This window comes from Opisthocomus hoazin, chromosome 6, assembly GCF_030867145.1.
Source record: "Opisthocomus hoazin isolate bOpiHoa1 chromosome 6, bOpiHoa1.hap1, whole genome shotgun sequence".
NCBI lineage: Eukaryota > Metazoa > Chordata > Aves > Opisthocomiformes > Opisthocomidae > Opisthocomus > Opisthocomus hoazin.
In genome coordinates this window covers 45,954,425-46,026,513 of record NC_134419.1, presented here as the reverse complement: position 1 = coordinate 46,026,513, position 72,089 = coordinate 45,954,425, and positions in this window count along the sequence as shown.

The window sequence follows — 72,089 nt, the reverse complement described above, 5'->3', positions numbered from 1 at the left end:
GTAATTAATACAGCTCACTGGAAAAAGTTCCTATTTGGTTGGAAAATATCATGGCATATTCTATCTAAGGTGTATCTTCTGTCCTGGTCTCTTCCTTCTGTATTAATCATGACACATAAAATGTGCTCACCTTACTAGTGATCGGAATTTTAAACCCATCTTTGAGACTGAAATTTGTGGAAATTTAACATTGAATTCAACACATGCAGAATGCAATAATTAAAAAGAAACAACAAACCCACACAGGAAATATCTAAAATCTGTGTTGATATTCATAAGATAGAGCCTAAACACCCTTTCCTTGTATATTAGATATTTTGCTACTGCTCTTACTGTCAAGAGGTATGATGTTTGGAGGTGAAATTTTCCTTTCCTCAAAAGATATACAGAAGACCTCTCTTTCATCTTCCACCCTGAAAATGAGATTTGCGTAGAACCTAGATGTTATATAAGTAGCATTCTCTCTACTTCTGTGAGAGAGAATTTCACTGGAGGAAAGATCTCTTGAATAAGGATGTCATTTGTTTACCCACTTACCCAAAAAAACTAAATTTGAAGAAACCAACTGTCCCCTGATATTTTGAGTATTTCATGTTTCACATAATTCCTGGTACAATACCACCTACCTCATTTGGCATCTATAAATGTGAGAAAATGTACAAAAGGAATCATACTAATTTTGAACACAGGAAATAAACATGAAGGAATAAAACCCAGAGTCCTTTATCTACTGTAACACATACCTATAAAACTACAATCTTTTAAAAGATTTTCATTAATGTTTAAGAGATCAAGGTCCTTCATGCTCTTCATCCTGTATAGCTCTAGGGCTATATAGGTTTTTGAACAGTATCTTTAATCCTTAAAGGGTCCTTTTGAACAACAATGCTATGATCTAGGAGAATTTTGGATCTGGCTCCCAGTACCTTATTTGGAAGAAATCTGTTTATTTTAGCATAAGGTAATTTGTAACACATTTCAGTGCTCACTCTTTGCTCATATTTCCATCCCTCCACTTCCCATTTAAAGAACTGAAAAAAAAATGTTTTCATACACAACAACTATTCCTTTCCATTATGAATTTTTTTTTGTATCTGAATGAATTTGAATCTGTAATCTGAAATGTAGGAGCAAAACTGTAGTGAGCTGTTCAAGTACTGACAAAAAAACCCCTTCACAATTCTAAGATTTGCACCTTGTCATGTTACCATTGTGTGTCTCAAATATCACTGTATCCATTTTCATAGTATTATAATTGTGCAAATATGTACTGAAAAGACACAAAGAAGCTTGACATAAAAACTATGATCCAAGAAAATAAGCTTTCCCCCTATACACACTATAGGTTTTTTTTCAGCTGCAGGAGTAAACCTTCTAACAGCCTACAGTAAATATGAAACCACATTTAAGTAGCAATGTCAGTCTCACATCTGTTCTAAGTGAGCAGAAGGCTTGATTTATTCTTAGGCCAGTACAGTATTATGTATAATATTCTGTAGGTTTTTTTATTTTAAATACTTGTATGCATATACACACACACGTAGAGAGACACTATGTATTTCATATTGTAGGACTAAGACATAATGAACTTCTCATTCAAGCATTTGAGAGAAGTGAAATTTACACTGATTCTAATAAAGAAACTAAAGTCTAAAGGTCATATAGTTTAAGACTGCTTTTCCAGTAGAATGATAATATTATTTTTACACATTTTTTAGATAATGAAAGCAGTCATCTTTCCCCTAGAAAATAATGGGAGAGTTTTCTTTGCTTCAAAGGACAAGATACCAGAATCAGAGTTATGCTTTTGAATAGCTTGTTTTAAACTTTTAAAAACTATTTTACACAGACATAATGATCTAATACATTCGGTATGACCACTACTAACGCCTGTAGAAATATTTTCTGGTAGGATGATCTTGCAGGATTTTCCCCCATGAAGTTCTTTATGATTGTTCCTAAAGGAAATATGGGCAACTACGATCATGATTTCCATTTAAATTGGTATTTTAAAGTATCACCTAGTTATCTACCAAATAAAAACTACAGTTTTGGGTTTTTTTTTGTAGTGAATCTACCCAATACATCTAAGTCCCAGTGTTTACCCACCTATTTCAAACTTCCGGAGCTGAACTTTTAATTGGTATAAATTGCTGTCCATGGAGTCCCAAGAATTTATGTCACTTGAGGATCTGACCCTCTTCATTAACTCAGAGTAAACAATGTAAATATTTATGGCAAAAAGCTAAATTCAGGCCATGTTGTAACAACTATGGTCTTTGCGCAGTTAGAACATTTTCTCACAGTCTTCTCTACAGCTTTCCTTTCACTTCTTCTTATGTTGCATGAAGGATTCTTTTCCCCCTCCCTCAGTGACCTTATGGCAACGGTACTGAAAGTAAAAACTATTAAGGCAGTCCCAAACAATCACTCTGAAGGAAAGATAATTCTTTCGGCATAAGAAACCATTTTTGATTTTAAAATTGGAATCACTCTCCTGGCAAGCCTTTTTCCCCTCATGTACACTGTGTGTATTGAACGATTGCTGCATTACTGTCTTGCTGGAGATACTGTCTTCCTCAACTGCATAAAATGTGATGCTCCTTCATCAGGATTTCTTTTTTGATCACTACATTTATTTTTTTTTCTCCTTATACTTACTCTATCAATATAAGATACAGGTGATTTGATGACCACACCATTTATTCACCTCCTAGTCACTTGACTTCTAAGTGTATTTCTAACTACACGGCTTAGCCTTGAGTCAGAATGAAGAAATAGCAAGTAGCATCTCAGGTAATCTTGTTTGTGGGGGGTTTCTTTTTTTGTGTATGGTTTGGTTTTTTGATGTTTTTAGGTTCTGTGTATTTTGAGTTTGGTTTTTTTGTTGTTTTTTTGGGTTTTCTTTTAAGTAAAACAAATCAAACAGTGATAATTTATGAGCATAAATTAGAAGGCACATTTCCATCAGGAAGCATTCTGTAGACAGATTGTTCAGCCTGCACTCAGAAGGAACAACAACTTTATGGTTCTCAAGGTTTTTTTGATGCAAATGGAGGACTATTAATGAACTGTCCACAATTTGAGACTGACACAGATAATGAAGAAAAATTACCAGGTACAGGGTCGAGAACTCTTAGTTAATAGCATAGTAGGCAGCTATTGCAGTATTCCAAGCAAATTTGTGATAAATGAGATACGGGAAATCCTGACCAGATTCCAGTACAGAAAAAAGAGCAGCTTATATTAAAATAAATTTTAAAAATGCAGACAAATAATTAAAATCTCTAGCTTTTAAATTACAATCTCTCAACAAATAGTAAAAACTATAAATAGAGATCATAATATTAGGTAACAATTTCATGAAGACTTACTAGAGAAATCCACAAGCCTCAAAAAAAAACAAACCAAACCAAGACCCCAAAGAATAAACAATGTAAAGATAACAAAAACTGACAATGGTTTACAGGAGAGCACACCTTTACATTTGTTTGCAATCCTTTGCAATAAGTACTTTAGGGGGGGAAGAAAAAACCCCCAACCACTAAACTCCAAAGGGCAATTAGAGATCTTTTTGTACAATACCTTCAGTTCATTTTACAGTAAACAAACAATTGAAACACCTGATCTTTTAACTTTCCCTCTCTTTTTCATTGTGTTCTGTCATCACCTTGTCTTTCAGTCCCTTACTATTTCCATTTTCCAGTCGTTGTTTCCTCTGCTGGTGTGTATGGCCCCTGTCAAGATGGTGCTCCCGATCCTCTCAAGAACTGAGTGCACATTTCGTATCAGAGGAAACAGAGTTCTGTGCAATTAGATCAGCTTGTAAGCCCAGGGTTTTCATGGGAGTGAGCAGTACTAAATCACCCAAGGCATCTGTGGTGTTGCCTTAAAAACTATAGTAACTCCAAAATTTGGTGTCACAAATGGAAAAATCATAGGATTCAGAGAGATTCAAAGAACCAAAGATCAAAGCCAGAAAAATAATGGATTTTACACAAAACTTGCATGGGAGAATGATGAAGTCCTTAACGAACAAACTAAAAAGTTTAATTAATTCAAAAGTTGTTATAATGGGTGCTGAGATGAGATAGTATTTTAAATTTTAGGAGCCCTTAAGTATAACGGAGTTTTACTGTAATGCACAGAAGTCCTTCATCCACTGAAAATTAAATACTCTAATGAAGGACAAGCTTCTCATGAGGCCAACCCAAGCACGGGGAATGAACTGCTTAGGAAATTTAGAATCATCTGCCTCAGGTGGAATGCAATTTCATTGATCATAAGTTCTCTAGCAAATATATCAAAGTAAAGATCTTCTAAACAATAATCAATCACAAGAACACATGTCATTTCAAATCAAAAATGCTCCACTTGACTTGCTGCTGCCTCTTAGAGGAAAAGATCAAAGTGTTATTACAGTCATTAAATAACATTATATAACACACCCTGAAAGGCGCTCAGGTAGCCTGCTGGGAGGTGATGTGCATCCATATGCTATTCCATACACCCATTATAAAACACTGAGCAACTCATAACTAATCAATATAGCATGAATGTTGAGATGCATACCACATTTTAACAATTACGGTTAACTAGGAAAAACATTACCTTTGCTACTGCGTCCTCACGGATGGTACATGTCCAGCTCAGCAAACATCATGCAGCTTATGAGTCATCTCACAGTCCATTACACCCTTCTTGCAAAAGGACTGCAATTTCACAAGTGATTCACAAGTGTTTACTTTAAAACTCGAGCATTCAGCTGAGAATTAAGTGGTCTGCAAAGCGTCTAGAGAGCCTATTCGCTACATACCGACATAAAATTTGACAGAAGAATAAGAACAGTAAGCAATAAGTATGTATTTTCTTCTCCCGCGTTTCTGTATGTGAGTAGCAGGTTGTGTGAAAAAGGGAAGCGCAAGCGGCTACAGGCAAGGCTGACACTCTCCTGCCTGGCACCAACGCGTGCAGGTGGAGTTGCTACAGGCAGGAGAGTTGCTATTTGCCACCACTCCGCAGAGCTGTCAGAAAAGGACTTTGCTGAAGAACTGTGAAACTCTGAACATTGAGATATAATTACTAGCTACCCTTTTGCATAGAGCTTGCCGGAAATCCACCACCTCTAATAACCATAATTTTATCCAGTTGCATGGACTATTCTGATGGAAATTGCCCAACTGTTTAAAGTTGATTATGTTCCTTTTTAAAATTAGTAGTTCAAAACTGACATTTTCCAACATCTCTTCATGCTATTGCAATGTAACTTCTCCTGTTGCAGTGTATCCCAGAAGACTGGGTGGCCCTATCTGAATGTATTATGTTGCAAAGTACTACTGAGTGTGAGGGATGGGACGGACACGCTCTGCAGAGATGCCAAAACATTCAACGTCTGAGGTCAAATGCTGACTTGTGAACTTTAACTGAGGAGTAGAAATGCTAGTAAGAAGTCCCTTATTTTCAGTAGTAGCACAACAGCTGAAAACATCCATGTTTACCTCTTTTCTCAATCAATCGAGTGAATTACAATGTGGAATTGCAAAGCCCATCATCATTAAGCTTCCATTTGCGTGGCACTCCACCCAATGATTGTACTCCTTTTTACTGTACCTCCATATTGGACTGAAAAAAAAAATCCTACGGAATTGCCCAAATTTTTTTCAGTTATTTGCAGTATGATGCCAGACTTGTTAAGTGGCACGTCATTTCATTCATTGGTATTTACTGTTCTCCAGCTGTCAGCATCGATGCTCATTTTCTACCTGCTAGCTGGCAAGCTGCATTTCTAGAGTTGTTATGCATCTACTTTTCACCCGGAGTGTTTCTTTTTTCACCATTATTTGTAGCACCATCTCTAAACACGAAATTTAACCTTCAAATGTCATGCAATTATCCACAAAAGGCTACCTAAATAGCTAAATGCAGGGTTCTTCGCTCATTTCTTCAGAGAGAGATTTGATTTAGTTTGACATGCCATGAAAATTATGTCCAAGTACACACTGAAATTAACATGCAAAAGAAAATATTTACTCTGTTCCCTCAATCAGGCTACAGCAGTGAATGTTATTGTCAACAATATTATGTTGTTTAATACCTCTTTTCCTCTTTCCTTAAAGAGAGCTGAACTCGCAGTATTTCCAAAACAAACAATCACTCAACAGTCTACAGCCATAATATTTACTTGTTAACACCTTAAAACATCAGCATGCCATGCTTAGAATACTAAAAGCAATTTAGAACATCAAACAACAACAAAAATCACCACAGCCTTCAAGCAAAAGGAAAATCAATTAACAAGAATGTAATTTCAGTGTATTGTGTTGCAAATTGCATTGAGACACAGAGGTGAGAAATCCCAATGTAGTTATAATTTTGACTGCTACCTGTTTCACAGCAAATTGACATGTAGCGTGGACTGATAAAACATTCAAACAGCCAAAGCTTCCCAAGCCTTGAGTCTAACTCAAAAATATACATATCCCCTGTCCAATATGCTGTTGTACTGGTACATTGTGTAGTTGTAGCTGCTGGGATTGATGGACAGAATGGAATAGATTTGCAGGTAATGTTTAGTAGAACAGCTGGCAGGCTGGTAAAAAGCAAACATGATTTTGGACAAACAATGCCTTTCTCGGATTTGAAATAAACTCAAATGAATTTTCACAATTGAAGGAAAGGGTTTTTTGTTCCTTAATACTTCTCTACTTCCATTAAGATATTATTTCCATCAGCAATCCTGGAACTACCTGTGTCTGACACATTAATAAATCTGCAAAGGTCAGAGCAACACTGGGCCCAGAGCTGGCTGCTTAGCAAGGACGACTTCTTGTACACAGGAGCACGAAAAATGCAGGCAGACTTTACTTATTTTTTTATTGGAATGCATGAGAATGGGGAAACGATAGCGTAGTTTCTGCACAAGTGTTGGGAACAGGATGCCTCATCAACATTGGCAGACACAACCATTCATTAACTTTAATTCTGATTTAAAGAGATTGGGTCTGTTTGAACCCAGGGTCTGTCAAGTGTATTACTTCAGGGGTCTGCCACTGGGGCAGCTTGCAAATATCTATGAGTATTGCTGCAATACCAAAAAAAGACTGAAAACTGCAAGACGAAAATGCAGTTCAAAGAAGGAGCAAGGCATCACTGCATCTGTATTCAACTCAGTGCAAGTTTTTTATCTTCTTGTATTAGGAGTATGATCTAACCTTAAGTATTACAGATTCTGAAACCCTGGGGAAAGAAAATGCATATGCTATTTAGAGTCAAACCTGAAATTAAATGGCTTCTACTTGATTTTTTTCCCCCATCTTGAGACCCTCATGATTATCTCTGTAGTAAACACTTCTTCCAAACTGTCACAGAAGACTGTTAGTTTGGTCGAGGTATCCCGTATGGCATGCAGCTTTTTCTGACACAACCTCTCTCCTGTTGCAGTAGGTCCGGCCTATCTCTGTCTACTTTAGTTCAAGGGTGAACATGTTAGACTGATGTACATGGCACATTTCCTCTTGAAAAAGCGGTGGTATCTGCATGACAAAAAGGTTGTGATTAACAGCCCAATGTAGCCAATAACCACACCACAAGTGAAGATAAAGTTGGGTCCAATATGGGGAAAATACAAAATACATCAAAGATGTGAGCTACAACTATCATATGTTGCTAGCTCTCCAGGAACACTATGGATAATTAAGTGATTATACATCTGGGAAACTGGAACAGTGCTTCTGTGAAGGAATACAGCATAGTCTTAGGTTTCTAAGAAAGTTCATGTTTCAAAGCCTTTAACGACCAGTTTATGAGACAAGCTACAGAAACCTAGGGAGAAGTTCGCTATATTCCTCATAGCAGATCCACTTATTTGCACTGTGAAGGCATATATCTATTGGGGTTTTTTACTATTTTTGTAACTTTGGTAATTTTTCCCACCCTATGAGCACTTGTTATATTTTAGATGTCTAATTTGAGAACCTATGTTGATTAATAGATGTTTTTTAGCTTTTGTAAAGAAAACAACAGCAAGTTTGCTTGATAGCAATCAAAGAGTGAAGGCAAGCAATGCGTTTATGCAGAATGCACGTGGCTTCAATCCTGCAACACTTCTGTCAGTGCAGTGGGATCATTCATGCTAAATTTGGAAACTTCATATGAGCAAAGGTTCAATATTATGTTATATTAGAGTGTGAAAATTTAGCGTCTTTGAGGGGAGAGGGTTCTCTGGTCTCCTCGCTTCTTATTTAGAAGGCATTCAGTGAAGTGTTGGCTTCCACTTCGTTGCAATTAGCATACAAAGCACACCCATGGGGTACATACCATGAAATTGGTGGCAGACTTCTTACTGTTTTATCATCTTTTTTCTTTTGTGTCTTAAAGGCCAGTGACTGGCAGGCTTGTAGAACAACTGTAAACCTCATTGAACCGTTAACTTTAATACGCACTTCTTACGGTTCAAGCAAACCAATATTCCTGTTCTGACATTTCAAATCGTTTACTGTGGTTATAGGTTAATTAATGAAGAGAATTTATGAAAATTCAAAGATATTTTCAACATTTAATGGTAGTCTTCAATTCTTACCTTAACCCAAACAATTTGAGAGCAATGTGGTGCACAGAACGCTGAAGGCACTGGCTCTTCCCCAGACTGCATGACATGAAGTTTTCTTCACTGCAGCCTTTCACAGGCTGTAAAACATGGATGGATTTTGTTTACCCAACACTTAAGTTTTCAGTCACAAATATCAGAGTATTTCTATAAAACTCACAAAACACAATTGCAAAGAGGAAAAAAAAGAAAGTAAGAAAAGTTGACATTAATCTGTGTTACATGAAGATTCTCAGAGAACAGATATCATTTAACAGCTGTCACTGTGCTAGATCTGGAAACAGAGGTCATTGTACTGTTATAAAGCATGAGCTGAAATATATGCACCCAGATTTTACTCCTGTTTCCTGCAAACTTCCAGAAAAGAACAGTTTTTCCCATATGGAAGTATTAAGTTCTACAATTTTGTTGTTTATTTTTTTGACTTTTTCTTAAGATTCTATTGTCTTTTTTCTTAATCAGAATAATTCTGAACTAAAACATAATACGACTTAATTTTTATTAAGAAACAGATTCATCACTTGCTCTCAGACAGCATTCTTGCAAGGCTTTAGCCCCACGATCTCATACAGATGCCTGTTTGCTGTAGATTACTCCGCAAATGCTGGGAAACGTCTATGAAATATTGTGAACACAGAGCAACTGCAGCTGTATTTAAGTAGTATGTGAAATGAAGAAGCACTTGGTAATCACTTCTCATAACTTAAGAGGTTTGTTCAGTGACCAGAAAGAGAGGACAGATAAATCAAAAGCCACACACTAATCTCCCCTTTCCCTGCTCTTTGCTTCTCAGACTTCTTGCCTCTCCACATTTCTATGGAAAAGTCCCAGTGCTGAAGAAATGTCTTGATATTTTTCTTTGTTTGTTGGGGTTTTTTTTTAAATTGTACTGACTATGTTACCCAGAATGGGAAGGCAGGAAAGAAAAAGTAGTAACACAAGAATGCATAAAGTGATTAGTATTACAGACTATGATGAAAACAGTGGGACTGCCTGGAGCTGGCATTATATTTCGGCTTACCTTGAAGAGGTACAGCTTCTGCCATGCTTGGTACCGTGTGACAAGGGTCATCACTGAGCAGCTGAGCTAATATTGCCCCTCACATTCACCTAGGTATGCCCCTTAAAAAAAAAGCAGAGACACTTTGGTGCTACTTCATACTATAGCAGTGTTGTCCTACAGAAAAGAGAAAGAACGAATCCTGAACATGCCAAGATGCTGATTTATGTTTTACTGAAGCCAGAAGACTATGGGGCAAATAAAGATTTCCTTGAATAAATTACAGTAATGTACTCAGAATACTTTCAATACCAAAAAAAACCTCAAGGGCTTTTACATAGTCTATACAGGATGTATCCTCAGAAATCAGTCACAAAATAACAGGAAGCTTCCAATTCTAATGCAACAATTGATTTGTCATCTTGAAATCATGTATGTTGTTTTCTCATGATTAGGACAAATTCAGGTATTTCTTCATTCATTTCATGAAAGTTTAAAAACCTCACTTAAAACTGAAAGAATTGCAAGCTTTTCCATCGTGAGTTGTTGGACGACAGCATAATAATATGAAAGAGCCCTCAACCTTGCAGCACAGTATGACTCATACCTGTTAAGAGTTAAATCACAGGCACTACAGGAAAAAGATCAAGGACAAGAGCTATATTTCAGTTTTAGTGGACTTGATATGAGGAAAAGCCATAGCAACATCAATGTTGCAGAAGTCTGTGATCTATGATTGTTATCTCCAAATTTACAGTCCTAGATAGACCTAACTTTCACAAACTTAATCATTTTTAACTCATTTAATAGTTTGGCAATCCTCCAATACTGAATTTTACTGCTTTTATTAATTAGTTACATACATGAGAAAGTGCATCCTTCTTGTTTTGATTCAACTACTGAGTAATTTCTGACTAATAGATTACAGAAAATATATGTATTGGATTAAGAGACAAAATTAACTCTCGGTCTCCCTTAAGCTTTCTTTACAGTCTTGCCTGTGAAAATTCAATAAATTCTAGTAGTAATGCGTTTGGGGTTTTTTTTCTTGTCAGGTAGAAAATCAGAAATTTTGTAATTTGATTGGTCCCTAAACTGTTGTACTAAACAACACAGTTGCAGTCTATAATAAGATGTGCAGGAGAGGATGTCGTACCAAACTCTGGGCATACATTGCATGGACTTGAGTAATTACACCCGTTATTTTCATAAATCCTTCTCACAACTTTTAGGCTTGCTATCAAAACATTCAAAGTTTTGGTGTTTGACTGTGTCCTGGTTTTGGTTAAAACAGAACTGATTCTGTTTTAGTGAATCTTCCTTACAGCTAAGTTCTTCTGGGTAACTGCGTTTTTCTGAAGTTGGCTGCATATTTTACAGTGTCTGCTCCAAAGCTGGTAACACCCAATGTTTATAGTTTTGCTGAACTAACAATAGGAATAGATGGCAGAAAGAGGCCCATATTAATAATTTTTGCTATAGCAACCAAGGTCACAGATAGACCTCTCAGGTCCTGCAAGTGAGGACGTAAGGGGTCATAATTGCAGGGAGGGGCAGACAGAACAGCTGACCCTATATTGACTGTTGAGGTATTCCATGCCATACACATCATACTCACTTTAAAGCTGGGGGATCACAAGGGTCTCGCTCTCTTCACCCATAGCTGGTTTCTGAAGAGGGCCCTGAAATCAGGAGATCCATATTCTTATCTATATGTTCCTGAGTCCAGTTCCTCTCTGCTGCCGAGGCTAGTCTGGGACTTCCTGGCACCTGCCCAGCAGCCACTGGTGGGATGCCAGCACCTGCAGCAGCCAACTCTGGGAAACTCAGTATTGGTTTTGTATATTTTGTTTGATTTTTCTGCTTAATATTATTAGTATTACCAGTAAAGCTGCTTTAATATTCAACTTGTAAGTCTCTCCCTTTTCCTCCTTTTTCCCTTCCTCTCGTGGGAGGGCAGGGGGTTAACAGAGAGCATCTGCCACTCTCTAACGCCACCCTGCTCTAAACAGTGACAGAATGCAATCTGTCCTAAAATTTAGGAATAAGTATCTTGAGGGGGATGAACTTCACTCAATTATATGTCCAAGATGCAGGAAGCAACAGTTTGAAGAGAATATTGATTTTCTCCAAATTACTGCAGTGGTAAGACTGATATGAAGAATTTGAGGTCAGCCTTCTATATTTCATTCTCTGCAGTTATTCTGCCCTAGAAGTTCTCCTGTTTAAGAAAAGGTAGAGTATGTAAGTGGAAAGAGTAATCCTTTTAGTAGAGCACACCTTACTTTCCAGTAAACCCAGGTTCACTTCCACTGCTGTAATAAGTCATGTTACATTTCACACCTTTTTCTGTGCAAATTAAAACCTTGTACAATTGTTTCCTCTATTTCCGTGTGTCAGAGGGCTGGATCTGTAACGCACATTGAACAGACTTGTGTCATGTCCACTTTCAGGGCAGTGGCATTCTGTCTGCTGGTTATTACAGGGGTCCCTGAAAAGGAATGCAAAATGGAAATCTCCAGGGAACATCTCAATGAATCGCATTAAATTAAAAGGCTCATTAAAAAATGTAATATTGTAAAAAATTCAGCATTAATTTAAGAGACAAACCAGGTGAATTTCCAGGTCTTGCACTCCAGGGGATGGATTCCAGAGCTGTAAAGAGACTGAAGGAAGACTCTAATGTTCTAAACTCAGTGAGCTCTGAGGGTATCAGACAGATAACTACCAAGCTAATCAGAACTAGAGAGACCACAACAGATTCAGTCCAGACCTTGTCTGTAATAAGTCTACATATGATCCCATTTCCTATTAGGTGAAGTGATAATGATGTTATTTTTATGTGCAAACTAAAGAGTAATCTATTTGTATTTTTCCCTGAAAGATCTGTATGCACTTCTGTATAATAAAACCTGCCTTCAGCATCGAAACCGTTCTGTCTCCAATGTTCTGTCTCTGATGTCAACTGTGGAAAATGCAGAACTCCAAGTTCACCCTGTGCATATGCAAGTGTATATATCCACATATGCAAAACTCTGTACATTTTTGCAAGAGAATTTCTCATGTAGAGCTTAGCCCATACATTTTCTTCCACACAAATCATATCCATAATGCCAGAAAGCTTTTTTCATTTCCTGTTCACACAACAGATGACATAAAAAATTAGTTCCACAGCAGATAAGAACCTGGCAGCACTTTTGATTTGTCACAAAAAGTAAGATTTCTGTAAAGCCTAATATATTAAGTTGATGTCAGTTGCTGACAAAAAGAGTTAAAGAGCTCCCTCCAGAACACTAGATAGGATTTGCATGTTTGGATGATATTTTACCAGTACAGAGCTTTTTCAAATTTCTAAATGGGGGTAGGAATCAGTTGATATTTTATGGAAGAAAATTGTTTAAGCCATTACATTGTTTTTTTAAAAACCTCCTTTAACAAGGAACGAGGAACATGTATTAGAGCATTATGTTGACATCAATGTGCTTGGAACTACTTTAGGATGAGTGTGAAAAACATGCTTGTTCAGCCACACAAAGCTCAACTTCTCCCACTTAGCTTGACCTATCACTTTTTCCACTGCAGCATGCAGGCTATTCTTTTGCTTTTGTGCATTCTGAGATTACAGAGGTTCTTGTATATCCGACAACATTTTTTCTGAGGTGAAAGATAGTTTGTGAATAAGTTGAGCATCCCTGACAAAGACTGCACTTGCAGGAGTTCATAGGCCACTATAGAAACTAAATCATTTCAGCCGTGGAAAGGACTCTGAGAGGTGAAAAGGATCACCTGCTAAGTATTGGTCTGAAAATGTTAATATTTTTTTTCCCCCCCTAGAGTTCTTTGAATCCATCATTAAACTACTTCTGAGAAATCCATCTAACTGATAATTCTTCCAAGGAAGGTTTTATAACTAAGTATTTGCATTTCTAGTGTTAGACTTTGAATTCTTACGTGGAAATGAATCAAATTTAAAAGAGAAAAAATGAAGACGTTAATGAATTTTAGAAGAGTCAAAGTATTAAGCAGTAGATAATCTGGAAGATCAAAGTTTACTCCTGAAGCTCACTGAAAGACTTGAAAAGTTCAGAGACCTTTGCATCAGTCTGGATTTGTAGGAGAACTTCTAATATAAATATGATTAGTAGCTGATAACCAAGAAAAGGGCATTTCAGGCCTATTGCTATTCCCTTGGTTTCTATTTGTAAGAATAGAAAGAAGTACTGCTGCCTAATGTAGTCGCCTGTAACAGCATCTTATTTGTGTCACACGCCACAAACCATAAGCAAGTAAAATCAGGAAAATTCTACCAAGCAGCTATTCTAATGAAACAGTGAAGTAACCAGAGGTATAAAATGTTGCAATGTTTTTAGAATAAGAAATTTAAAATTTGAGGAACACATTTTTTTTTCTTTTTTAATGGCTAAGAACCTTCATAAGCAACTAGAAACACGATTCCCTATGACATTGACTGAAGGGGAATTTACCATTATTCCAGTAGCAATAGGAAGTTTTTGAAAATGAAACAACTCAGTGAAAATATTTTTATTTAAATGAAATGTCTTCTTGAAAAAAACAAACTGTTTTGATGAAGTGCAGGCCTTTTGTCTGATAAATTTGACTTTGAAGTCTTCACAAATATTTTTTCTTTTCCAATTTGACACACATTTTTGCTTTTCATTCACCATCACCCCAGATGTTATGCAAAACACAGCTCTGAATTTGTGTGCTGCTCCGTCTCTTCATAGATTTAACGCACTGACTTTTACAACAATTTCAGATCCACAATTTCAGAATACATTCTAGGTATATAAGGACCACCACTGTGAATGCAGTAAAAAAAGTTAAGAAAGCTGAGTAATATAGTCAAAGAAAACACTGAAAGCATATCTTAGTGAACAACCATATTAAGAGGTACAAAGAAAGTGCAAACTGGTTGATGAGTTACTTTTTTTGCCACAAAGAAAAAACTGAATGCAAACACCTAAGGAAATGCACAGGAATTCTCTCCCATGCAACTGTCCATGGAAAATGCTGAATAGCAAAACTTGAATTGCCACTTTGCCTTCCAACTTGAAAGTAGACACAGTATGGATAACAGATCTTAAAAATGTTAACCGGTAAAAGGGCAGAATTGGCGATCTTTGCAAGATCAACAAAGGTAAGGTTTGTTTAAATTTTCTAGTTACCACGTTAAAAGAATTCTCAGGCAACTGGAACAAGATAGCTGGCATAAACTGATGGTGCTTTGCTGAGTCCCGAGCCAGCTGTGTCAATTTGCACACACTGAGCTTCTGACCCATTGTTTCATCAGTCAATAAAATATTAGAGTTTATTTCTGCTGCCCTGATGAGGCAGGCTTCCAGTCAAGTTACACTCCATTAAATGAATGCCACCCATACACAGTTAAACCAAGCCATTATTGGGCCTTCACCATAAAATGACAATAAACTTAACAGAACAAATACTTACTCCATACTGAGAACTAATTAGGTTTGCATAAGATACAATCTGACTCAAAAAGAACATCTCTATAGTAACCGCAGGCTTGTTTGTTTGCTAGTTTTGCACTAAATAGACATCATTGCTTTGTTAGTTGATGCGAACCAGGCCCTCAATGCAAAGAGAGACTCATACAAGTGCCACTTACTCTTTGCAGTGGAAGCTTCTTAAATGGCTGCGTTCAGTTTAGATTTATCTGTACTTCTGAAAACTGTGTCACTGCAAAAAACCCTAAGCATAGAAACATCCAGAAAGACTCGTCTTGGACAAGAGCTTGTTGAAGTTCAGCTGTAGCTACCTCATTAGAGTAAGCTTCAGAGAACAAATGTGCCAGTAGGCATACACAGCCAGGAACATCTGCACATGCCCAAGCAGATGGAGGCATAAACATATGTGTATACATTTGCCTCAAAACCCAATGAAGGTAGAAAGGTATTATCCTCACTTTGCAAAGGAGAAGCAAGGGGAGGGAATGCTAAAGGACAGATTCCTTGTCCTTTATCTGGGTTCATTTGAGACATTCTGACTGGCTGCGTTATGTATTATAAAAATTAATACAGCTGATTGATCCTCAGCAAGTCAGTCAAGCTCCTTGGCAGTGATAGTGGGGCCTCCTGCTCAGGCTTTTCGTCAGAAAGCCAGTCTTAATCCAATTTTAGACCAAAGAGAAATTGTTGCAACTCCATAGAAAAAAAGAAGATACACTAGATTTTATAAAGAACATCTGCAGTGCAACGATCTGAACTCTTGCAGCAGGTGTCACAGGTCCATCACCATTTTAAAATTTCACAGCTAATCAATATAATTGCTCTCTCTGGGGAAATTAAAATTTATCCTGAAAACAGAGTCAATGAAAAGTGTCTTTTCTCACTTTGTGAGAAAAGGCAAGGTTTGTCTATTTCAACTTTTCTGGAAAAACACTAAACAAAACTCAGCAAAAATATTTATCACACAAACCATTGGGAAACACAAGCTTTTAAAAAAAATCTCCACAAATAATTTGCAAGTGGCAAGAGTGGTTTAAAGAAGCAGTTCTATTTAGGTCTTACGTATGCCACTTCTGTATACAAAGGAGCGCCATAACAAAGAGGACTGCAATGAAAACAGTTATATTAAGCACTTGCATTCATCTTCACACACAAAAGAGGCAGCTTTTTCAATCTTCATCAACAAACATTTCATTCAACGATTAAGAAAGCAAGCAGTTCATCGACAAAGAATAACTTCTGCAAAACAATTTTCTTTTTTCTTGGCACCTATCTGCAAATAGTTTATAGACCTGTGAATCCATGTGTTTAAAAAGTTTTAAAATACCAGTTGTTCCTATCAGGAAAACACATTAATTCAATTGCATCAACATAACATTAAGAGGCTAAAATTGGAAAAGAAAACATTTTCAATACTGTAAAAGAGGTAGGTTATATGCACGGTAAAAATACATGACAACAATCATAGAAACATAGAATGCTTTGGGTTGGAAGGGACTTTTAGAGTTCATCTAGCCCAACCCCCCTGCAGTAAGCAGGGACATCTTCAACTGGTTCAGGTTGCTCAACGCCCCATCCAACCTGGCCTTGAATGCATCCAGGGATGGGGCCTTTACACACTATGCAGACTGATCTGGATAAAGACAAACTTATTCTTGACTATTTAGTTCCTGCAGTCGTACAATTAATTCAGACACAAAGCTGTCATATTTACACAAGGAAAGGGAATTCCCTATTACACAGGGAAAATTTTGAAATTCTGACGTGACTTTAACAGAATGTCCAGAGCTCAATTCTTCAAATAACACAGTAAAAACAGATGAGAGAAGCCAAATCATCTGGGCATCTTTGTGTTAGACATCAGCTGTAACACCAAGCAAAGTTCCTGCAGCCACCAGCCAGGTACAGCAAGGTCACGGCTGCTGAGGACTTCCCTGTAAGCTTCAGCCTCTTCAACATGAAAACTCTGCCTTGACTGGTTTTCCGAGATCAGTTCTGTCTTCGACCCCAACGAAAAGGGGTATGCACATTTTTCCTGTCTCATGTAATTATTACAACAAGGGTTTGGTGGCCCGTGCAACGTGAGCAAAACCACAGGGACGCTGTACTGTATATGCTTAGTGTCCATATTGCCTTAATTCAAGTTGCGGTGCACTGAGTACAGGAATGCCTTATGTAAGTGCTCACAGTCTTTATTAGAGTAGCAAGAAACAAAGTACATGAAATCTATAGAAGAAGCAAAATTTGGAAGCTAATATCACCAAACAAACTGCAGGAATGTGTGAGGATTTTTTCCTCATCACTAGAAACTTGGCTATGCATTATAAAGCAAGAATGCAACCCGAAACTATACTCTGAAATGTATTTTTAGAGTCATAGCTTAGTGTCCTACTTTATTAATGATATTTTGGTTTTCCTGGTGTTAATAAGCACAAAATGGCTAGCAATCATTTTAGGAGGCTTTCTACCTAGCTCTCACAAATAAGATTATTTAATATATAGTCTTATCCATAGCTACCCACCCAAAACAAAAGAGGACACTGAAATCACTCCCTGCATTCAATCAATACCCCCTCAAAGACTCTTGAGAAAAAAAAAAAGTGCATTCACTCCAAATGTTACCTCAGCCAATTCAGAAACAAAATATGTTCAAAGATAAATTCTCTCATGCAAAACCAACCCAACCTGAAGAAAAGCTCCCCCCTTCACCTAGAGCTTTTTATTCTCTCCATTACATGACACAGCTGTTCCTGGGCTATTAATGAGGCACAGATGCATTTGTGTCCCACCCACTTAATGCCTTCTGCTTGAATATTAAGCCTTCACAGGGAAAAGGAGTTTGTGAACTTTGGTTTTATTTTGGAGTTACTTGATTGACTTGAGTCCTGGGAACTAGGTGCTTCCTGCAAATACTGTAGTCTGTGTGGATCTCTCGCTGAGCTCTCCTGTGCAGTGGGTTATTTCTGGGCCCTGCTGGGAAATGGGCACCAGCCTGGAAACCACCTGGAGTGGAAGCAATACAGGAGAACCCCGTGTGCTGAGCAGAGATCACACACTGCTGTCCTTCCTGCCTTATCGTTTTCTGTGTGTGGGAATAATAAAAAGCGGAAAACCATGTTTTATACTAGCATTTGTACTGTAGAAAGACACTTTGAGACTAGACAGGACTATTTCCTATATGTGTTCAGCCGCATTAGTGATATTTTATGCTGCAGTGCTTAGCAAACAGATGGAGTGGGCAGGAGACATAAAAACCCTTTGTTTGATTCATGGATGAAATAACTGTTTACAAGAAGGCATTTGAGTCATGGATGAGTTTTTTAAAAGAGGATTAAAACAAGGCAAGAATTGCATGGAGAACAATCCAAGTAATAACAGGTTTTGAAAATATAAGCATACTGTTCATTCTGCACAGAATGAGAATTTTCAGGAGAGAAAAAAATACAATCATGTGATTAAAGACAGTATTAATAAATTATTCACAAAGGCCAAATTAAAATTGCACTGACATAGTCTAATGCTTCAGTGTTTGCTCATGAAAACATAATACTATTTCTATGATGGAAAGAGAGACAGAGGATTTCAGAGAGTGATTTGTCTTTTGTTTTGAATGTGATCTAGGTACACACATATCACTATGAATTACTATGCATGGTTTACAATTCCAAGGAAAGACTATTTCTAGAGTATAATTGTTTCCTTAAATATATAAGTGACAGAAATCTTCAGCAGATATTCTAATTATTCTTATTAAAGAGTAAAAGAAGTTGTTAGTGCATAAGCGGGGCTAGACAGAAGATAGCTCATTCCAGTACTATACACAGCAAAAAGGAACACTGCCTCCCTCCAGTATACTCACAGATCCTAAAAATTACATGACAAGCTTCATTTAATTTTCATTTATGATAGTATTTACAAGTTTGTTTTCTTTTTCCATATGTCTTCTTCTGATAGAGAAAGGAAGCGGAGAAATGGAGGATAAGAGAGAAGAAATGTAGGTATTTTAGGTAACAATACTGGTTTTCTGCAAGTTTTCATTAGAAAATGAAACATTTTTGCAATAAAAATATTCCAGAAATATTTATGATCTTAAGAACATAAAAATGCTTGACCATTTCAAGCTGTAACTGGTTTTCTTAAGTAATAGCACACACAAATATATGAAGTAACTGACAGCGCTGCATTATTTATCATTCACATACTTTCATGTCTGGAGATAACAAGGAGATGAGTAGTAATAAAAATGGAGCTGTCAGGAAGAAGTTGTGTTACACCAGCCTAATTTCCTTTAATATACTTCACTGGCCTAGAGGCTTTGTGAATGGGGAGAAGCAGAAGATTCAAACGATGTAAGTTTTATCCAGTGTGTCCCAGAGGACATGCTCATAAAAAAGATAGGTAAACTTGCACTAGACTACATTGGTGGGATGCACAACAACATTCATGTTTTACAGCTAAAAGGGAAGGATGTACTGAATTGGACTTGTCAGAGCCTTGACATGGGTTCAGTTCTGTGCCATGAAAGGAAGACGTGTCTGTTAAGTGTGAGCTAAGGGGGAGTTTCAGTACATGGAAGGAACTAACAGGGACTTTCAGTACGTGGAAGATTCATCTTGACAAGCTGGAGAAATAAATTGAAAAGATGGGATGCGATTTCACAGGGACGAGTGCAGTGTGCCAGACTTAGTCAGGCATGACAAATTTCACAGATCCTGGCGGGGGGAACAATGGTCTGGTAGCAGAAAGTGGTCTGTGATCATGCTGAATCACAAGATGAATGTCAGTTAATGATGCAATGCCGTTGTACAAAACCACTCTTCATCTTGGGATGTAGACATCAGGATACAGCCTGATGTGATACTGTCATGCTCCGCCTGCTACTCAACTTGCCACAGCGGGATAGCAGTGCCCCGTGCAAGCACTGTGCTTCAGGAAGAATCCACGTGGAGAGACAGCCCAAGGTATGGCAACAGAAACGGTGAGAGGTCTAGGAAATCTGTAGGGAAAGGCTAGAAGAACAGGGATTGAGAAGATGAAGGGAGAAATGGTAAGAAGCACAAAGTATGCCAAAGGCTGTTTGAAAGGAAATACAATGTTTCCTACACCCACGTGGATGGGACAATTACAAGAAGAAAAGTTCAGGTTAGATATCCAAAATCCCCTTTCATAAGAACAGAGATCTGTTCAGAATAGACTACCTCTTGTAAGGTCTGCAGTCTCCATACACACAAAATGGTTCAATACATTTCTGTCAAGGATGCCGCATGTTCTGCTAATCCCATTCTGAGTAAAAGGGACCTCTTAAGGTCCTCTCAATGTCTTTTTCCATAATAGGCTTAATGATGCTGTGAAAACGACACACATATGCTGAGATGGCACGTGAAATGAAATGCAGTTCAGTGATGGCTTTCAGAAGCAGATTTAAACTTACATGTGAAAATACACCAGAATTAGGCAAAATTTGGACATTTGAAAAAAAATACAACAAAAAAAAGGTATAAGAATCTCAAATATCTCTATTCAAGGAAAAGCTTTAAAGTGTGATTCTGCTCTCTCTGCCTTTGAAACTCTCCCCTCCTCTTTGGGGGTGATCCTATAGAAGCAGGATTCAAAGCTAGCAGAGAACTTGTCACTAGATTTCCTCTTTACCAGGAAGATAAAGCCCAGGGCCACGGTTCCTCCTGTCTGTAGAGCGGGACGGGAGGATGGATTCCGGCCAACAGAAGAAACAGTGGGGAAATTTCTTTCACTATGTTTCTACCATTTTTACAAAAATGAAGACACTAGTACTGCATAGGAATGCTTTGTCAGTGACTGAATCTGGGACGTGCTAATAGAAGGGAGAGCTGCTGTTTGTATACAGATATCTTGGTAATCAGTAATGATGTGAAAGCAAATACAGAAAAGTTCATGACAGTTAAATGGGAGTTTGTTGAAATATGATAATTCTTTAAATTGTGGCTGAGTCCGACAGGGACTTTTTAAGCAGGATTTCAGCCAACGTCTCAAAAAGTGCATATCAAGCAGCCTTGGGTTTTTAATTTAATTTATATTAACCAGACTACTTGGAGTTTTCAAATTGATTCACCACCACTGTTTGAACATTCTGTGAGAGAAGCAATGCATAATAAAGTAGCTAAAATTCTCCTTTCAGCATGCCTAATTAACTGTATTTTTGTCACAGGCAGTAGCAAAATATTGGAGAATATATATATGCATTCTGGATACTAGACAGCAAATTTTGGAGAAAAAAATGTTCTGACAATTTGAGTAAAATTCACGATTTGCCTATGATGACATCGAGTACCTTCTTTTCTCATGACAGTATATTCAAGCATTCTTCTTTTTCAATAATATCAATAGAATTATAAAAAGTTCTCATTTCTCATGTGTGGTCATGTTTGTGCTTAAATAAAAATGTTTCCATAGTAGTCTTGCAAATACTGACAAGATTCAAAAACATTCATGTTGCAGATAACTGCTGAATGGTGAACAATCTCAGCAAATATTATGTATGAGACGATGTTGCTTGAGCATTTTAGAAAAATAAACATATTTATAATGATCTGAAAATTATCTACATAGGAGATGAGTTAAACATTTAGAATAACATGCTTGCTGTGAATAATTTATCCAGTTTCAATATTTACTCTTGCATACACTAGAATCGAATTACTTATATCTATGCAACTGTAATTGTCAGAGTATTTCAATTCTATTTTCTGGCACAGGTTTCAGTATGACCTTGAGCAAGTTATACAGATTTTTTTGTGCATCAGTCCTGCCCTCTGCAAAACAGCAATGAAGAAACTGACAGAATTGTGGGGATGAAAAGCTTCTGATGCATACAAGTAAAGATATATCAGCAGGGACACTTAAGAAACCCATACGGAGCCTTTTAGCAAGATATTGAGCAGTATAGGGACTGGGATCACATTGCTGTTGTTTACACCTTATTAAGCAGGATAGTGCTGAACGGTGATCCATTGGTTTTGAAACCATCTCCCAAACCATCTCAAGGTGGGGGTGTACAATGAATCTGGCCTCAAGGCCTGTATTACGTGGTAGGACCAACCTCTCCATCCACAGGGTAGATACTACTATAGCAAAGATAAGGGTGACATTGTATTTTATTAGCTCATGTAATACAGTAATAATTATGCAGTTACAATTTTGTTCAAGCAGTAAGTACATTTGTTTCATCAGATTAAAAAAATTTCATATCTCATTGTTACAAACTTGTATTATCTCTTTCAGTTCAGCCTTCATTTTAACCTGTTGTGACTATGCAGCTCCTTAAGCAAAAGAAAAAGATGTGCTAAGAATGAAATCCTTGAGGCCTTTGTATTAACCTGCAGAAAAGGTCACTCGGTTTGTAAGAGAAACAAAACATATCCAAAAACCATGAAGAAAGGATCAGATGTCCACAAGCTGCAAACAAATGTAGCCTTACTTAAATCTGCACTAGGAGGTAGAGTTAAACAGGCACACTTGCCACTTTGTCTGCTCCTGCACACATCGCTTGGGCTGCAAGGAAATCGGTCCTGTGACAGATCATTTATATTAATACAATGCACCTGCCAAATTATTTATACACCATAACCATCAGTCTAGAGAAAGCACTCTCTGATAACTTCATTGGTAGAGAGGAGAGGCATCGCTGGGAGGAAGGGATGTTTAAATAGCGCAGGTTTTTGATCTCAGATATACTATTGTAAATACAGAGTGATGCCATCGAAGCCTGTAGACTTAGTCTGGATTCACACCAGTGAATGTGACTGACAGAAGCAAAAGCACAAAATTGCAGCACAAAGTGATAAGTCACTGATAAGAAAAGTGAAGAGAAAAATACAAGTTACTGTTAGATTAATCTGCTATGCTGTGTGTTTCTCCTGGAACTGCCGAGCTTCTCTAGCATGCTTTTTTTGGATGTAATTAGTGATTTTTTCATCTCTAAGTTACCGAGTATTCCCAAAATTAGAAAACCTAAACAAAATTACAGTTTAAACCAAAACGTTTTCAGAAATACTGAAGAAATACAAATACTTTGGTACATTTTAATTTCTTTGATTAATATTCAGATAGTTTGGTTATTAAACAGCTTTTATGTCATATGCCCCGTTTTAGAGGGGTTACCCATAGTCAATTGTCAGTCCTTAATAGTAATGGACTTCAGAACCGCTCCACACAATGTCCTTCAAAATTTGTATCTTAATCTCAGCATTTTGAAATTTAGCGGGCTCATGTTTGGTTCCTTAAAGAGAGAGAAGTTCAGTGCTAACACAAAGAGGTATTTAGGGGAAGCACTACATTTTAATGAGCATAGAACATGTAATTTAGTGTGTGTTTGATCTGAAAGTCCTTAAAGTTTATTGTTTTTTTTTCAGCTGTTTGGCCCAACTTCAGATCAGGCCCTCTGTTATTGTATCTGGGTTATCATTACCCCATCACATCTGATTTTGTAAGGATCACATGCTAATGTATGATGCACTTTCTTCACACTTCAATCAACCTTCACATGCGTCCGCATTATTGTTTTAGCTTCCTTAGTTTGAATTGTGTTTTATGAAAGTATATGTACCTTCAAACCAGAAGGAGCCTGTAAAATTACTCACTATACCAAAACAGTTAATCAGTACTTAATTAACACATTCAGGGACCAATTTTTTTCCAACCCAGCAATGTACCATTTTTTCAAACTAATGTTGCATAACAGAAAATTATCTTGCACTTCAAGAAATACAGAGAGGCTGACAACGCAGTTAGTATACAGTTTTCCAGGATGCACATCTTGAATAACTACCTAAGTGCTAGCATTCTCTTTTTCCCTTTTAAGTAGAAATTGGTAGACATATCTAGTTTATAATATATAAATAACATAAACAAAAAATGAACTATTCTCAAAACAAGAGAAGGAAACAGGAAAAATATCTGTGTAACACACATATATTCAAAGGAAAGATTTATCAGTAATGTACCTACTCCTATCAAAGGAAAGACTGTCTGTCATGCTAATACGCTTTGCTTTACACCCACTTTGCCCTGCCTGCTTCAAAACATGACCTGTGGTCCCTGATTGTTTTTGTGTCATACCATTGAAATATTCTGATCTTCCAGTGTACAATATCTCCATTGAAATTTTCTTAACAGACAGAACTGCTAGAGATATCACTAAGTAAAGAGTTTTCTAGCGTTATTGTTTTTAACCAGCAAGAGTTGTACACTGAAAATGTATGCTAAAAAAATCCAAGTTGTGTTGTGAAAAAACCCACAAAATAGCATACACCCCAAAGGACTTCATAAACTGTAAACTCTTGCTCATTTTGTGAGCAAAATGAAATTGGGATGACAGGGGTCACCCAGAAAATACTGAATGAGGACATCATAAGGAACATCACAAGGCAGAGGCAGAGCAACAGGGTTTGCACTTGACCAAGTCAGAAGAGGAAAACCAGAACTGAATGTGAGGTAAAAGATATCAATGAGAACGTAAGTTGGGAAAAAAAAAAAAAAAACACAACAAAAAACGGTGGAAAATGAACGCTTAACAGAGGCAACTGATGAACACCGTCTGGAGTGAATGGCTGACGCCTGAAAGCTCCTCCAAGGCACTGAACCACCAGGTCTGCAGCCTTGCACAGGGAGCAGATCCACAGAGCTGGTGGGCCAGGGCTACAGAACTCCACGCTGCCCTCAACTCCACGTGGAGCCGCTACAGGGTGTGGTGAAGCTCATCCTGCTTTCATGTCCACTGCCTCCTAATTTTCTCTTAAAGAAGATGAATAAGCATCAACATACTTTTGAAAACCTACCTGAGGAACAAAAGGGATTATCTTTAGCATATGATACTCCCCCATTGTTACTAACAATTACATTTGTGTGTTGTGATAAGAATTTAGCCTTCAGTGTGCATATTATAATTTTCCTCCTGCTTCCCCTGATTCTTTTCTTGGCCTTATGCTCAACTTCTAACATGTTTTCACAATGCAAAGACACTTCAAGTAGTTTGAGCAATGCCTGCTTAAAAGTTGGATGTCCTCACACAGAAGATATCACTGCACATTTATAGACTATACAGTTATAATCCTGTACAGTTATTTTAACCTAAATAAGACACAGTTAACACTTGCTATTATAATCAGAATAGAATAACTATATCAGTTGTGGGAAAGAGTTGTGGGACATCTTTATGATTTTTCTATAATCTATGGAAAAAATTGCCAGGTTAGACAGAGCAGTAGGTTCTCAGTTTTTCTTCAGCTGTGAAATCTGCAACTATTTTAGACTTTGAGAAGGACTAGAGCAGACAGAGGGTTGTCTCTGTTTTCCAGTTGTCTAATAAAAGGTATTAACTCTATAACTTTTACTCGCCTCTCACTCCAAACCACTACTTCCTTAGTAAAGCTCATTTCATTCAGAAATAGTTCATTCATTCCCTCATGCCTTCATTCAGTTATTTCATTCAGAATTCTGAAAGACTGTTTTCAGGTAAAAAAAGTAGCTCAGTATCTTATGTCCCTGCCCCACAAAGGGACAGAGGGCGGGACAGACATCAGACAGAGGGGAAGGTGTGTGCTACTTTTCACAGCTCAAAACCCCCAGTTTCCCTGTTCATAAGTCCCTTAATTTGTGTTTGTAACAATAGCCGCGGTATGCCTTTGTGTTCCCAATGTGGATTTAACATAGTGTCTTGAGCAGACATACCAATGGACAAGGGGTTGCCTGTGTGGGTTTTTGTTGTTTGTTTTCTTTTTTTTCACAGAATGTTTGGGGTTGGAAGGGACCTCTGTGGGTCATCTAGTCCAACCCACCTGTCAAAGCAGGGTCTCCAATAGCAATAGTTATTGCTAAACTATGGGTCAGCTTTTAATTTTGAAAGTTATTCCCTTAAGAGGGAATTATTTATACATTATTTTTTTCACTGAAAAGATCATCATTTTAATGTTATTTGATATGCATTAATTTGTCTTCAGTATTCAGAGAAGAAATTCTGATATTAGGATTTTTTGAAAAATCACAGAATTCTGTTGTCATGGTGCCACATATTTTCCTGTCTAGAACTTATCCTTATGAAAGCATGAAAATTGCAGGAAAATTGTTTGCTTTATCTGTATTTGGAGAAATGTTAATAAACTCATTAGATTTATTGGGCCATTATCATTATTAAATAGGAAAAAAACCTGCAAATTATCTAATCTATGGGGGACATTAGTTTTGTGTTAGAGTTTGGGTTTGTGGTGGGGTTTTTTAATCCATATGACAGCTTCTTGAATTGATCTTATGCCTGTCCAAATAATTCACCACATAAATTGCACTAAAAGAATAACAACCAAATAGTTTTTCCTAATACAAAAACATTACTGGTGATATGGAAGGCTGAACTACACTATCTGATGAATAGTTTATCATCCTAGTCATCTTCATTTTTGTATACCTAATACAACAGTACCCTCAATGAGCTCTAATTAAATGTTACTGCAGCTTGATGAAACACTGCTTACTGAAATGAAATCCAGATCAGCATGTTGGTTAATTTCTAATCATTTACCCTATAACAGTAAAATACAGTTTGCAGTCTCTTCACTTGCTAATCATGAGGGTGTCATTACACAGTCTCTGCTGTCTACCTTCAGAAATAATCACTGTAAGAATTACTCAAAATTTAACTACAAATAGTTGCCCAAAGAAGAGTTCCAATCTGCTACTCTAAATTTAATTAAGTGCATATTTAGTTTTGGGGTTATTTTTTCCCCTGATTAAGTTCTTGTTGCAGGCTGGGAACAGTTTAAATAGGTTTCAGTATGAAATTAAAGAATGCAGCTTAGCGTAAATGTGTGGGTGTCTCTGTGTATGCCTGCTTCATGAGCAAAGAAAAGGGAATTGCAACAGCATCTCATTTCCCTATATACTAGTAAGGATAATCAGAAAATAGGCAATACAGGAGGCATTGGTAAAAATGCTCTACATATTGAGATGAGTGGAACTAGAAAACTCATTAAAACTTGTATAAACACCACACTAAAGAAATGTTTTCTGCTTACCTATGGAATCAGAGTGATGAAAAGAGTGATCAGTGTACGGAAATTCAGTGGCAAGGTCAGAGGAAACGCCCAAAGAGATGCAGCTGTTCTGACCACTAAACTTTCCATTATAAAATCCCCTTCAGTTTCTTGCAACATCAAAATACTTTGTTTCTCTTTTGGAAGATTTTCTTAGCGACATCTCTGCAAGATCTTGTGCCTCGGCTGGCAAAAGGGTCTTTCAAGCATCTAATGACTCAGCTCTTGCTTAACATGCATGAAAGCATAAGGGAGCAATAAAAATGAGAAGGTTTAAGATGTTTTTTTCTGTTACTGGCCCCTTTCTGTGCAGTAATACCTTCTGACCCAGAAGGAGAGTTGGATTCTTTCAATAAGGAAGACAAGTATAATTCTGGTTTCCACTAATAAGAGCTCCCTCTTTAGCAGTTCTGGTGGTGAGGAATGACATTGTGAGGACAGTGATCATACACATAATTATATGATTTTAACACTCTGTGTACAAAGGGAAGTGCTAAATCCAAGCTTTTTATGTAGTGTAAATAAATTGAAAATATGTCTCCTTATATTTCTAGACCCTCTGCTCAGACCAAAGCCTGCCTTGCTTGCCAAATTTTAAGTACCTGTCAGTATGAAGTATCTTCTGAGGCATTGACTGATGTTTTTTCTCCAGTGAACAGAATTTTTTGCCGTCTACTTACTTAGGTGCCAAACTGAAAATTTGTTAATAAATTTCTATTACTGCCAACTTCCTCTAACTCCTTCTGTTTCAGCAAAATTGGATCTCGGAGGAGATACATATCTGTATCTCCTTCGTGTCTCAATACTAATTAAGTAATATGGACTTAATTAAGCAGAAGGCAGGCTCTGCAAATATGTAATGTATAAGTAGGTAGCATCAACTTCCTTATTCCCGTGATTTATAGATTACTACCACATAACATTTGCTAGATCACTATCGTTGTACTTGCCACACTGTTCAGCTTACCCTACTATGTGATTTGGAATGTTTTGAAGTTGCAGCAATTACTAAAACAACAAAAAAGAATTGCTACTGAAAAAGACAGGCACCATTGTAACATTGTCTTACTAAGGCTGCTGTAATTCCCAGTACAAATAAACAAAACTTCTCAAGCAGGAGCAATGCAAGCCTGTCCTTCACCTGCCTGAACTCGGTCTCACACAGAAAGTAGCGTGTGGGCTAACAGTATGAACAAGCCAGCTCACACAGAAGGCGAAGCTAGGTGTAAACCTTGCTCTCCGTTTAGCATTTTAGATCTCTGAAGAACAGAGGCATTATTAAGATCTGCTGATGGCCTGTGCCATGTTAGCCTTGAAAATACGTCAGTGGCAATAGGGTAAAAAGAAGCCCTGATGTTGTTAGCACATTTTGTTTTGATATTTTTTCCTGAGAATATTAAGCATCTAAAATGTCATAAACAAGTCTGAGAAAACAAAATTCAGTATTCCCTGTGCTGAAGGCAAGAGGATGTGCTAAAATAATTTGGGATGTAATTGCTCTTTGTTGGAAGCTTTCAGCAAGAAATTGTGATAACACATGAATGACGTTAGGCTACACTTGCTGCATTAGCTTCAGGTTGGTCTTAGATTTACTTCAACGCTCTTTTGCCCCACAAGTTTTCTTTTACTCTTCTTTTGTGAGCTGAGAGGAAAGAACAAAGCTGGAAGAAGGATTATGCTAATGCAAAGATTTCCAATGTGGAACAAATGAAGTCATTTAAGCTGCATCTTACCTGCCGGAAACACAGTGGCAACTCCTCTTGAAATGAGTCCCTTGTTTGTTCTGGGTTTGTGGGCTGGGGCGAAGCCACAGCATGATGCAGGCAGGTTCCCGAGCTGCAGACCCACCGGGCACTTCCCCTGCTGCCTGTAGAGAGGCAAAGAGAAATCACATCGCTGTGTGAAATACTGAATTTTATCTGCTTAACTTGGCAAAGGAGCAAACGTGTTCAGTTATAATTTGTGATCAATAAGGTGATACTGCTTACAGATCAGTGAGTACGACTTCTTATGTAGACTACTTGGTTAAATAGGGCCCAAGTACTCACTGGAGCTCTTAGGTACTGTTGTATTCATTACTAAACAGATCAAAGTGCCCAAATACATTCTTTTTATATGTGCATTTCCTAGCATCTAATGGAACTGTATTGGTTAATACTTCAGAGTTAAATTCTTATTAGCTACTTTAATTACTTTCATTTCACTTAAAACAGAACCCATTAAAATCTTATTGTGTTACTAGGTGTATTGACTATGGACAGTAATGTAGTATCCTTATTCTTCACTGCTCACCCAAAATAGTCATAGGCTGTACATTTATCCTCATTAAAAATATCATATCTTTAATTTTTATTTCTGAGCAGCACATGTCATCGAACCTTTATAACTGAGTGGTTTCTAAACATGAACACACCTACAATGTAGTTCATTTATGTCAAGTCAACCTCTTGAACTTGAATTTTCTCAGCATGTATTTCTAAAAAGTGGAAAGATCTCCATAGCATCACCATCTACAATACTACTACTAATTAGTAGAATATTAATAATAATAACAACTTTACAACATTTTATCTAGCATCCTCATATCAAAATATTTTTTCAGTGGAAATTTAACCAGGAAAGAAAATGAAATGCTGGAGTATATATGCGTTGCACATTAGCAACTTTTTAAATAAATTCTGTTGTTGTTTCTTTAATCTTCAAATTTAACACATAATGTCAGATCTTCACTTGGTGTAAATATGTACAGGAGCATTCAATTAACAAAGTTGTGATGATACTCAGTTTGAGAGTATTTGATCAAAAGTATTTTCAATCAAAAGTATTTTCAAGATTTGGAAAAGGAGATTTTTTTCTTATATTTTTCTCCTCAGCATCAATATGAAAGTATTTGTAATGAGAAATCAAATCATAAAGATTCTGACATTCACAAGACAAGCATATGCACACAACAGAACACACATATGGATGAAAAATGTATCGTTAACTCAGTGCACCTCTCTATAGTTCAAGAGAGGAGATCTGTGGTGCGACAGGGTTAAACTCTGCAAGATACAGAGCTCTTGAGTTAGTTTGACACAGATTGCTTTAAACATGTCAATATCCTCATTGCATTCTCTATTTCAAACAATAAGAGAATGGGTGCAAAATTAGACAAGATTTATGGAGATGTCATAGTACTATAAAAATGCAGATAATATGAAATTTCTGATGAAGTATTTTTTCATCTCATGAATCCTACTATGATTATGAAAAAAGCTTCATTTGTATCTCAATTTCTCAAAAGTGCATGTACTCTCCTAAAGTTAAAAAGTTGAAAGACATAGATGCATGCAGTGCACGTACTAACACTAATCAGCTATGGCAACCTTGCACCTCTGGAGCTACTGAAAGCTGATCACTGATTAGCTTCACGCAGCTTTTTGAGTACCTTAATGTTGCCTTTTCCACATTTTCTGTGCTTTAGCGTAACCTGACATACCTACAGGTAAAGGCTTTAAGAGAATCAATGGGAGTTTAGAAAAGGGATTGGTGGTATTGTGCTTCATCAAACTAACCTGGCACTGCTTGGGGGTCAAGCAGTCTTGAAAGATTCCTTTTTGGTTTTTTGCTTTCTGGGAAGAAGGATACATTGCTACAACATGTGTGAAGGACTCAGTTGTGCGTGTGTTTTTCCCCTCTGCTTTAAAACAAGTAGCCTCATCTATTTTTTGCAGTTGTCATATCAACACGTCCTAACCTTTCAATAAGCGATCTGAATTTTGAAGCTAGCTGACCCTATATGTTTTTCATATAACTGCTCCTAAAGAGGTATATATTTAAACATGAATTGCTACCTCTAGACACCTATATGAATAATACATCTGTCCTCAGGCTTAAATAGTAATAAAGATATAATGGCTTAAAGGATTTCTGTTTTATTCTACTGTTTAAGAATAGCAGTGGTATGTGTTATCAAAAATATAAAAACTATAATTTAATCCAGAGAACACTAAAAGGTAATTCAATTATAAAGGTGCTTACTATCTATTAGCATTCTGGGGCCTTCTCCAGTCCCCACTGACTTGAATCAGGCTCCTATACAACAATAACTATAATAGTCCTACACTGCAGCTGACAAATGAAATGCGCTTCAGGGTAGCAGGTACCAAAAGAAATCTAATGGCTGCTTATGGCTTGATGGGAGAGGAGGTGATAGGACTTTCTTGCAAACAGATGTCAATAGCAAACCTCACTCCATCAACAGGCACTAATTGACAACCTTTCTGACAGCTGCGCTCCTTTAAAAGGCATCCCTGCAGTCGAGGATGGACACACAGAAGATTTATCTAAAAGTTGTCAGTGTGACAGTTTTCATGACAACCCACCAAAATGAAGAAAAAGCATGTACAGAGTTCTCTAAATCCACCTCTAAAACAAATAATTGAAAATCAGCTATTCATATGCCATTTGAACTATATCTTTATTTAATCTAGGTATTCTTCCACGAGGTGGCTATGACCAGAGCTTGCTAATTTCCATCTGTTGTGCATGACACAATCTAGGGGCAGTGAGTACAGGAGTAGGTAGTGAGGCAGAATATGTGTATCTCATATCTGCACAAACTGAGGACGGTCAGAGGCCAGACTTTAAATGGCCTCATGCTAACATTTTCAATAAGGCTTAAGGAAGTCGGGTGTTTGCTTTCACTGGGAACTGTGTGTCAGAGTCCTTTGGGCTTCTCTAGAAAGCTCAGCTTATATTAAACAGAAAAAGCTTAGGCATTAATCTTCTCAGGGTTGGTGTTTCACTAGTCCAGTTTATTTTGACAGGCTGCCTGCATAGAAAGTGGTTCCTTAGATTTAGGCCTGGATTTCCAAAAGGGATCTCAATTTGTATTCTCAGTGTCAGCAGGCCCCTATTAATAGCATTTGTGTTTTTTTCAGTCCAGGCTCTTAACAAATGCTGAGTTCCCTGCTTTGGATATACTGGACTGTTATAATACAAATCATTAAAGTTTTTTTTTAAAATCACTACAAAGACTACTTGAATTCATGGGAATACTAAGATCTGTTCTAATGGCTCAAATACATGTTAGTTTAATAAACAAGCAATCACATTTTTGACTGAGTGAAACACTACAAAAATTTCTTCTACTGCTTCATTTTCAGACTCCAGAATTCTTTGTTACAGCACCAAACTACACACCTTCTCACTGCTGGAAAATAATCACCTTGGATTTCACTTGCTGATCAAAACGAAACACTAAGAATTCTCCACACCAGACAAAACCAGACCGCTCCTCCATTACCCCTCCATTCTGCATCAGCCTCTCCTGGCTGATATAAATAGTGAAATAAAGGCATGCTGGTGGATGTTTTCCCTTACATTTGGACAAGACAATTTTGTACCAGCTAAGTGATTATCTCTGAAGACTGAGAAAGGAAAGGATCCCATGACAGATGAAGTATTACTGTATAATACAGTGTAAGCAAAGTATTCCAAAGTCATTTCAAGGGAGGGAGAAAAAAGGGAACAGAAGGCTGGATACATTCAGAAAGACACAGGTAATACGTGAAGAGAGAATAAGTGTAAGAAAAGGAAGCTGGAATTTGGAAGTAGTGCAGGTGCAGGCAGGTGCTGCTGTGCCACGGGGATGGTGAAAGGAATGGATAGGTTAACGGCAGACAGGAAGGTTTTTGTGAGATCCCAGGAGGCAAAGTGATTCAGTGTCACAAGGAAGGAAAAAAGGAAAATAGTTCCAAACGGGTAAGTGAAGAGCTTTCCATGGGAGATGGAGGGTTGCAGAGCACTGAACAGATTGGAAAAAATGGAATAACTGGATGAATCATGGATTTGAAAGTTAAAATTCTACAACTTCTGACAGCATGGTTCTACTTTGAAAAATGGCTATGTAAATGATACTTTTTGCCTCAACAGATCAACAAACAACACTTGTTCCATGCTAGACCTACTGAGTTGAAGATGAACCCTCCCCCTCACAAGATTTTCTTGTCTTTCTTTTAAAAAAAGTAACATTTATCCTTTTTAACAAAACTTGATTGTACCCATGCCAGGAAGAAGAAAACAAAAGCCAGACTTTCATTTTTATATAATATTGGCCTCGTGGTGCTACTAAGATCAAACTATACTTTGCTTTTAAGGAGTCCTGCCAGACACAGTTCATGGGGAGATGCAGACTTTGCTGCCTTTTTGGTGCCCCTTTGGAACATCCATAAAAATACTAATTCTCAGATTCAGTCCTCAGTTTTTGAACATCCCTGTTCTCAGTCCTTCTGTGCTCCCTGGCACTGCTGCCTAGAGAGTGAGGGAAACAATTCACAGCCACGCAGCAGAAGATTCAGTCTTGTTACTGACATCTGTGCAAGCCACATCTGTGCATGACACATGGTACAAACCAACTAAAAAGCATTGCCAGTGTAACACAGATGGCTTTCAATTTAAACTTGCAATTTAAGAGCAATGGTTGATACTTAAACTCTAAAAACTAGCTTTTCAAGATGTCCTTTAATGACTCTCTGATCAAGAAGAAAGAGAAATGTGGCCAGCAAAGCTAAGATCAAGTTTCCCAGCAGACATAGTCTGAGCATAACCCATAGATGTAGTATCAGCGCTGCCCATACATAGTCACATCCCAGTTAGAGAGGTTATACTACACCAATACATCAGTCCAGAGATAAGAGCACATTCTGCAGAAAGTGATGCAAAAGCTCTTGTTTTGGACAATCAACAGCACTGAATGTTTTAGTGGTATACATAAGTCTATCGAAACCTAATCTCTGACTCTGAACTGATGTACCTATGTTTAATAAGACCCTGTTGATAAGACAGATGATTTTCTGCCAGGAAAACATACCTGGCACCCTTGTATCGCCTCCCAAGAGAATCCATCTCCCTCTTCCTGCTGGCAGGAAGTGGGGCTGGGATGGAAATAAGGGGAAAACAGAAGTACCTGCAGAACTAATTTATCAACAAACATTTCTGTAGTTTCATCAGTATGGTTTTAGCTGCTTGTCTTCCTGCAGTAAATGGTCACCTCCAGTCTAACATGGAGCAGTGCTTTGAAGTACTGAAAGTCAAAGCAGTTTGACTGGCAACATGTGGCATAGCAAGAAGATGCCCTCGAGAAGACAGAACCTGCCTACCAAGCTAAGGAATATTTAAAGTGCCTCTGAAATAGCCTAGGAAACCTGATTTCTTAAATCCTTCATGGGGTATTTGGGTTTGGTTTTTTTTCCAAAATAAATTATTTGTCATTGTATTCCCTGAAATAACTAATCCATTTCACAATTTCTCTCAGGCAATCTGACAGCTTTTGCATTCAGGTAGTGCATTGTGAAGTCCAGGAAAAAACACTAACAGCAAATTTGTCCTTCTTACACCACCAGCTGAGGGGAAGTCGGCTTTTGGACATGGTGAATAGGATGAGATGATCTAGGTGCAAATGCTGAGCAATTCCTGACATTCGTTATTGATCACACTAAAAATAGGTCCCCTTAATTTGTGCATATCACGTATTCTTTCAGTTTTGAGAATGTTCATCACGGTTTTTTTCTGATTTCATTTAGCAGCTGTTTGTTCTTTATTTCTATGACATAAACAGCTGATTATATGTTCACAGTTATTACTTATATGTTTTAACGGAGAAGAAGTAGCCAAGAGTTTTAGTCACTCAGCAGAACTTCTTCCAATTATGAATAAAGACAAACCATATTTCTCAGAGTACTTTGGTCTTCTAGCATCATTGCTATGTTCTTATTTGATAATTCCTATTTTTCATTACTGTGTTGTCATAGGCTTCGTTGTCAGCATTGTACAGGACACCATTTTTTCCATATTAGAGTTCTGTTGTGCTGATCATCAATGACACCCTGCAGCAGATCCTGCAGAAATGTTAAGGGATTATTTGGCAATACACTGAGTTTTATTCATAGTAGTTTGTCTTTATTTATTTCCAGAATCATGTGATTCTGAGTATCCTGACAAGGATGAACGGATATCCTTCCACTATACTATGAATATCTGCACAGTCACTCCAACTGATCTGATTTAGGGTTTTACCATTTAAAAAAACAATCTTCACTGATGTCAATAAAATTGATAAAGGAATTCAGAATAATTTCATCTAACAGTCTGCAAATAGACTTGTCCAGGCTCTGTGCCCACATATTTTCACGAAAAAGCTTATCTGAGACTAGGCAGCTCATGCTGACTCCCCATCAGGCAACAATCTCAATTTACCTTTCGGCCAAAGTCATGTTCCAGTTCCACTTAAGTAAGGAGTTCTCTATTAACTCCCCTAAAAATTTTTTACAGTAAATGCACAATTTGAATAGGTTAAGAAAATATTTTATATTAATACCAGAGTTATCACCATATCTGAGGTAGGGAATAGACAATTTTAAAAAGAATTCCACCACAGACTGTTTTTTCTCAGAAGACATGGATAGAAAAGATGATCTAATTAATACTTCCCATCTTATCTCTGAAATAATTTCACATTCAGATTTGGACTTTTATAGATTTCTTTACTACAACAAATGGAATAGTAAGCTATATTTCAGTCTGAACTTTTTTTCAAGATTCAGATTCCATTATGTTTTCAGAAACTTGTTACTCCAGTTCCTCGTGTTCGGACATCTAAATTCCATTATATTGCTTCTGCTGCTTGGTTGGGTAAAGTGAAGTTTACTGAAAAAGAGGCAACACTCCTTCAGTGAATAATGAATCCTAGTATTTACATGGGAAGGGTTCTTACCCACACACGAAAGATTACATTTGCATTAAAAAAACATTGCATGAATGTTCATGACAAAGCAAGCGAAAAAGATTACGAACATGGACAAGTTGAAAAGCAAAAAACAATTTCTTTAAAAACCCGTTTTAAATAGGTTTTCCATTTTTAGTGTTGGTGCAGAACTCTGTGGCTGCCTCATTAAACAAAAGTGTAAAAGTGTATAAAAAGGTAGGTCTTATAAAGAGGGTAAGATTTACAACACTGTTCCCATGGGGATCTCATAGGGAGACACACTTTTCACAAGGTAATTACAATCACTAAGCAGTTGCAGACACTAGGGTATTTATGGCTTGTTTGATTAGCATCTTTTGATATTCCATATACACATGGATTTATAATAAAAAGTTTAAGGTGTACTAATGAACTGCATATATGACTTGCACTGATATTTTTTCTGTGTTCTGTGAAGAGATGTTACCAAACGGAAGAAAAGTGTTAAGCGTCACAGCATCCCTGGAGAATGGTGCAAGTAAGAGAATGCATTATTTGTCAGCAGCATCTAGGGCATCTAAAATAGCAGGGGGAACACTAGCTGGAGCTTAACATTCAATTTGCTGTGCAGAATTAGAGCTCAGGGTGAAAACAAGAGGGTGTCACAAGTGTTCGAAAATATCTGTGGAAAATTTTACTTGTTTCACGTGAGGCTCCGCAGTTTAAAATGGCATTGCTCTTTCTCCAGATTTCTCCCCAGTGTTAGGGTACGTAATTTCGTACATAGTCTGTCAAGCGCAGGCTGCCCATTACCACATGATAAGTAAACACTTATCTTCCATATATCCTTGTCATCTATCTTGGAATATAACACAAGTTAATAAATATGAATAAATAAAGTTCTACAAATATCGCATGTAATCCAATATACGTGAAACTCTCTAAATATTTGAAATTAAAGATTTTCCAGTCTTTTCTGCTTAAAAATAATCTACATTTCGTGATGTAATACAGGATAACAGAAACATTATCAATCCTGTTTTCGAAGAGGCTGAGGGAGCTGGGCTTGTTTAGCCTGAAGAAGAGAAGGATGCGAGGGGACCTTATAAATGCTTACAAATATCTGAAGGGTGGATGTCAGGAGGATGGGGCCAAGCTCTTTTCAGTGGTGCCCAGTGACAGGACAAGGGGCAATGGGCACAAACTGAAGCATAGGAAGTTCCGTCTGAACCTGAGGAAGAACTTCTTCCCTCTGAGGGTGACGGAGCCCTGGAACAGGCTGCCCAGGGAGCTTGTGGAGTCTAGTTCTCTGGAGATATTCAAGACCCGCCTGGACAAGGTCCTGTGCAGCCTGCTGTAGGTGACCCTACTTCGGCAGGAGGGTTGGACTAGATGACCCACAGAGGTCCCTCCCAATCCCTACCATTCTGTGATTCTGTGACTCTGTGATTCTGTAATACACTAGCAATTATGTATATTTTAAAATGCTAGCTAAAAATAACAAAATAACCAGTGGTTCAGTTAAAGCTACAGTGAGCTTTGGTTAATTCATTCCAGTATTTTTTGTTAGGTAGACTTAAGTGTTTATCCTTTCTTCTCTAGCGAAGAAGAAAACCTAATTGAAATGTTTTCTCTCTGTGCAATCCTTATTCTTGTCCTGCCTTGGTTAGGTCTCTTCTTGTTATTAATAGCACCCAAGTGAAAATATGGGAGTTCTGTGGCTTGCCTTCTTAATAATGAATAAAGGTGATGCATTGTATGAAACTGTCTCAATAATTTAAAAGGTAATATCAAACAAGACTAACTGTAGTGGTCTGCAGAGAATATATTGCATTAAAACATTATTTATAAGCTGCATAGATGTTAAAATGCTAAATTTAAGCACTGAGTTTCCAGTCTACTAAAAATGTTAAACTTTTAACACAACCATGGCTGTTTTCCTATGTGTTTTAAGTTGCAAAGTATTTTCTATTCAAGTCTTCTTTTTTTATATATTTAGAGATATGCCCTTTTACCTTCTATTATACTAATAAAAAGACAGAAGTAAGGGATAAAGGAGTTCACTATAATCACTGCTTCTGTTTTTGAACGTAAGTGCTAATGCTATATGTCCCAGGTGGAAAGCAACGTGGTACCATCTGTCCCCCTGCGTGCATCTGGAAAGGACAGAAGTACAGCCACCAATGTATTTCTAAGAGATCTTTCTCTCTGATTCTTCATCACAATGGAAGACAACTTGTTTTCATCTGAGCTAAAAGACAACTTCCAGCAAAGGCTGGTCTTCACTGTTTCTGCTACACCTGCATTCGTTGGTCCCCATGCGACACAAAGAAAATGAGATTTTCTACACTCGTGGTGAGGAACTGTTCCTGGGATGACATGGGAATAGCATTTAGCTAGTCAAAGCAATGCTAAAGAACACTTCTTGCCCTCTTGTTTCATTTTTTTGCCTCTGCCATACCCCCTACATTTCCATTGGAATTTCATTGCTTTACCAGCCTGTCTAGTAGCTGATTTGAAGTTCCACTGAACAAGTGACTCTTGCTTCATTTGTTCATAAGCATCTATTAGACAGTGCTGATTGCTATAGGGATGATCACATGACAGAGAAAATTTTCTGCTTGCTAAGTACCACATGTGGGTTAGAGAACTAAGCACCCTTAAATGGTTTCTTTAGGTTTTATACCCTCTGTTGAGCTGAGCCACCTATTCCCTCCCACAGTGCTGGCCTGGCTAATTCAGAGAGGCATTCACACTCTTTTAATGTCAGTATCTTTGTTGCACTTGCATCACTCACACACTCTGTTAGTCCTTGAGCTTCAGTGTCACGTCACCCCCCCATCTCCTCTGAGCCTTCTTGCATTTTAGGGGTTTATTCATCAGTCACAGAAGATCAATTTTATGAAATATATTGTTAAAAAAACTCCTAAGTTGCATAAGCATCAAGGAAAAGAACTGACGTACTGACATCCCTCCTTTCCCTGAACATGCATACAAACATATATATGTATGTATATAAATGTACAAACTCAGAAGATATTCAAGTGGCTACTCATACTTTTACTGTGATGTATTTTTAATTCTTCGAGTACTGAACCTGCACGTGATGTCAAATGTCATAGATCCATTTAAGCCACAGAAGCTAGACCTAAAGGACTGCAAATGAAGCAGCTTAGTGAAAGATGGTTATACAGATAAGATACTTCAAGTCCATGAAAGAAATAGGCCATTCCAGCTCCACTGTTTGATGAGTATTGGTCTGTAAGTGATCTGATAAGTGATTGCTGTGTATACATGTAAAAGGCAAGTCCCCTGTAGTTCGATGGCTCTTTGTTAACTGCAGTTTTGTTCCAGAATTTTCTCCAGCAATAAAGCCATACTCAGTACTTCAATGGCAGTGAAACCATTGTTCTATTCAGTACAAACATTTGCATTAACAGAAGCCAGAATTTGCAGGTTCTAGTCTCAGAAAACATTTTCCGTGGGAATAAATTACAATACGGGTACCCTACAACGTTCAGAGTTATCTATTTCACCCTGTTGTTTGCACGACCTCTCGTCTAAAACTCCAAGCTGCTAGTGCAGGTCCACACGGGTCACAGTTACAGCTGCTAAAGACAAGCTATATTATCAACTTCTGGCAGCATTCCATGTTCAGATCCTTCTTTCAGATGTTTTCAAACACTCTCTGCAGTAATTACCATTAGAAAAAGTCAGGATTTGTCAGCAGCCCTTATTGTCGATTCCCTCTAGTAATCTTTCTTTCCAAAGGAAAGATGGAGGCATGATTTCCAGATCTCTTATGGGTCAGATCATCTGTGATGCTAAACTGGTTTTAATCAGATTCCATTGAATTATAGTGCTCAGGATCCAGCTCATTGTTCTCCCTTTTATATTTATTTTTCTGAACCAGATACTATCAAACCACAAATTTAACAGCAGAGCTGTAACAACAGTAATGAAGTAGTGCTAGAGGATAGTGATTTTGTTTTCCTGGCACACAATATGAATTTTCTTAGAAGAGTAACTTTTTCAGGCAAGTATTTGACATCTGATTATTTAAATAGATTTATTATTATTAAATGGTGCTTCAGTAATATTCTAAGGCAAAATACTGAGGGAGAGAGAGAAAGAGATCCAGAGAGATAAAGTGGGAAACCAGGTTACTTTTACAAAGGTTCCTTCCATATTTATATTCATTGTTTATCCTTCTTTAACTCATGAAGAGAAAGGTGAGATATCCAGACTGATAGATTATAGCTTTAAGATATTCCTTTCAAAGAACAAGTTGCAGGCTCTCCACAGAGTGAAAGAAATCTGAAATGAGTTAATGTGGCAGAAACGCATCCTTGAGGCTATGGTTGTCACAATACATGCACAGATTCACTAATATCATCCCATTAGATCTTTTTCCTTGATAAGTTGTTATACAGCCAACCTCAAATTTAGCCAGTTCTTATGCCATTATACCATTATGTGGTTACAGAGCCAGTTAAGGATAATTTCTTTGGCTCAAGACTTGACAATTCCTCTCGAGACCAACATGTTAATAAAATTCTAAATGTATTTATAAGAACATATTTATAAGAACAAAATCTGACTTTTAGACCCTGAGAAATACAGTTTCTTCCTAAGTAATTACAAAACTTAGTCTCTTTACGCAGCAACGCAGTCTGACAAGATTTTATTGATTTTTTTTTTAATTTTAACTTTTATTAATGAAAAATTTTAACTGACATTGAAGTGTCAGCTCACAGGAATAACTGTTTAAGTTTTAGATGTTAATTTCACTCATATTTGAAACTCTATGAAGCTTATTACCTGTGTGCCTGAAAAATACCTAGCAGAGTTATTAAGCAATATCATAATTGATTGGTCTGTATGAAATTCAGATTGTATGTTTAAAGAAAAAATAGATGAAGACAGAAATGCAGAGCCAGGAAACAAAATTTTATCTTTTTTTGTGCATACCTAATTATTAAAGCTATAATAATAACTACATATTTGTTAGCAATTTTCCCCACTGGTACTTTTCAGAAGTTTCTGATGGCTTTTTCGTGGTTCTTTGTGATACTGATACAGAAACTATGAGGAGAAATAATATTCCATGATGACGTGAAATCACTTGGGTTTTCCTGGTGCTTAGAACTCCATCTAGGCAGCACTTGAAAGAGCTCTGGGACAGACAACCCCCTGCAATTCTACAGATTTTTGAAGACATATGGTAACCCACTTCTTTTCTTTCTCTTCCCAGACTTTCTCAAGTTTTGGCGGGATGCTCAGGAATGAGCATCATTCAAAGTTCATGGCACTTCCAACCTACAATTCAAATATTTTTTTGTTTATTGAATTTTAGCGGTCAGCATTACTGAGAGAAGCTTCAGAGCTCCTTTGAGTTGTCTTTGGATGCCTCCATTAGGATGACTGAATTGGCCAAGCTCAGCAGCCCTGCTGTTCAGAACTGCAGATATGGCATTATTTTCCAGATTCACTCCTGAAAGAGAGTTAGCATTCCTGAAGTCAAATAACACAAAGAGATCTTAATATAGCTAAACACACTAGCTTTTAAGGAAATGAAGGGATCACACCTGCTACAGGGAATAATTACAAATCTCGCTTACTCAAACTACTGCTTCTCTCCTCACTATTTTATATACCATCATTATTTTGTGGATCTTAAAAAGGGAAGCTACAAGTTTTGCAAGTGCACCATGAAAAGTGTATCATAAAATGCTATGTTTTTATGTAAGGCTACTGACTATTAAGTAGTGTTATCTTCCAAGGTACATTTAACTCATTTTGTGTCTTGAACTCATAGATTTGTTCATAAAACTGGTATTTTCCTAAGTTTCCAGTGGCTGCTTTCAACGAAGAAAGAAAATACAAGTTAAGTAACTTAGTACATTTTTGAGATTAATTTCTAATATAAATAATGTGTTTATACATTAAAAGGACAAGTAGTAGTTTACCATAATGGGTGGGTAGCATAAACGCCTAGCAAACCTAATATGGTTTATGCAAATTTTATTGGCTACAAAATTAAATAAAAATAATTTTACATTTATTAGACAAGTAACATGCTTGCGTTTGCACTGAGTTGTGAAATAATGATCTGTTACATTGTGTATTATCATCAGCTACCAAACACTGTCACCCTCCTCCAAACCTTATTACCATATTTCTAAGCACTCTCATTTATCTGCTAAAGAATAATTGCTCAGTTTTTTGTTTCATTTTCTTGCTAACAGTCTACCTTTAATCTACATGCCTTTGGAAATACAAGGCTTCTGCATTCTGCATACATCTCTGTAAGCATCTGTCTCCTTTACGTACATGCACATTAAAAAGTGTCAGGTGGTTCTTAGGTGTGTCAAATTTGCAAGTGCCCAACTGCTGACATACTTCTGGAAGGTGATTACAAGGTTGTGCTTTCTTTAAAATTATTCTCCAGCTCAAGGAGGTCACTTCGCCTGAGGTCTGACTCCTCGTCTCCTTGTGGACACCAGATAACTTCCCTACTTTTCTAGCATTATTGCGTTATTAATAGTAAAATACTCAGCTTACTTTATTTTTTTTTAATACAAATAAAATGTCTCAATTATAATTTTTCAGTTAGCTGAGTTGGATTTCTTTCTGGGAATTTCCTTGTCAAAATAAGAAATGCGATGCATAGTATAGTCTGCTGTTCATATTTACCCTGGAAATCTGAAGGAACTCTCCCGTCCATCAGTATGAAGCAGAATTATATTTATACTCTTACAAGTTGAAGAGATCCTATGAATACAGACAGATCTGTTCCTACCCTTGTTCCTCCCTTCCAAGCACCCTGTTCATAATGAATTATTAGTATGTCTCACTTTCTGGGTAAATGTTATTGCCGGCACTCGGTTCAGCTCAGTATTAAACACAGCTCTCTCAGATGCCTCATACTCTTTGTGTCCTCAGGGGTGAACTTCCACAAAGATCCGTCCCTCTCCTCTCCCTCTACTTTATTCCAGCTACATATTCTTCTAGATCTTGCAGGAGCTAAATTTATCTCAGACTTGTATCTTTCTATCCAATTTAGCTAAAATTGTCTAACAGCTTTAAAAATTATTGGAAGAAAGACTGACAGGGAAATACATACACACACACACAGAGTAAAAGGGATTATTTAGGAAGTCAGGTGACAAGTTAACTTATCTCAGCACCTATATTTGATTATAAAACATGCAGAGTGAAATTAAATGCTAAAATGTAGAATAATGCTTGAGTTACTATTGAAATTATATATGCTACCTTGATATTCTAAAATCTGATTCCTAACAGAAGTCAGTGATTCATCCTACATTTTTTGTAAGAAAATGAGAAGTTTGCATCATGTGACATTTCTGAACTGGCAGACCAACTTGTACTGAAGATCCATTTGGTGCCATTAAGGAATCAACTGTCTTGAAGTTGTTAGCTTCTGAAATTACCTTCTGTCAGTGCATACTTACTATTTATAATGTTTGGAAAGGAAGTAAAGTTTTGTTGCAACTGAGAGGAAATGTTGAGCTGCAGCTTGTTCATTTTTTGCCTTTTGGTTGCCGTGTACTTTGCTTTAGAACTCCCAGACAGCTTTGACCTTCCTTTTTGTTATGTTTGTTCCACTTTGCATATATTGTGACCATTAGCAGGAAGGGTGACACAGGGAAAGGTTGTGGCTTGTCTTTTAGGACCCTTCTCCAGGTACACATGCAACAAGAAGTTAAGTAGAGAGCAAAAATATTTATACATTTTTTTTAAGCAATGAAGAAATTACTTTCTGCTTCCAGGAGGAAGAATACACTAACAACCATAGGCTGTATGCTAGTCCTCTAAAAATAGGTTGACATAACTGTTACAAGAACAGTGTCTTTGCTCTAACATATCTACTGCTTAAAAATTCAAGGTGGGCCATATTTCACAAAGAGTGACTGACATCTTACTCTTAAGAATCCTAAAAGTCCACAGACTTTTATAGACAGAAAGGCCAGCAGTCATCCCATCTAGTGGTAGCCATCTGCTCTTCCGGTGGCTTGTCTAAGAGCCTGGGGCCGCCTGTGATAAAAGGAAAAGACTACCTAAAGAAGTTAAAACAGCCAAAAAATGTTGAGCAGCAAGATGTAATGGGATGAGTTCTCTCTCTCTATCCACATGGTGATAGACAAAACATAAATGCCTGATGTAGACTGGCTTCATAGTCTTTTTACATTTAGCTAGCATTAAGTGACTTTAATCCAAGTCTGTAGCATTTTTCCACATCAAGGTGGTAGAAGTAAGTGCTAGTATTTTCTGGGAATTACAAGTCTACATTTTTTGACTCCAGATTCATGTAGCAGATGTGCTAAGCTTCGACAGTTATATAGCAACCGCAACACAGATATCATCAGAGCTATATTCAGAGACCATGAGCATGGATCATAACCAAGTACAACGAGTTTGTCTCAGAGGTAGAATTAACCTACTTTGCCATGAGAAATTGTTTCATATTTTCTTTTCTTAATATTTAAAGAGTGGCAAAATTTCTGACTCTATTACAGAGAGGATGAAAAGTTTCCAAAACAGCACATGAGATTGGATCCCAATCTGCTGCCCTTGTTGGCATATCTTCCCCATTTAACTGCACCTTTTCAGATATGTGATCATAGTTCAGCTGTGAAATTCTTGTTCTTAGTGATATAGTTACAAGAGTGGGTATGGTGAACTCATAACAGCTGGAGATGTGTGAGACAGAACAGCAGCGATGCAAGATCTACATTGGGATCAGTGGGATCAGTACCAGGCCAGTCATCTGGAAACACGATCTCATGTTTCATAAATATGTCTCGAAATCAGTCTTGCCATTGCCCCTTCATCTAACTAAACTATTCAGGGAGTTCATTATTGGGAATATTTGCCTATGGCTGTTTGCTGAGTACATGTGGCAAAATCTGCTCTTTAATTACTTTGCCACAAACACTTGTTCCAAAGAAAGGCCCACTGGTAGCTGTAAAAATATGTCATTACAGTTCAGTCCTCCATGCGTTCAGATGAAAACTGTGTAAATGCCAGCAAGAGAGTCAAGCAAATTGAAACAAAACTCCATATCAAATTAATTCAGCTCTTGATTGTTTTTGAAGAAGAGGTTAAATGGCAAACTCCAAGACCTCACTATAGAAACCTGTAATAGACCCATGTGTTAGGAAGTAAATCACTATTACACATTTTAAAGTCTTAAATGTTAATTTTCTGAGTAAATAGTGTTATTAGAGCATCTTTTAATTTTCCCCTGCTTTTTGTATGAAACACAACAGTTGGAACAGTGGTGGAGATTTTCTCCCCCAACATGATCAAATTCTAACGGGGTTACCGTGCTTACAACTACCGACCCCACAAGAGTGTCATGGTAGCTCAGTTCCAGTGGCTGATATAGGAAGTTTTACTGGGCAGCAATTACTCTGGGTAAATGCTATGGACTTGTACTTAATATGGTGGATGAGTGTTTTTATAAGTAGAAAAAGGAAAACTCTGATTCCAGCCACAGTTACGCAGAAGCTGCTTGTGGTCTAGCTGGACAATCTCTAGACTCAAAGTATTAAAGAAGGCCTCGTATCTGTAAATTTTCTTATAAAAGCAGAAAAGTGAAAGTGAGGAGGAGCTTCTCAGGCTGTCAGCCCACAAATCAGTGTTAGATGAAGTAGAAATCCTGCTTATTCTGCGTATGTCTGATAATTTTAAATCTTGTTTTGGAATTTTACTCTCTAATTCTCTTACTCTATCTATAACTATCTTTTAAAAGAATTTATTTTCGTTATCCAATCCTGATGATTTTCTCTCACTTGCTTAGGAAGTGAAGTCACCATTACCTGTTCTAATAATTAAGTCTGGGTATCTGTTTGCATTCCCTCTGCTGGGCAGTGCCCTGGTTATCGCTGCACAAGAAGAAGGCTCAATACTACATTAGGCAAAAAATGATTTATGAACATATGTAAAAGCTAGTGACGTCGCCAAGAAAAAAAGTAGCAAATGTCAACCAAGCTTTGAAATGTTCTTTGCTCTGTTAGCTAAGGTTCTGGTAGAGTAGCTTAATGTACTACATCATGTACTACTTCCTTGTAACCAATGATTGCTAATTCCAGAGGCTCAGTCTACTGAAGATTAACCAAATGAACACTAAGCATGTTTACCAACACTGCTGAATGCTGTTGTATTACTGAATAAACACGATCAAGGGAAGGGTTGGAAGGGAGATGGGAATTTGGCTGCTGGTGATAATTTCCAGTTGTGAAGCAATTATTTACACAGCAAATTTTAGTATGAGAATAAGGGGTTGAGTAGCAAGTGCTGGATTTGCATAATAGTAATACAAATCACTTTAAATTTCCTCCCGGCATTTTCATGCACTTTTAAAATGAATCCTAATTATAAATGTTATACAAGTCCCACATAATGTGAATTTACTTGCATGCACATTTATGTTATCCTCATTTTTAAGTGTGTTGATGATTAACATTAGTAGCCAAGTTATTATGTTAACTGCATGAGTATACTACACCACACCATCTTTTAGAAATTAAATGTTGGACACACGAAATGTGCAGAGAACTCTAAAAATTCACCCCTAATCAAGGGTGCAAAAAAAAGAAGACTACAGTAAAATCAGCTGTGAGAGGGTCTTTTTAATTTTTTTTCCTTAGAGCACAGGTGATATAAGTCTTTCCTCAGAGCAACAGGACCTAGAAAACGTAAACAACTGTATTTTGCTCTGTTTCAGGTCCATCTTTAAAACCCACTTCAATGTGATTCATATTATTCAAAGTCAGTATGGCATGCCTTAACTCTGATGGCTAAACAACATCTCTTTTTCTTACATACAGATTCAGGAAGGACAAAAAACCAAAACAATCAGTTTCATATTCGCCTGAGTACGGAAATTCAGCAAACTAAATGAAAACAAGAGAACACAAACTTTATAAATTACCAAGTAGCTTCTCAGCTACACAGAAGCTAATCTAACATGTTCTAAGCTTTTCTGTGCTCCCTATGAACTGTTCCACAGGCTACGAAATGCCCACAGACTAATGGTGCCCACCTCCTGCCACTCACAACTCAGCTACATCTGGGCCTGTGCTCATACATAGAACATGGAACAGAAATAGATTCATTCTCCTCACGTTATGAAAAGATCCAACTTTTCTGATACTGGTAATAATTAGTAATGTTATTTTGAGTTTATTGTACTGATTGGTTTGACTTCCATTCCTTCTACACCCACATTTATGGTAAAATTTTGAAATTGCCAAAAGGTTTCTCAGTCTGCTCTTTATTCCACAATCACCTGTGTGACCTGTAAAAAGATTTATACAAGATGAGCACTCAACAGCCAGAGTCTACCTTAGACTATAAATGCCTTTTATGTTTTCCATTTTAACAATATAGGGTAAAAGTCAGTACAGAACTCTATTCTTACATATAACATAACTTAACTACATCCTATCTTCTAAATCTCAGTTTTTTTAACTGAGAAACAGACTACTAGAATGAATTAATGTAAATTTGGCTTCAGGTCTACAGTTGCTCTGAGGTTTAAAAAGATACAGTCCTTCAAAATAAAATTGTTCATCACTTTTTTAAAGCTCAAATTTTAACTGAACATTATCCTGAGAGAGTAGTAAAATTTTATTTTCAAAACTGAAAACACTGAGATAGACAGGATCATGTTCAGTAGTTTAAAACATGAAGCATATTAATTATTTCCCCCTCTACAAAAATGCTACAGCTGTCAAAAGATAAAAGTTAATTAAAATGAAGACATCAATGCTTGCAGCTAAAACTGTACATATTCCAAGGATTAAATATAATATTTAAAATACCTAAATTTAAACAACTTTTTTTTAAAAAGCAAAAAAACCACCCCATTTATTTTTGGTACTGTAAATAGAAGGAAGGCTTTTCAAAGTAGACAGTTAAAGAAAATGCACAGAAATACACTTTCTTACATGAATTTGTAGGCTACAACATTCCATTTTTCAGGCATTGTATGACAAATTTGAATGACATTAAATCTCTTCAAGCAGGGATATGGTTGTCCTCAGTAAGACCATTCTCCAAACTGAGTCACTGTTGCCATCTGGAAGTCAGTCAATTGAATTAAGATGTTTATATTTCATGTGAAGACTAAAAATAGTGTGGTAAAATTGGTAAAAGTAATCTGAGGTCTGTGAATGTGAGAACATGGATTCCGTCCATATGAAATCAGTGAAAACAGTGGATTCTACCATGCAGAATTTACTGAACTGCTGTACAAAATATATAATTTGGTATTAACAGGATTTGTCTTTAATTAAAATGTCTGATTGTTTGTTCTTCTTTTGTGTTTTACAAGAATACCTTATGTATATCCCGACCTAAACTCCTGAAATCTCTTAATTAATGTTAATAGACTTTCAGTCCATCCAGTACAGCCTTCGCTATGAGAAGATTTCCTCAAGGAGAAATCATCCCTTCAAAAATTTCCTTTTTCTGAGGTCAGGGAAAAAGAAAAAAACCACAACTGTATCTATATGCATGCAGATAACACAGAAAAAAGTTGCGGAGAGTCTACCAGCATCTGTCAAACAAGAAGAAAAGTTTCCTATAGTTTATAGCATTGAAATTTCCTTGATAAATCCAATGATTCAGTGTCTTAGTCAGGCAACAGCCTCAGAAAAAATACATTAGCACATGGTTAGTATTGCACTCACATAGCCAGCTGCCTAATCCAATTACCCTAATTTAAAAGAAGAAGAATTTATGTTTTCTAGTGAATACCATGTAGAAATTGTGCCTACATTGTGTCTTCTAATAATTTACACAAAAGGTTTGGACAATCGAGTGGAATAAATCCTATGAGACTACAAAACAGGGTTTTATATTCTCACAGATTTTTAAAAAACATTTTCTTAAGAAGTAGTGTGGTTTTATAAATGGTTGATCTTCAGGTCAAACTTTGAGACTTGTTTCTTTAAAGACAAAGCTAGCAACAATTCCTGAGGCTCTAGATTGACAAAACTTTCAAAGCTCTTCCAAGCTACGGAGGGAGGATGAAGTCACTGCTGCTCTCCAGGACCCCGATTGTTGCAGAGATCTCAGGCTCTGGGACCCTGGACCGTTTAGGGTCCCTCACCATAGGTGGGCTCCAGCACCGCCGTCACTCTGAGTGCCTGCGACCCTCTTTGTGTGAGTGGGACCTGGAAGCCTTTCTGACACAGCCCTGCAGAAGCAGCAGTATTCCAGACAGATGTAATTTTCCTTTGTTTTTTTCTTAAATTAACGTTTTTGTATGGCTAACTAAATTTATTAACTCAGCTATTTCATTGTTCAGTAAATAAGAGTTCATTAAAAACACATTATTGGATGTTTAACAACAACATAATAAAGAGTATTAAAAGGTTAAGTTAATGATCAGATTTGTGCTAATATGATGGTATGAGAAAGCTCGTTAATATTATTTATTTCAGATTTTCTCAGTAAAAGTTATTATTATTCATTGAACATTACTAATATGTTTTAATGATCTCATCTTTTATTTATGCAGTGAACAATGAAAACTGATGATGCACAAGCACTTGTTCAAGATTTTACAGCGTTTTATAGATTATATTTGCACACAAGGGCAATTAACACATCAGCACATGAGAGATTTTATTGATAACACAAAGACTATCTCAGGAAATTACCCTTGACCAATGCAAAACTTTGGAGCAGATAAAGACATAATCTGGAGTCTACTGAAATCGTACCTGGAGGTGCTGCTGACACTGAGGTTTGGAGCCGAGCACTTATGGTAAGTGTTGTCACAAAAAGGTAGAGACCAAACCCTGATATGCGGAGGTATAATGCAGAGTTTCTCTAAGCAGAAGCAGTGCCATGAATTGACAACTTGCTTAAGTGGGCTACTTTAAACAACTTTAAATATCTAATTTTGGGAATGAATCAGTTTCCCATGAAGTTCCCATTTTTCAGTTTTGGGAGAATTGGAATTTTCCCTCAATTTGGTAGGCAATTTAATGGTTTTCGCTCCGTGTAACATCCAAACAGTTCTGACTGAATTCTCCAGCCTCTTTGTACTACTACTTTAACTAACTTCATCAACATTATATATTCATTACGGGTTATATGGAGTCAAGAGCCTACTGATTCATTAGTCTCAGCAGAAGACAGAAGTAAATGGTTTAGTCATCCAAAGCCCAAATGCTGCCTTGTGTAGTTCGGTCTCTCATGGTTAGAGAAATATTGGAAAATTGGAGTATTTTACATGTTAATGATTGTTTCCTACAAAGCTATTTGTACGTGTGCTAAAGAGGGAGATGGAAGCAAGCATACTGGTGAATACGGATTACGCTTACTGGAAAGACTGTTCCATCTTCTGATTAGCTACCAAAGTAACTACACGCTCCGTTACTGCACGCAGAGAGGTGACATAGTACAGTGTGTTCCGTAAGTCATGGTTAATTTCCATCAACTCCAAAACTACTTTATAAGTTACAGGGGTGAGTTAAGTTTCCGGCTGTCACAAAGTCTTACATAATTTCCTACAAGACACCTGCATAGTCGCTCATAAGAAATGTGTTGTAACAAGCAATAACCTCAGCAAAAAATAATATTGGAAAGATTGTAACAATAGGCCAAACTGTAATGCAAATTAAATGCAGTACAGAGAAGTCTTTCAATAAAAAGAGCAGAATGAGGAAGATTCGCTACAACTGAGCTCTGAAAGTTGCTACTTTAAGAAAAGCTTGGGATTAAGCACAAGAGCATAATCCAGAAATCTGATTTCAAACTCCAACAGAGTTTTTATTGTCACAGAGGAAAGAGAAGTTTGCTTGTTTTAGAAAGAAACAAGACTTTTTTGTCCATAAATACCTATATTTTCAGGTCGGTGTTTCATTGCCTCACAGAAGACTTCTGGATGCAGGCACAGAGGATTCTGCCTCTCAGGGCTTGCTTTACACGTACTAGTTTATTCATAGGGAGTGAATCAACGCTTAAAGTATTTGACTTCTGCATTGAAGGACACTTACAGGTTTTGTTTTGGTTTTAAATAACCTTTATATGGTTTCAAAATGACCATGAACTTGACACTTGTGTTTGTCAAACTTGTGGGATAAAGTCATGTCAACAACACTGAGCAGCCTGCCGCAGTGGCTATGACAACAGAGTAGTGCTGTGCAGTTTTCAAGAAGCAGTCTTTTGCATAAGGAAGCACACAGTTGACAATACCAGAACTGGCTGCCTGAAGAATGCCACTTAAAGAAATATTGGCATGACAGAGGCAAGGCTGCAGTCATGCCACATTAGTATTGTTCCACAAGGCAGGGACAATGGACTGTAGTATACATATTTTGTCAGGACTCTTCAGAGAGCACACTGCATTCACCATAAAAACATCCAGAGAAACTAGTATGGAGGTTGGCCAAATCCATAGAGAATAGTTCCACTTTTAACTGTAATGAAACTTAATTAATCTTTTAAAACTCCTTACAGAAAAGTGATGGCCAGCAGGAAGAAATTAGTTATTTCACTATAGTCCCTTGGAATGTGGATTTATAAATGGGGGCTGTGGAAGAATCAGACATGTGAATTTCCAGGGCTTAAAATGCAGGAGGGACAGAGAAATTAATGGTTTGCACTCTGTTTCTTTCGAATAAGTATACAGACTGAGTGGTAAATCCACTTTAAATGAAACTGTCTCTATAACAAAACAGAAAAAGGCATTATCCTTGCCCTGAAGTTTCCGAGACCTCCAATTTCTTTATTCCCAGGGCACTGTAAAGAGGTGTGAAGTTTAGGTAGCTGCAGAAATTTACAGCAATCTAGCCCAATCCCTTGGCAGCACCCAGGACTCTTGTATTAAGCTAGCATCTGCAGAAAAGCTTTTCCAGCACACGAATAACTCATTCCCTTCATTTTCTGAACTCAGCAACTGCTTCCATGGGGTATGCTTCTATTATCTGATGATGCTACAATAAGACTATGTCCTTGACAATGTTTGCTTTAGTCTTTATTAGTCTTGCATAAAGACAGGTTATATTTATTTCTCTGACTGAAATTGGCACATCCTGTTTATATAAAACAGAGACAGGACCAACCTGGGTCAACTCACTTCACTCACTATCTGAAAAAGACAGTTGGACTTCAGTTCGTTGTAGGGACAGAATTTTTCCCTTTACAAATATTGCTTACGGTACCCTTCAAATTGCCTTTACTTTTATACCTCACTTTTGTCTATTTGGAAAACCACTTAATTCAGATTCCCACATTACTGTTAATTAGCATTGAATTAATTATCACTTAGGTATATATTTGAAGTTATGGGGTACGTATATAAATTTCTGAACCAGGTCCAACATGGCTATTTTGTGCCAAACAATATATAAATATATATATGTAAACTATATAAAACTATAAAGATTGAATGAAGGAGCTAATTTTAAAGACTTCAATAAAAAATTATTTTAAATGTACCATTAAGTAAACGTCAGCAAAATTATATCATGCAGGTTAACTTTGTTGGTGTCTGTTCAGGAAACTCCCACTAACTAAAAAGGATGCCTCTGCTTCCCTTTCTCCCCCTCCTTTTATGGTACTTTCAACACAGGCAGAGGAGGAGTCATTAAGTGAGTGTTAATAAATTTCTCCTTTATTAAAATATTTTCAAACCAGAAACTGTGTTCCCTGTTTATTGTTGCAGTAATTGTGTTTACTCACTTGTTTACTCAGCAATAGCTAAGGTGCTTATTAGAATTGCTTCAATAGACAGCAGAATGTGAGCAGCAGCAAAGAAGACAGTGGAGAGCTTACCAAGTTAGTTTTCTAATTACACCCAAACTATTAAACAGGAACAGCTGGTTTCTGCCATGTATTTTGATTTACAGATGCAAACACCATGTGGCTCAGGACTTCTGCCCTCAATAGTGAGCACCCTTCCTCTGGTTCGTGTCCTTTCTTTACTGCGCATGCAGCAGCTGCAATACCCAGGCATTCACACAGCTTAATTACTACTACCTCAGTCTTCTACTGTCATTCTGGAGGTTAGATGTGAACCAAAGAGGTGATTACTCAATGGAAGGAAAAGACTGCGGAATAAATAGAGAAATTTTTTGGCGATTTTTCAGACTCTAGGAAAAAAATAAAAATATAACTGTCAGTCTTTTTTTAGGTGTTGTATATATTTTAGAGAGTTATTGCTGATAGCGTATTGAGTGTATTTTCTCTATAAAATTAGCCCTGAAAGCAAGCATCAAGTTGCCCAGCTGGGTGCTAAATGAATGTTGCTTTAGGTGTGTGCCTGCAGATTCATCTATACAAAACACGCAGTATCTGTCGTGGGGTTTTTTTAATGCTGCATTAGTACTGAGATCTATGAGGTAGGCCACAGTGTGAATAAAAACCATAGCATTTGTCCTACAAGTCCTTCCCTAAAAACAAACAATGAACTTCATGTAGATGAGACTCAGATGGGAAAAGATTACATGATCAGGCTCAATTTTCACAGCATTTTAGTCTGAAGAATTATATTTTCAAATGAGGAAATACCAGTTAGTTCAGCATCCAAAAGCACACTGCAATTGAAGTCCAACACTCATCTGCGTGTCCTTAAAATTAATACAGTATATGCAAGGTATTTTTTTGCATTAAAGAGCATTTTAAAAACTATTCGGTATAAAGGTCTCATAAAAATAGACCAAATACAGCCAATTATATGGTTAACTGTTTCTCTGGATCAGTTCTGGGTTGACAATTTTGTCAGACTAATTTAATCTACAAATCTACAACTGTAATTCTCTAGAAGCCTCTACATAAAATTCCTTGTAGAGTTAACACCGGCATTTTCCAAATAAGAAACCTCATTTAGGGAGGACCTTTACTATCCAGTAGAGCATTAGGAACAGAGAGCAACAGTATCTTTGAAAAGCTGCTCCATATTTCCAATGATTGTTTTATATTTATAGTACACATAGATGATGAAGACATGTATTATTGATGAAGGGTAGGCAAATATTTTCTGTATAATTCTGAGCACAGTATTTCAGCAGCCTTTGAATTTTGCCATCCTCCCCATGCGTGCTGGTGTGGAATCCAATGTGTGATGGTGATAAAGGCTTGAACAATATCTCAAAAATTCCTACATGCTTGAGGGTGCTTAATGTGCTGTGTATTACTTGGAAAGTATTAAATAGAAATCCTTCTGACCTATATGTTACTATGGAAGATCACATTTTCTGCAAGCAGATTGACAAGAATGCAGAATGTGTGTTCTTCACACTAAACTTTTATGGAGTCTTTCTAAAAATATAATTAGCTAAAAGGACAAGTTAGAAATAGTGTTAATATTAATTGTAGCAGAAGGAATTTCGAGGGGAAGTAGAAAGGCTAATTTCAATTTCTTTTAATAAATCTATTTAAAAATAGAGCTGTACCAGCTGCAAGTTATTCCCAGCCAACTTGTATTCACTGAAATTGAAAAAATACTGTCAAGCTCCAGGGTAGCCAACTACTTGCTCACAAATCCAGAAGCAGCAGTACAGGCCTTCTGAACTTGTGACGAATTGCACACAAACCCTTCTCCTAGAACATGATGGCTGTGTTAAACTGTGTCAAATCTTAAAGAGATTTATTCTGAGAATTTATAGCACTTGTCACTGCAGGTGATATTGCCAAAGCTGTGCAGAATATCGGCAATTTGCCTGCTCTGTAGTCATATCTGTGCACAGAAAATATGGCTGCTACCCAAAACAGGTCTAGCTGTTATAAATAATTCTAGCTGCTATAAATAAAGTGCTGATTTCCTTTAAAAACCTGGAACCTGATCTGGCAAGGTACTGAACCCTTCAAATTCTTCAGATTTGTGGAGTGTTTGAAGATGCTTGTTTCATTAGCTAGCTGCTTTTACTAGATTAATTGATGTATTACTGTTTTGGGGGAAAATCCTCTCTTGCTTTCTAAATTTCCACACATACACATATCAGAGGTAGCCGCCTTATCCGAGGGAAGCCTTTCCAGCTGGAGTATTTATACTGTTTCATTTTTTAGAGTGATTCACGGCATCCATTCAGACTCAGTTTCCTTCTTCTGAAGTTTATCTAACTCTAAGATATTCAGGAGTTAGTTTTGACATTTCTCCCACTAAATCATAGACTGCTGCACAGCTTTGAAGAGACAAATGCCATTTTAGCAGATCAGGTGCCATCTCCAGTAGCTGACTACTAGCCCACTAACTTGACTCAATGTCGTTCAACTTCCCCCACATGGTGACTCAGTTCGTGCATTGCAGTGTGAAGCACCTCTAGTCACTGAACCTTGTATTTTACATCTGCTCGTAAATTGATTAAAAAATACCTCAAATAGACTCATTCAATGGATTAATGCATGCAGGTCATTACTGGCTGTTAACCGAGATTTGAACTGATGGAAACTCATTGCTTTGGGATTATATTAGCTTGTGCTAAGGGATCCTCACAACTTCTAATGGAAAATGCAACAGCACCACCATCTCCTCATCTCCAAAGTGTACTTTGAACCTCTTTATAGTTTTTTGAAGGCTTTGTAGGCAAAATACTGTTTCTAGTCTAAACCTAGTTCCTTAAATTCTAGCATTTGGCATTTCCAGAGATTGTTGCTTATTACTTTACCAATTTCAGGCTTTAATCATAGGTAAACCACATTCATTGTAGTCTGGTTACGCTGCAAAGAGATACAAGTCTTTTCTTCAGGAAGATAAGATGTTAATGTCAGTTTCTGTGTACAACAAAATGTAAATTTCCCATTTTCTCTGTTTATATACATGATTCAACGAAGTAGGGAGTCTTCACAGCAATACCAGTGATTTTATTATTACTAAGAGCTCTCATTTGAGTATTGCTCACAGTATTTCAAAGGTTATGCACTGTTTTCTGTACAGCTCATAGAATTGTTTGTTACCTGATATTGCTGCCTTAAAATCCAGCTGTAATTTATTATCAACTTTTTAATATTTCTTATCTAGGGTTACTAAAAGTACGCTTCCTAAATAGAGAGACAGCTAAAGAGGTGGGCAAAATGAAGGCTGGTATCGTAGTACTATGTGTGTCAGCCTCAGTTGGTATAATAGGTACCGCTTTTATGTAATAGCTTTTCTTATGCATACTTGCAGTTCAGTACTGGTTGAAACTGAATTAACTTATTTAAAAATTATCTCATTACATCCACAATAGCGGGGGGGAGGGGGAGTCAGAATATATGTAAAGACACACACAGTCTTTGCTATATTTTTCCTTTATATGTTTAGGTTTCTTATATTTTAATTTTTTTAGTAATTCAAAAGGAGAGTAGAATAACTAAGAATTAAATTTTGAAGTAATCCAAAATCCCTATCCAGTTAAATTATTCTGACTTCAAAATGGCACATGGGAATTTCAAGCTGACACTAATTACTATGGACACACAGCTTTCTTCTAACTTTACAATCATATCCTTATTACAGCATCAGAAGATGAGCAAAGAAAGAAGCCTTTTCTTCCTGCAAAAGCCAGAACATCATAAATGTTCTGATAATAAGGTTGTTCTTTCCTAACATAGAAAATGTAAACACAGTGATTGCTTAATTCTTGTCAAAGAAAAAGCAATGACAAGTGCTTAGAGCTAACCTAGTATTTACACAATTTCGTTTAAAGGGCAGATTTTTTTTTTAATAATTCCATTAAACTAACATTCACTTGGAGGTGGAATACATTGAGCAATTGTAGAAAAGGGTTTAGCCACTAGGCTAAAACTGTAAAAAGTACTCACATCTAGTACCACATGCTACGGTATTCAGCAAGGCTGTATGTGGATCCTGAATCATTAAATGACCATGTAGAAAATAATTTTTGTAACTGGAAAGAACAATAATTGCTTATTTCTTTTATTTGTTTATATACAAAAAATATATTAAAATATACATTTTTCATATATATAAAAATAAGAATTCATTCCTTTCCTCAGTAGATATGAAAAAAACTATAATCAACAATCTGGACCTACTGCTTGTGTCTTCTCTACTGACAGCAACAACCTAATCGTTCTGCGTGTAGGGAAACAAATCAGCCTCACTGACTGCACTACTATGAGGCTATCGGCAAAAGAGTCATGGAAGTGTGGGAGAGAGAATGGATTGAAGGTAAAAAGAGTTCTCCTTATGTTTTCTTGGCTATCTCCCCAGTGAATAGCACCACCACTTTAGAGTCTGCTAGGTCTTCCCTTCGAAGCTGCACAGTACAGGCGTTCTTGCAGTAATAACATGTTCTATGATACATAACCTTTCATTAGCCTTACTTAGATATTTTTGTCCTTATTATCCTTAAAGAACGGCTCTTCAAATGGCCAGAATGTATTAGTTAGTTGGAATTTATTATCACAATTATTTTACGTTAATGTAGCCTGGATGATTCTTCTTTCCACTTTTTATTCTTGAAATGCCTACTTTGCGGCTAATGGGGGAAATTAAGCTGACTATGAGTGTCTTCTGGGCCATAAACTAATTTCTCATAAGACAAATAACATTTCACAACAGAATGAATTTAAGATTTCATTAGAACATTAGCTCTTTTTACCTGTTAGAAAAGTCTTTTTGGAAGGTTAGCCAAAAGTAAAACACAGTTGTGCAATCATGTCCGTAAAAAAACGTATGTTGCTTAAGAACGGGTTTCACCTCTCCTCACTCTGGCTTCTAAAATTCAGGCATCTGGCAAAACTAGTCAATGCTTTTTACTTCTGTGGAAAGAAAATAAGTACTCCCAGAATGTGATTCCTCCCGTGTTACAGAAGACGTTTAAAATAGTTGGAAGTAATAGTCCACAAAAAGCAACATCTCCCTCCACCATCTAGAAAAAGTCCTAATTACTAGAGTAGGCACTACACTTTTAAATCATTAAAGTAGGCAAAAAGATTCTCATCTACTTTGTCAATAGGACTAAATTAAAACCACCGCATAACCTTACAAAAAAATGAGTTTTATATATGCCAATAGTGTACATAGACAATTTGACAATCAAAGAAGTCAGCTTTGAATCCATTTTAGTTTAGTTATGCGAAAGGCACAGTGTAATTTCTGTTGCCTAACTTGGCAAATATTTGAGTGTTTTCAGTCCTGTCTGTGAAAACTTTAGAGTATTCTGATACAGTATCTACAAAAAAGAGAAAGAAAATATTTCATGGAATCCTGCAACTACTGTGATGGCTCTTTCTCTGATGCCTTTGCCCTAAACTTCAGTCTGCAATGGACTGAACCAATCCACAATATTATTTAAAGAGCAATTTTCTGCACAGCTCAAGAAGAGACTAAATCATAAATAAAACACCTAATAAACTGAGATGAAAACAAAGCAGCAGCTGGTATGCACGTCATTAAAAATTGCTCATAGAAAGTCTGCATTCCATTAAAAAAAGCCAGATGTCATACAGAACCTTGCTCCAGAAAATCTGAGAGTTACAGAGATTGGTAATTGAAACTGCGCATTTAAAAAAATAAAAAAAAAAAATCTATACTGCCACTAAGACAATATTAAAAAAATATGCATATAAGCTTACAAAGAAATTTATGACACAACTTCAGTGCTGAGAAATATGGGAATTGTCATATTGCATGCTGGCCAGCAGTCTGTGCAGCCCATTATGCTTTCTCTAACAGAAGAGTCACTACATGATTCAGAAAATTCTGTAGAACACCAGAGTAATTTCTGGGCCAGTCTCATCACTAATTTGACTCATGAGTTCTGTCTATCTATCATAAGCTCTTTTCACTTTCTAAACACTTAACTACTGATTTTCTCCTCTGTATACACATTGACTCCTCTCTTAAAACTGTCTAAATCTTGCTCTTGGTATTTCGTGTGACAAAGAATGTTCATTGTTATAGAAAACTCAGTGTATTGGCTTCAACTTTTTTTCTTTCCATTTTCAGTATTTCTTTTTTGATGCACTACATAGAAAAGTGAACATAAGTTCCTAGACTAGCTTATCTGTACTAGTAAGTATCTTACATCTCTTCAGACTGCCTTCTTATACATCTCTAATCTGTACAGTTCTAATTTTTTCCAACTTCCTTTCTTTTTTCTGTCTTCCTTTACTTCTGTTAATTTGTTAATCTTTTGACTTGTATCTTTTATTCGTATCTGATCACAGATTCAGGATGATACATAACACACAAAAGAAGAAAGTGCAGGGTGGGACTAAAGCAGATTCATACTCTGCGTTATTAATAATTCTGTATTCTTTTTAATTTTATTACAGTTTCCTCTTTTTTCCTGTCCCTAAAACATTGTTGCCCTTTGAGAGGTACTGCGCATTAAAAATGTTTCACAAAAAGAGAGTATTAGTGGCGATGACTACACTGATCAGGATTCACTAGTTTGAAGAGAAGATGTGCAAGGCAAAATCTGATTATGACATGATAAATGCAATTATAGAATAACGCCAATCAAATGTGATTAGCTGTAGACATATCAGGAAGCAAACTTAAGGCAGGCACAATAAAACAGTGATATGTAACTCTGTGTGAAACTTGCTATAACAGTACATCATTGAGACAAGTGGTTTAGCACAGGTCAAAGAAAAGATGAGACACTTTGCAGCTAGCATTTCCTAGTAAAACACAGAACTATTAAATGCTTTACTTTTGGGGTTAGGTCATAAAGTGAATTTTTGCCTCAGGTCAGGAAGTGTTATTTGTCTCAAATAATAACCCTGTACAGTTCAAGACTTTATAAAGGCTTTACATTTTTTCTGAGGCATTTACCACTGCTGGACATCAGAACACTGGACTCCACTGACAGTTGCTCTAATATAATTGTGTCTATAGCATGATTTGTACATCAGATCTGCTATTACATAATTCTCTGTTACAGGGAGATAATCCATTATAGCCATCCGTACACAGTTCCTGAACGTGCTTTGCATCTTACTGCCTAATCTTATCAATATTTATTTTCTTGTAATATGCACAGTATGTATATTGTAATCAGTAGTACCTTGAGGTTTTTTTTTTCCTTCATTCCTTTAGTCATAACTTCTATTTAATTTTCAAAAGTCTTAAATTCTTCAAAGCTGCTCTGTTTTTCTCTAGAAACTACAAATGTCCAACCCCGGTACAGGTGCATTTTTTTAACAGTTCCTTTAAGTATCTTAGCAGGTTACATCTCTTGTAGCTCGTTAGATTATAAAATGGTGTGATCTAAGGAGACATCTTCACAATGGATGCCACCAGGTAATTGCTAAAAGTTTAGAAAATGTACAAAGCTTTTTAAGAATTACTATCCCTTACTTGTACTGTTCCTTAAGCAAGTAACTACACCAATCAGTTCCTGTTCTTTTAAAAATAACCTTTGTTCTTATTGCTTTGCCCCAAAAGCAGGGAGAAAATATACAGAGAAATTTGGAAATAGCAGTGGAACATTGTACTTGTTTGCCTGTTGCAAACAAGGCCCCTGAGATAAGGTATGCAAACTTGAAAACACAAGGAAAAATAGTCAAAGTTTCCAAATTGTTTTTCTGTAATTAATCTTGCTAAAATTTGTATTACTCTACCACTAGATCTCTTAAGACTTTAAACTACATTAAAAGATAATTTTATTCCAGCATATCTGTAAGGACTTGCAGTGTCTAAGGTATTCTTGAACAGAAACGTTCTCACAGTTACTGTTAAAAAATGCATTTGTATGGACACTGCTTCTGCACAGTCATATGTTTCCTGTTTAAACAGCAGAGAAGCCACCAAATACCATACAGAAATGGAATACCATATTGGCAAGCCAAGTACTACCCCAATACAGAGATAATATCTTCTTCATATAATTCTTTGCACGTTATTCCAATGGATGTCAAAATATTTACAGAGGTGGAATTCAAACGCATCTATTAGTACTAACATTCAGCTTCCTCTTCAAGTGTGATACAAAAGGTTTGGAGATGAAGTAGGGAGAGTTCATTTCAAAAAAAAGGAAGAGCTAGTAACATGCTAAAAGTAAACAGTTCCTGAAAATTCCTAAATTAGTGCCAGAGGAATTCTTTAGAAAGTGAGATTCTGCTATCTGAGTACTGAATTTGAATATGCTTTTGTTTGTTGTTATTTCTGAAAATGACATATTAACACAAATATCCATGAACACTGAAAGCATATGGAAAAATTTATATACCTACTGTGTCACCCTAAAAGCATGATTTCAATGAAGCCAAAACCTATGACGATACCAAGGTGCAGCAGCTGGAAGAGCAGCAAGGGAGGACAAAATATCTTCTCTGCCGCTGTGTCCCCTCATCCCTCTTTTCCAACACTACACTTCACTACACTACACTACATTCCGCTGAGAGACTCTGGAGATAGTGGATGAATTTTATCCTACAACTTTCGGAAATTTTTAGGTAGCAGGCACTCTTTGGTGAGGTGACTCACAGGAAGCACACAATGGGCTGAACATCACTCCCAGCAGTCTCTTGTAGGCTCAGCCTCCCCATCCCAAGTCCCTAAGAGGCCTCAGGTGGTGTCTGGTTTAGTGTCTAATATGCACAAGAAATCAGACTCTAAGGATAATAACAAATATTCGAAAATAGAGTACTAATAAAAGGAGCAAAATGGATCTGTGTGTTTCTCATGGTAAAGCTGCTAGATAGCTTACTCTAAAAAATGCAACAGGCGTTGATCAGATTTTTCTTGGGAGTGCTATATTTCAAAACAAAGCTTAAACAGATAGTATTGTACAGGATATTATATATAGTTTTGTGTATTTCTGCGAGCTTTTCTCAGACTCCCTCATGCACGCAGTATTCTATGCAATTTTTGCAACTCAAGTAAATTGCACCATGTGATTCAAGCTTTTGAAAGAAGTTCATTTAGGTGTTTATTCTGAAGCAAGATCACGTAGCTAGATTATTTGTATACTTCTTTGCAGTCTACATCGTATGATATTGTTTTCATAACTGCATCTTCAGAAACTATCCAAATAACTGCTCAGAGTATAAATCGATCTTTAGTACATTCACACTGGGGCAACTGCATTGTATTGGGGTGTGTGTGTTCTGAATGTTATTTCTTTCATATTTGGGAATGCTTTTATAAACAATTCTTTGCTTTTTCTGTGTTTTACCCCAACAGAGAGTTGCTGGGTGTCACCAACCAGCTAGCCACTTAAGGCAAACTTTTGGTCTCTCACTAGTTGATTCTTAATAGGTGGGCATGGAAATCCCTTCTATGTGAGAAAATAGCTACTCTGACTTATTGCAGCAGTTCAAAATAGAAATAGAGTGACATATTATATCACCAGTCCCGTGGTGACTATTATCAATGGCTACCACACACGCCAAATTAACTCCAGAGACAATACGAATAAGCACAGATACAGCTACATGAGATTTGATGAGGTCTTACATTTTGTTATTGAGGACACTATGTTCTTCTGTAGTCATTTGTTTCCTAGTGTTGTTCCCTGGTGATGTTAGGTCAGAAACTTCTTTGTTTTGTTCATGCTAGCTGAATACATAATTTTTCACCTTCTGTAAATTCCTAGGTCTTTAGCATAATTCATTCCTTTTGTCCAGTTACAGGTTTCACTGCCTTTGCCTCAGACAGACAACCTTCATACCACCTTCCATCCTACTTGCTGTGGTCTTCAAATTGCCTCCGTGTAGTTTATGCTGAACTGACACTGAGCTAGAAAGCATCAACCGCATTTGATCTTTGTTACAGTACCCATTTTTTTCTCAGTTTCTCAGCTGCTAAAATGTATTACTGGGTTGTTCTTTGGGCCCGTACCATTATCTGAATAATGGTGCTTTCCGTTAAGTATGTAAAGCTTATCTGTAACTTACTATGATAACATCACGGAAGTTCACTTCCAGAGAGAAAATCAAAGCTTTGATAGATGGAATATTGTACCAGTTATTCAAGGCAAGAATAGGACCAGTGAAAACAGCTCCCTTGGCCTCTTTCCATGGCCTTTTGCCACAGATAGATATAGATGCCCATCATGCATTTCCTGAAGTTCTATATTTGTATTTTAACTCTAGATGCAAATCTGAATATATTCATCCTACCCCTTCACATGCAACTCTAAAGCTGACAATCCCTGTGTTTCATCCCTCACTTCCTTCTCAATGTCTCAGCTGAGAAGAGACAAAGTTGTAATTTGTTTTGATCAATTGATATTTTATTTATTCCTTTTCTAAATATTAATAGATATAACTATTTTTAAAGTTTACATTTTTAAGAAAGAGAGCAAAAACATAGCATTCATTAGACAATAGATGTTATCTTCCCTTTTCACTGCCTACAGATAGACAGCAAAACATTAACACTGATAGATGTGTAATAAGGAATGAATCATCCTAGCTCACTTTCAATCATTTATCTTCTTATCTAAATTTGTGTTTTAACTGTCAGAGCCTCTGTATTGTCAGCATCTCTCATTATCTCAGCTGTCCATAGGGGCAGAATGATGTACTTCAGTCCTGTTCCTAATGGGATTTGTTCCAGGTTTCATTCATTTCACTATTAATTGGACACGATTCTACACATCTTTTCCTATGACCTAGTAGGCCAGACTGAAAGAAAGGATCCAAAAGCTCATATGAATATTTTCTTTGGTTTTTTTTACCCTCACATCTACTGCATGCTAATCAATGGCGTGACCCAAAGCGTGAAAGAATCAAGCAAAGAGATAGACTTAGCCCAGAAATACCACTGATCTTTTATCTGTCTCCCTCTCTGCAGAAAGTAGTCAATTAGATGGTTAGAATATTTTTCCTCCTTCTGATCTTTTAACTGGATTATCAATGTCCTCCTTTGATTTTCTCAATGGCTTATTTTAAGAGGAAGGGATAATATGAGTTCTAATGCTGCTGTATCCTTTGAAACAGAATTTTAAAAGCTGTGATGTAAAAGGAGGGAAAGAAGGAATCAATTGACTGAAGAAGCAGCCAGAGGAGTGGGTTGGTCTCAAGACAAGCAGCATAGAGAAAATCAAATAGTTCTACACAATCTTAGTTCACCTGATGAGACAAGAAGTTAGAAGATGCTGATTTGGACAGAAAGGGGCTGGAAATTAGTTGAAGATCAGAAGAATAAAAACTGAAAAGCAGACAGGAGAAAAAAGATGAGAATGGAAAAAAATATAAACATCATGAAACCAGTAAAAAATAAAGTGAACCACTTTTCAGTGTGTATATCTATTGTGTATTGTATTGTGTATCTGCACTTAGTTCATTGACAAAGGCTGCATCCAGTCCTTAAAAATTGGCTAGCTCAGCTATATTAAGCGTGCATCACTTCAGACAGAAATTTATTTGGACAAGATTTTCCTCTGTTCTAAATGAGGTGGCACCACCCTGACATCATTACAAAACCCATTGTGTGTAGACATAAAATGTTATAGAAGTCATTCTGTCTGTCCCACTTTGTGTTTTCATTAAAAAGTAGATAACCCAGTTCTGCAATATTGTAAATACGAGATCAAAATTGTGGCAACTAAAGCAAATACTCCAAATGCAAGCTCAAGAAATCATGAACTTCTAAATTTTAAAAAAGGGTATACTTATATAAAATCCTGCTACAGAACATAAACGAGGCTTAAAGATGTGCAGGTTTTCAGCTCTCATATTCATGCTGTCAGACATAGATGGCAATTAAATAACAGTTTGGATGATTCCTGCAAAATTACCCTCTATTACATCTCCTTATGAAAAGAATGTTCCTGTTGAGTACATTGAAGTAAGTTATTGTGAAAACATCCATTTTCGATTTAATAATCTAACTTCTATTTGGAAAGAAGTTTTAGGTCAGAAAGGAGATAAATAACTATGCTTCAGAGAATGAGAAAACACAAGCTATTTCACCTTTAAGTCACCTAATTAGCCACAGGACAGATGTACAGGTAGTCTACATTAGTGTCACACTAGACAAAGAAATTAAGTTTTAAAGGTGACTGACTATTTATCTGTAAAAAATATATTGCAATGCAAAATTTTGCCATATATTTTCCATATTGATCTTTTTCACACTACATTTATGCTAAAATGTCAAATTGCTTGAGTTATGCCAAGTTCTAGAACTCAGTTCTGAAATACATTTCATAATCCTGGTTTTGACACTTAGCAAACTAGCAATTTTTTTTTTAAGTGTAAAACTTCTGAACATGTCAAACTGCCTGCTTTGTGAACAATGTAAATTTAAAATGGAATTTACTTGGGTTCTAATTTGTTTCATGAGGACTGGAGTTTTCAGCATCTTTTAAGACTGTGTTCTAAGTGCTCTAATATCAAGAAAAATATTTTTCCAAAATTTAGGATGACTAGTACCATGAATTTGCATAAGACTTAGGAGAAAAAGATTACCTACACATGGATGAAAACTAGTAAACCCTGGCTAATACCTGTTGCCTTCTGGCTCTGTAACAGTTTAGAACAACAGATACTTGAGTCAGAATATTTTGACTATAGAAGATTTTTGTTACATATCTTTGTACAGTACTGAATTTTATTTTATTTTCAATATACTCTTTTTGCGAGCTTACAGAGTACATTGCACAGATCACTGAAATGACATGGATTACATGACAAGGACCTACAGAGACCCAAATAAAAACAAGATTTAAATGAACGAGCACAGTCTTTAAAGGACATAGACGAGATTCTAAAAACATATCTCAGAGACAGATTTTAATATTTTGAAGTGAACTATATGTCTGCTAAAGATTTTAATAGTAGTCTGATGCTAATATACAGGGAATTTGATACACTATTTGCTAATTATTGGGCTACTTTACGATTTTAGAAATGCATCTCCAAGTGACTTTGGAGCTGCGATTCCAGTGAAAGGAAGTGAGACTAAGGTTCTAAGCATGCAAACTAGAAATTCATTATGCTCTTCTGAATATTTTCATTCTTGTGCTTTCTTTCATATTACATGAAATTAGAAAATAAGTCTGGATTCACCTCTGTATGAAAGCATCTCTTTAATTTTAGACATCTAACCCTCTCCTTTCACATTAATTAACTGGTGCTCCTAAAGCTAAGCATATGTTCAGTCTAGATTAGGGCCCTCATGACATTCCCAAAAAAGCAATCTTTTAAATTCAAAGATCATCTTTTATATAGTGGCACCCTAGGAACTTTACAATTATATTTAATGATTAGTAGTCATCTAGTCTCCTCAACCACCTACACATTGGTTTCAAAATACTTCCAAAATGCTTCTTACATTTTTGTTGTTTTGTGGTTGAGCATGGTCATCTGTACAGGTTCTGTACATATGGTGACGCTTCATCTACAGCAAGAAATGCAAAACTATTTCTGGATTTGAGCTACATTGTCACAAGTTTTTCCACAGTGTTACAACAGCAAGAAATGTTAAAAGTACTTGATTCTCTACCACATAATTGATAAAGTGTTCCCTAGAAGAATTCTTCCAGTAATTTGCAGTCTCATGGCAATATTCGATAGTGGTGGATTCACTTTTTGTTAATATGAGTAACCAAAAAAACCAGCCTAAAAACCAGCCTCTATTTACATCCAGGAAATGGTAGGTATCCACTGGATCTGAAATGTAGACAGCTAGAATGACGCAAGATTATTATTTTCCTTTTCTTCATCATCATAACAGATTGTTAGATATTGCCACCAGCGATTTCCTTACACTCAAGTTCTGCTTTGATGTTGAACAAATAAGGTATTGTATTTTAGCCTTGAAAATATTGTAGTCATCCTAATAATTATTCCAAAAGCTGCCAACTATCACTTCTTCATAAGTTTAGACTATCCCCTGGTTCAGTCAAAAGGGGAGCCATTTCAAATCTCATGAAAATAGGTCTGTTAGGAGCAGGACACTTTATTCCGTACATGTTTGACTGTTGACTATGAGGGAATTACACAGGAGATCATATCACAACACTAAATGTGCTTCTGAAACATGAATACAGAATACTGGGAAGCAGCTCAGTCCAGACACTATATATCAATTACTGACATGATGCCCCCAGTGAACTACATTACTTTCCGTTAATTACAAAGTATTAGCTCTAATCTGCTATGGTGTGAGAATATTGTTTTACATTGCTAATGGGCCCTAAAGGAGTGGTTCATTCTTCCTTCCTCCACTGTTTAGAGTTTCCTAGCCAAAACACTGTGACTCTACAGAATCTCACCTCACCCAGCTCTACTTTATGGCTGAAAAGAATCCCAGTTAAACCACAGATGGTGTTTCTGTAAGGAGAGCTCCAGCAGAAGCTTTGCAGAGAAAATAAACCACACAGCAATAAATCACATAACCATGTTATTTATCATCAGCATGCTATCAGTTTCTACTCAGACGACTGATTCATGTTGAATCCATAACTCCTTTGCTTTGCTGAAAGGATTGATAATGCATTTTTAATTTCAGTTGACAGTCTTTTTTTTCCTAACAACTCATCTTTTTTAAAAAAAAAAATAATTTTTTCGTTGTTGGGTTTTGCTTTTGTTTCAAAAAAACTGACCAGGGAGGACCTTCCAACGGAAGGGACAGACGATGGAGTTTCAAAAAAAACCCACTAAAAATAGTCCACCTCGTAAGCCCCCAGACAGTTTTTACAATTGGTAGTGTGAATCTTCTCTTTAGCTGATGAGTATCAAGAAATAACATAAAATTAAGAGAGCAGACATAATCACTCCTTTGTAAATTTTTTCACCCACAGGTATCAAGAGAGGTCCAGTGATAAATACACTTCTTGTTTAATTCATTCCTGCTCAAAACCTGTTATAATATAGAGTTCCAGAGAAACTGAGGAGAGAAAAATACCTCAGTCAGTCTAGCAGAGGTCATGGATGAATACATGCCAATGATTTAACACATAATGCAAATAGTAAATACAGGAGCACAGCTAAGAGAACCTGAATCACAGAATCACAGAATGGTAGGGGTTGGAAGGGACCTCTGTGGGTCATCTAGTCCAACCCCCCTGCCGAAGCAGGGTCACCTACAGCAGGATGCAGAGGATCTTGTCCAGGCGGGTCTTGAATATCTCCAGAGAAGGAGACTCCACAACCTCCCTGGGCAGCCTGTTCCAGTGCTCCATCACCCTCAGAGGGAAGAAGTTCTTCCTCATGTTCAGACGGAACTTCCTGTGCTTCAGTTTGTGCCCATTGCCCCTTGTCCTGTCGCTGGGCACTACTGAAAGAGTTTGGCCGCATCCTCCTGACACCCACAAAGGCTTCGTACTTGCAACCAAGTGCAGTCAAATGTCGTCTTCTTGCTTACAGAACAGCTAAGGAACTACGGAAAAGAGTATTTTGTAATATGATTGATGTTTTTACTGACAAATATCAGAAACCACTAGCTGTTGCTGTCTAGTTTCCCTATGCTGTCACCAACAATTAAGCAGAAGGCTGATGGCCAACATTATTTAAAAATATCAATGATCAAGACATCACACCAAAAAGATGACCTCATGGACCACCACCAGCTGAACTAACTGGATTCATCTGAGTTCCCCAAGGTGAGTACTACTGCACATTCTGTGTGTCAGTGGAGAAACAGATCAAAGAAAATAAGGGGATCCATGGGGCTGACATGATTTGCTATTGCCAGGCAACAAATACACCAAATGCCTTAGGACTGAGAAAGAAAAAAAAAAATAATTTGGAGATGGTTCTTTAGCGCATGCATTACACAGTAAGCAATCATTAATAAAGTTCTGTTCTGTGCACAGTGGATAAACAATTTATATTTTGCTTTCATCATTATTTCAAGAGCATCTTAACAGTAGTAAAACCCACCTGAGACATTAGTTAAGTGTAAACAGAACTTCAAGTACCTGAGTAGCTCTAATGACTGCAATGGTATTATGCAGCTACTTATGAGTGCTAGTGCAGAATCCAGTCAGAAGATTCCGCTTTTTATAAAATAGTTCAAAGAGAAATAGGTTGTCATGGACTCATTTTCTTCATTAGAATTTTCCAGAAAGAAGCCAGTATTTAGACTGGGTTAATATTCAAATGAGAATTATTATGCACATTCTTCCATTTATTGAGGTAGCATTTTAATTTGATTTTAATGACTGTAAAGTGCTCTGAGATTTTTGCAGGAATACTGCTATATAAACAGAAGCGGCTGATTACATTACAAATTTTTAGCATGTCACTTCTAGTACAGACAAAAAGGAGTTAGAGGTGTGCAGGCACCAGCAAACTGGAGCTCTTCAGCAGTAAAGTGACCATAAGGCAATGCTAACACTCTGTGCAACTCTGAATCATTTTTTTTCCTTGTATTTGCATAATAGTTTTACTTTCTTTTGTGCTACATTCTATGTCTTAAATTTACAGACTGGAGCTGCAGAAATACCTCTTTATTGTGTTTGAATTCTTTTGAAGAAAATTTCTGATACCGAAACTGCTGCTCCAAAGCAAGAGGCTGGAATATTGGCATGAAGTCCATAAAAACATAATCACGCAAGCTACTACAGGTAGCTACTACTCGTCACAGATGATTCCCAACGTCACATAATCTGAATGTCTATTTAGCAGTTCAAACTGTGAGATTACTATTCTACATGCATAAATGAGCACCCACCACAATAAATCTATTCACTGTATGTGAGTTAGCACCTGTATTGGTATTTCTACCTGAAGGAAAGATGGTAGCAGTCTGCTAGGCTCTGTTATATCTGAAGTCACAGCAGTTTCTTTAGTATTACTTTATGTCACTACTGGGTAACAGCTAAAACAAACAGGCTTTAGAAATTCACTTATTCATACTGTATCCTGAAATCAGTTTTAATTATAGATATCTCCTGCACAACAGAAGCGTGGAAATGGCTGTGACTATGTAGGACTGGTGGAGACTGTGACTGTGGCGACATAGCTTAATAGAACGGCTGTAGGTTCTCAGCATATCTCCACCTCACCACACCTCTGCCAGATGACTTTCCTATCACCATCCAGCTTTTCCTATGACACTACTAAAAGGAAAAGTGAAAGGAGTCTATATAGCATGAATGCACTTACTCAGGTCACCTATAGAGATGAAAACAGTATCCTATCGACATCATTTGCACCAATTTATAACAGATGAGGATCTAGTTCTTTACATGAGCTGTCATCTAGTGCATATGGATTTCACAGACACAGGAATGCAAACACAATTGGATAATTAGTACCGAGCCACTGATAATTAGTTTCAAAGTGAAAAACCAAGGAGAGTGTGTTCAGTTAATCAAATAGGGAGAAGCACATTTCAGAGCCTTTCAGTGAAGTTGCTTTTTAAAGAATGATATACATTTTCTTGCTATCAAAACATACTATACTTCTTATCAATTTCATTACGTGCCCTGTAGACTTGGTAGTGTCACACTTTTTCACATTGTTTTTCTTTCATGGTATATTGCAATAAATTGTTACAGTATTTTAGCTCAGTGAGACATAACCTAACACACTTTTCCATCCTTGCCTCTGCTGATAATTACATGCTTGGAAGGATGCCAGGGGACAGTGTGATATTTCTTATTAATATTTCCACTCAAAATATAAACAACTATCTTCCTATATTTCATGAGACAAGGCACATGGTTCTCTCATTTGTGCCAAAATCTTTGTTACTGGAACATCCAGAGGACAATTCTTACAACATAAAGCTCTTCAAAAGACCAATGCCAATTATCATTCTGATTCCATTTTTAGTGCTATATTAACAAGCATATAATCTCATATTGTATGATCTGGTGTTCCGGGCTGCTTTGACATTTGCTAGGATATCCTTACTTATGAATTTATTAGGATCCTAAGTATTTCTTACAATCAGAGGTAAAATGTTCACCTTAGTACCTTTTTGGAGCTAGGTACACATATATGTATGTACACAAATTCACTACAGATATTTATCTAGACACACATATTTATATGTCCATGCAGGTACAAATCAAAGCACAAGAATACATATAACTCATTTAATATACTGTAATTTCTAATATATTATATTTTTTATTAGAGAATATCACTGTCTATTGATAGCACCCATGTAGAATTCTGGTCGGTTTATTTGATCAGATGTGAGAATTCACAAGCATCTTTTCACAGAGAATATTGGGTATGCAGGAGAGTGATGTATAACCCACAGTGTAACTGTGACTTGCTTCAGGGCAAGAACATTCCCACCACAGTCTAATCCAGACTACTGGATGTTGTCAACCTACTTTAAATAAGTGACCTGATTCATATCTTTTTTTTCCCTTAAAACAAAAATTTGTATTTTACGTGGTTTACAGAGGAAAAATTGAGGCAAATTTGAAGATCTGTGCAAGCTCATACCCTGATTCGATGCCTCTACATCAGGCAGAATGAATTGGAGTTCCTGCCAGTTTAGCCCCTGACCACAGTAATTAAACAACACTAGCTTCTTGTGAAGATGAAACTGGAAGAAATTATGTGTTATCCTATCTCTTGAACAGTACTTGTAGATCGTACCATCATGCTTCAGCATGAACGCTCCATATCCCCGCTAGCAAAAGGGTTTTTTCCCCCTGAAGATTTATTTGGTAGCTTATATGTCAGGAGATGATTCTTTGTGTATGTTACTCATGATCTGATTGACTTGTTCAACTTCTGGAAAAGTCTTATCATATTTATTTCTACTGTTCCCCCTCCCTTCTTGGGAAATCCTATGATATCTAAGCTGTCATGTACAGATGGTTGTTCTTTTTTCTTCCTTAAGCGAGGATTAAAACAAAACTTCTATGCCCTGTGTTCAATTGTTGCTTTCCTGTCTTGTCTGTATATCATGAAGAATCACAGAATCACAGAATGGTAGGGGTTGGAAGGGACCTCTGTGGGTCATCTAGTCCAACCCTCCTGCCGAAGTAGGGTCACCTACAGCAGGCTGCACAGGACCTTGTCCAGGCGGGTCTTGAATATCTCCAGAGAAGGAGACTCCACAACCTCCCTGGGCAGCCTGTGCCAGTGCTCCGTCACCCTCAGAGGGAAGAAGTTCTTCCTCATGTTCAGACGGAACTTCCTGTGCCTCAGTTTGTGCCCATTGCCCCTTGTACAGTCTCTGGACACCACTGAAAAGAGCTTGGCCCCATCCTCCTGACACCCACCTTTCAGATATTTGTAAGCATTTATAAGGTCCCCTCGCAGCCTTCTCTTCCCCAGGCTAAACAAGCCCAGTTCCCTCAACCTCTCCTCGCAGGGGAGATGTTCCAGTCCCCTCATCATC